This window comes from Crocuta crocuta, unplaced genomic scaffold (genome assembly GCF_008692635.1).
Source record: "Crocuta crocuta isolate KB4526 unplaced genomic scaffold, BGI_CrCroc_1.0 scaffold336, whole genome shotgun sequence".
Taxonomy (NCBI): domain Eukaryota; kingdom Metazoa; phylum Chordata; class Mammalia; order Carnivora; family Hyaenidae; genus Crocuta; species Crocuta crocuta.
In genome coordinates this window covers 408,063-474,872 of record NW_027527943.1, presented here as the reverse complement: position 1 = coordinate 474,872, position 66,810 = coordinate 408,063, and the positions used below count along the sequence as shown (strand labels likewise).

Here is a 66,810-nt window from a genome sequence, read left to right as displayed (position 1 = left end):
GAAACTCACCTCGGGGCCAGTGAAGCTCCAGAGCCCAGCGGGGGCGGCGCCCTGCCAAGCGAGCGGCCGCGAGGCCCGGCGTCGCTGCGCCCAGCCGTCTCCCCGGAGCTTCCCTGTCCTCTCTAGGGCCCCAGAGGCGGCCGCGTCTCGGGGTCCACGCCGCCGCCCTCGCGCTCGCGCGCTCGCCGCCCGGGCCTTCCCCGGTGTCGGCGCCACGGCAGGCAGCGGTTGTGCGCGTGATGGGCTTACTCCCGACCTACGGTCTGCATTCTCGGAGCCGAGGCGACGACGCGGACACGTGAACAAGGGACTTCATAAAGCTGACGCGTAGCCGAGATGAAATGAAGGTCTGTACGTGGCCCAGGCTGTGGTGACCTGCGTACTTGGACCAGACACCCGTACTAAGCCGAAGAGGCGATTCAGAAAGCCGAGGAGAGCCGGCGGGGCGCGGGGAGCATCGGAGCGCCACGCCTGTGTGGGGCCACTGGATGGCGCGGGATGGGACCTGTCCGGACCCGCAGCGGGAGTCGGGTGGTGGGAGCACAAGTCACTGTGGCCGCGGTCGGAGGATGGGAAGGATCTGAGGTGACAGGAAGGAGGGCCAGTGAGGAAACTACTTCCAGGGGCACAGGGGCCAGGACCACCGAGTGGCGGGCGGCGGCGGCTAGAACGGCCCGGAAGTCCTCCGCGCAGCCTCAGCCCCGCCCTCCCCGCGCCGGGGGCGCTACTTTCGGGGCTTATCAGAGTGCGGTGAACTGGCGCCCCTCGTCCGGATAGGGGTGTGGAGGAGCCGCCTCCTCCGCCAGTGGACCCTAGGGTGGCCTCCGGGTGGGGGCCGCCACCTCAAAGTGTGTGCAGCCGGGACTCCGTGACACACAGACACACACACACCCCGCCGCGATGATGGGGGCCTGGGGGCCAGGTCGTGCTCCGCACGGAGACAAGGTCTGTGTCCGGGTCCTAAGTCTCTCCGCGGTTCCGGGTGAGTGCCGGCTCTGTGCGGTCGGACCGCCCGGTTCGATTCCTGCCTCTGCCACGTCTTGGCTGTGTGGCTTTTGGCCGGTCCCATAACCTCTCTGTGCCTCACGTGACTGCTTTGTAAATCGGGGATAATATCACCTAACCACGGGGTTGTTGTGAAGCTTCAGCGAGTTTAGATGTGTAACACGCACCAGGCACAGAGTAGGAACGATTCAAAGATTTGCTGTTATTATTGCTGTTGTGACTTCCCATTATGACGGCCCGTTATCTTTAACGAGTGATCTTGGCTTTCCTTACGTTTAATAGAGTCATCCATCCGTTGTCTTTGTGATGAATGATTTCTCTATTTTAGGAGGGAAAATAAAATACTCTGAAGAAGAGCCTGTCTCTAAGCAAAGACCCAGGCTGGTTTGTGTTGTGTGTTGTTATGCTCAGACTCCCACAAGGCTTTAAAACTTGGGGGTGCCCTTCCCTTGGGGCGCCCGGATTCACTGGGAGCCGGAATGGTTTCAACAGTGAAGGCCTCAGACCCTGCTGTTACAGGTCATGGGTCCTGTCCCCGAGCTGCAGATCTGCCAGTTTGCAAGCCTCCGGGAGAGTCCTGCGTCCTAGCCTGATGTAGTTCTGTCTGTAACTTGATGTTTCCGCTTCTAGGTTTCTATATGTTATGATAAGTTTGGGAAACTGAGTTCATACCAACACCAGTAACTCCAGTCCAAATTGCAGGGCTTACACTAGATTTCTTTTTTCCATATTTGTAACTCTATTCTTTGATAATGAGAAACTGCTCTCATTGTCTTCAAGATACTTATTTGATCAACACTTCCTGTTTATAGCAGGTCCCCACTCAAGTGCCTTCTCATTTGGGCTCAGGCCCCAAAAACGACTGGTGGTGAAACTGTTATACCCTATATATCCAGATCGCAATATCCTCACCGACCAGAGACCACCGGGGAGACCGAGTCACGGATGCAAAGGCAAAGGGCTTTATTACAGGCTCGAGCTCGGGCTCAGACTTTACCAACACAGTGGATCCGTGCTGTGAGCCCTGAACAAAGGCAGAGTAGGGTTTTTATGAGGTTTGTGACAGGGGAGTTATAGAGGTTGTGACATAGGAAAAGTGATCCAATCGTAATTATACAACGTTACTGACAGTGGGTTTAACCATACATATTGTCTAGAGTGTCCATTACTTTTGGCGGGATCCAATTACAACATTTAGAGTACCCTTAAATTTAACCAATCACAGAACGGGCCTAGGGTCTTGTTTGGCGCCTAATGGGTTAACTTTAACATTAGGTAACAGAGTTTTATCTCTAGTTGCTGGCCTTTCTTGATTGGGCATTGCAAGGGTGGTGTGGTGGAGCGATGTGGTGGGTGGTTTCTCTGGCCTTGGGCAGTGTGTGTCTGCCTGATAGTTTCAGGGAGACTGAAACTTAGGCCTTCTAGTTTAGAGGGGAAACTTAAAGCCTGTCATGGAGTCAGTGTGGTTTAGAGTTGTGTCCTTACAAAACCCAGACGGGGAATGTTGGATCCATGGTAGTAATGAATCCGTGCTAATCTTCCTGCCACACTTGCCTCCCCCCAGCCCTGGGGACACACTCCTCACACCACTAGGGCTCCCAGGTGGCTGGGCCAAGGCCCTCTCTCACCTCGTGTGACCCCCACCTAAATGCTTCTAGACTGTAGTGCTCAAGAAGGGAAGAAGGGAGTATATTAATTTTTAAATGGGGGATGGGGGAACGCCTAACCCAGATCAGTGTAGAGAGGACATTACCATGAACCCCAATATGCCTATCACTGAACTTTAACAACTACTATCTATCTTATGTCCATTTTCTTTTTCTTTTCTTTTTTTAGTTTATTTTGACAGAAAGAATGTGAGCAGGGGAGAGGCAGAAAGAAAGGGGGAGAGAGATGGGGTGCCTGGGTGGCTTAGTCGGTTAAGCGTCCGACTTTGGCTTAGGTCATGATCTCGCGGTTCGTGGGTTCGAGCCCCGCGTCGGGCTCTATGCTGACTGCCAGCGCAGAGCCGGGAGCCTGTTTCGGAGTCTGTGTCTCCCTCTCTCTCTGACCCTCCCCTGCTCACGCTGTCTCTCTCTCTCCTAGAAATAAATAAAAATATTAAAAAAAAAAAAAAAGAAAGGAGGAGAGAGAATCCCAACCAGGCTCCGCACCATCAGTGCAGACCCCGACAGAGGGCTCAAACTTAGAAACCGTGAGATTGTGACTTGAGCCAAGCTCAAGAGTCGGAGGCTTAACCGACCCAGCCACCCAGGCGCCCCTATTTTGGCCATCTTCTTTCATGCTTCTATCCTCTCCCTTCCCTTCTCTCTTTCCCTCGCCCCTCCCCCCAATCCTTCCCCCATTCCCCTCTTTCAGTACTTTAAGGAAAATCCCAGCAATCATCGCTGTTCACGCATAAATACAACTACAGTACTTCAATGTTAATTTCTAACAACTAGGACTTTAATGGAATCATAGCATTATCACACTCAACAAAATTAACGGTAATTCCTTAATATCACTGTGTTCAAATTTTCCTCATTGTTTGAAATCTGTCTTTTAAGAGTTTGTTTTTAAGTAATCTCACCTAATGTGGGGCTCAAAGTCACAATCCCGAGGTCAAGAGCTGCATGTCCACCAACTGAGCCAGCCAAGCGCTCCTGGAACGTCTTTTTACAGCTGGGCTTTTGGTTTTTTTCCTGTAGGGTCCAAATACAATTTACCATTTGCATTTGGTTGATTTGTCTATTCAGTCTTTTTCAATCAATGACATTTTTCCTTCCCTCCTCCTCCCTCCTTTTTTTTTTCAATGTTTATTTTTTTTGAGAGAGAGCAGGGGAGGGGCAGAGAGAGGAGAGAGAATTCCAAACAGGCTCCACACTGTCAGTGCAGAGCCCCATGCTGGCTCTCCCCTCACGTCTCCCCTTCTCCCTTTCCTGGATCGCCTGACTCATGGGGGTTGGGGAGTGTTTCCTTACCCATCTGTGCTAAAGTTGGAGGGGAGCAATCTATAATGCCATCCTCTTCAGTTTATTCCAATAAATGCTTCTGAGGGCAGACAGCATTCCTAAGTGCTTCCTGGGGAAGAGCTCAGAATAGGGATCAGGAGTCATCAGCCTAGAAGTGAGAGTTAAAATCTTGCAGGTGATTAAAGACAGTCCAGGGTTTAGAACAAAACAGAGAAAGGCCAGTGAACTATGCTATTAGCTGACATTTCACGTAGTGTTTGCCACCAGCCAGCAGTGTCCTAAGAACTGTGTGCACACACTGAATGCTCACAATATCCCTGTGATGGTGCAGGAAGTGAGGCAGAGATGTGGACTAATTCACCACAGCCAGTCAGTCAGGAAGCAGTAGAGCCAAGGTCATGAGCCCAGTTGTCTGGCCGGAGAGCGCACCTGAGTGTAAATGGGGGCTGGAAGGAAATGGGAAGGAGAAAAGCAGGAGAGAATGGGGCCCGGGATTGGGAACAAGATTGTTTCTGGAAGCGGACACCGACAAGGCCAGCTGGGGGGTGTCTCTGTGCAGCTCGCCCCTCAGCGTGCCGCAGGACAGTTGGCGGCGGCACTGCACTCGGAGGCTGGGTGTTTCCTTTCAAGAAGTTTGTCTGGAAGAGGAGGAAGGAACGGCGGGGTGGGGGTGGGGGTGCTACAGACCAGAGGCAGCCACTCTCTGCAGCGCAAGGAGGTGGAGGTTTCCGCTGCTTTGATGTTTCTCAGAGACACGAAAGATCTCCAGCCCAAAGCTTGGAAGGCCCTAGGGAAGCCCTGCTTTCAGCTGAATTTGTGTCAGTTTTATGCCTGTTGTTTAGGCAAGATTCACATCAGAGAGAACTGGGAGCCTCACTACCAGATGTCCATGGCTTAAAAATTCAATCCTATTGCTTTTGATCCAGGGCCTGCCTTTTTTTTTTTTAATGTTTTATTTATTTTTAGGAGAGAGAGAGAGAACGAGCGTGAGCAGGGAAGGGTCAGAGAGAGAGGGAGTCACAGACTGAAACAGGCTTCAGGCTCTGAGCTATCAGCACAGAGCCCGACGCGGGGCTCGAACCCACGAACCGCGAGATCATGACCCAAGCGAAAGTCGAACGCTTAACCGACTAAGCCACCCAGGCGCCCCAGGGCCTGCCTTCTTAATCTTCCCCCAGATGTACGGCCTTGATGGCAGAGAAGCTGGTATTCACTTTCTGTTGCTGCATGACGATCTACACAAATTTATCAGCTTAAAACAACCAGTTATTCCCCTTCCTGTAGGTCAGGAGCCAGGCAGGCTCAGCAGACTCATCATCTTACAGTCTTCCAAGGCCAAAGTCAGGGTGTGGGTACGGCGGCTCTAGGGAGGAATCTGCTTACCAGCTTGTAGAAGTTGGTGGAATTCAGTTCCTTGTACTCAGTCCAGGCATGTGAGCTGCGAGCTACGTCGTCATACTCAAAGTCCTGGGGATCCGGGCAGGACTCCTTGGGGCCCTAGAACTAGGCCACCTGTGAGCAGGCTGCAAACGGGAGGGCCTGAGCCAGTCACTATTTCTCTCCCGACTGGTCTTGAGATGGGGGTGGGGTGCAGCCCACCCCCCGGATCCCCTTGGAGAGCCTGTTGTGGGATTGTGGCTCGGAGCTGCCAACGATACAGCTGCAGAGGAACCCGATGTGGGGAAGGAATCGCAGCTGCTCGCTGGCTATGCCCTGGCCCCAGGCCAGAGCGGACTAAGCTGCCAGCACTTCCGCTGGTTAACGTGCTTTCCCACCTGCAGGATCTTCCTGCAGGAGCACGGCTGCCCGCTAGCGCCAGGTGCAGGATGGCTGGGGGATTTGCGGAGAGAACAGCCTGGGACGCTCAGTCCGCAGAGAACCACACGGGGCCTCTGGCGGTGAAGATGGAAGCGGGAGAGGCCTCTGCCCTCGTGCAGGACGCCAGCCCCCATCCGGGTNGAGCCTTGTCCTATTTCATGACTAGTGTGGGTGCTGTTTCCCAGACCCCTACCCCGTGTCCTTGGTCAGCCCCTTTTTCAGTGGCATCTTCTTCTGCCCCTCCCTTCTCTGCCCCTCCCTTGCCCATGATCTGTCTTTCTCTGTCTCTCAAATATAAATAAATGTTAAAAAAAAATTAATAAAATCTATGTTTCTGATATTTAGTGACCTAGTATAAAATACATAAGCCCCATTGTCTCTCATAGAGATTAACAACTTGCTGAAGAGCTTCTAAAGATTCTTTCCCCTTTTAGTTTTAGAACTGAAAAGGATAATCAGCAAGTTACATAAAGTATTAGCTTTCACATTATGTATTATCTATAAGGGGAAATATCTCCATCATTTTTTGCAATTCCACTATCTTAAGAAAACAACAATTAAACCAAAGCTGGGAAATATATAGTCTGAAGGATACTTGCATGACCTTATGCTGGAGAACACAGAAACAGCCCCAAATTTGGGAAAGCATCCAACAAATTAATGATGTGGTTCCTTTCATTACATGTACGGAGACTTTCTAAATGTGATTTTTGTGTCCTGGGGTACAAACACAAGCCTATTCAGCCCATAAAGAAGATAAAACAGAATTACAACAGTAGGCGGTAATCTGCTCTTGCTGAACGAACTAAAGCTGAGACAAGAGCAGGGCTGGGGGAAGCCTGTCCCCGGTCCACACAGTCATCCAGGAGACAGTATCCCAAGTCCTGACAACCAGGTAGGCAGCTCATTTCGAAAGTACTGGTTGCTCACACCTATGGACTCCTCTAGAAAGCAAGAAAGAACTGCTGACCTTTCCTTTTCTTGACCTGAGGCATCCACTGAATATTTTTATTGGCCAAATTGGGCAATTAAGAATACCCATTTCCCATACAACCTGTGCACTTACATGAATTAATTTTCCAATACTGTAGAGATTCTGTTGTTGAGACTTGGTGTCCGTCCATACAACTTCCTGTGATCCTGTCATTTATAAGAACCTCTCTGATATGGATTCATTCATGTTTGCCAAGGTTCAACCACTGTGAAGACTTCCATATTCCTCACACTGTCTGGGTTTCTCTCTAGTGTGAATTCTCCAATGCTGAGTGATAAAGCTGGCGATTCCATGCAGAGCATGCCCACATTCATCATGTTGACAAGCTCTCTCTCCTGCGTAGACTCTCTGGTGTGCAGTCAGTCCTGACTTCTGGGTCAAGATGTTCCCATTCCCTTCCTGTGCTGGTCGTTGAGGTTCTGTGCTGGTCGTTGAGGTTCTGTGCTGAATGAAGGCCTCCTTGCAGCCATCACCTCTATGCGGTCTCTCGCTAATGCGGATTCTCCGATGTGAAATGAGGCCACAATAGCTGAACGCACGCTCATACTCCTAACACAGAGCACTTTTCCTGGTGGTGGATCTCCTGGTGGGAAAGGAGGGATCCACTACAAACAAAAGCCTTTCCCAACCTGTTGCCCTCAAGGAGATTCTCTTCGGCATTCAGACTCCCTGACGCTAAGGACTCGCTCATTACTAAATCTGCTACTACACCTGCTGCATAGATGCTGCAGTTCTACAGAGATCCCATCATAGCACTCAGCATCCGCAGATTTTTGTGTTGGAAACAAGTCCTTATTTTCATTCTTAGTAACACCATCTAAAAAAAATGCACAGATAATTCAAATGTCAGTGGTCTCTTCTGCTGAGATGAGACTTGCGATGAACAGTGATAAAAGTAAAACCCAATTTGGGGCGTCTGGGTGGCTTAGTCAGTTAAGCGTCCGACTTTCGCTTAGGTCATGATCTCGCGGTTCGTGGGTTCGAGCCCCGCATTGGGCTCTGTGCTGACTGCCAGCTCAGAGCCTGGAGCCTGTTTCAGTCTGTGACTCCCTCTCTCTCTCTGACCCTCCCCTGCTCACACTCTCTCTCTCTCCTAGAAATAAATAAAACATTAAAAAATATATATATACTTAAAAAAAAAAGTAAAACCCAATTTTACCTAAAGTGCATGCCTTTTCTATGTATCTAAACTGTCACCTCAGGTTGGCAAAGTGCCCAAAAAGGCCCGTGAGGTTCCAGTTTGGAGTGAGAAGAGACAGCTGGGCAGGAAGTTTGGAAAAGCAAGGAGGATTTTCCAACAAAATGTGACAAAGAACCGAAGGTGTAATCACAAAAGTTAAGAGAAGGACAGTTTGAATCCAGAGATGAAAAATAGAATATAGGGGCACCTGGGTGGCTCAGTCGGTTAAGCATCCGACTTCGGATCAGGTCATGATCTTATGGTTCATGGGTTCGAGCCCTGCATCGGGCTCTGTGCTGACAGCTCGGAGCCTGGAGCCTGTTTCAGATTCTGTGTCTCCCTCTCTCTCTGCCCTTCCCCAGCCCATGCCCCGTCTAAGAAAGAAAGAAGAGAAAGGAAAGAAAGAAAGAAAAGAAAGAAAGAAAGAAAGAGAAAGAAAGAGGAAAATAGAATATAATGAAATTAAGAGAAATAATAATTTGTTAGGACTACTTAAAAGGACAATTTATATCAACTGAAATGTACCTCGGCCACTGATATAGACAAAAAAATGCTCTCCAAATATTTGTAGTGAACAGTGGGATATGACAAAAGTTAACCTGAAGCAATAACTAGGTTTCAGTTTAAAAAATAGTTTTGGGGCGCCTGGGTGGCTTAGTCGGTTGAGTGTCCGACTTTCGCTTAGGCCATGATCTCACGGTTCGTGGGTTCGAGCCCCGCGTCGGGTTCTGTGCTGACGGCTAGCTCAGAGCCTGGAGCCTGTTTCAGAGTCTGTGTCTCCCTCTCTCTCTGACCCTCCCCTGCTCACGCTGTCTCTCTCTCTCTCTCTCTCCTAGAAATAAATAAAAATATTAAAAAAAAATAAAATAAAAAATACACAGTTTTGATATGGGAAAATCAGTTTCAAAATTACATACCTATTTTGATATGGAAAAACTAAAGTGGGTAAAAATAACTTTTCCAGTAATGTTCGAGACTAAAACGTAAGAAAGCAGCACTTTGAAGTTAAAGTAGCTGAACAGGTCAGGGGCGCCTGGGTGGCTTAGTCGGTTAAGCGTCCGACTTTCGCTTAGGTCGTGATCTCGCGGTTCGTGGGTTCGAGCCCCGCGTCGGGCTCTGTGCTGACTGCCAGCTCAGAGCCTGAAGCCTGTTTCAGTCTGTGACTCCCTCTCTCTCTGACCCTCCCCTGCTCACTCTGTCTCTCTCTCTCCTAGAAATAAAACATTAAAAAAAAAATAAAGTAGCTGAATAGGTCAAACCAAACAATAAATCTGCTCACAAATATAGCTGAGAGTTTCCACCTAAAGAATAGGGCAGACAACATGGAGACAGATAGGGGCAAGTTTTTGAGGGAAAGGACACTAACTAATGAGAGATGGATCCAAAAAGTTCTTTTCAAGGATCTCTTCTTTCTCTGCAGACACCTCATTGCCTTGTTTCAAAAGGCAATAATGCTGAAAGTCAAACTAAAATAGGGTCTTAACAGGTTACATGTGAAGCCTTGGATTCCAAAGTACTTTCTCTGCCATGAGTATGTCTTGTTCTATCCTTTCACCTGGACCCTAGAGGCAATGGGATGAAGCTGGTTTTGGAAAACTGAATTTGAAGTTAAACACTCAGTAAAAACAGGCACCCAAACAACCACCCAACATCGGTTTCCAGAGGTGTGCACAAATAGCAGGGGGAATTAAAGCCCATGAGGGAGGCACTGGGTTTTGGCTTCAGAGACATGTGGTGGATCCTAAAATTCAGTTTTACTACTTTCGGGGCCATTCCAGAAATCTTTCACTATTTAAGCCATAACATGCAATTATCCCAATGCTTCCCACCTGATGGCTTTCCCTCCAAGCTGTCTCTGACTTCTCTAGCATAAGTGATGCCTCTTCTCCACATTCTGGATATCATCCCTACCGAAGTGTGCAGCTCCCTACGTAGGGGTCAGGAACTGCTTCGGCACCTGCTCCTTGGTCTGTTTCTGGTCTCAGCACCTGTGGGTAAAACTCTCTAGTCTTCTGACAGCCCCGGGGAGACCCAGGCAGCTATCTCCTAGTAGTATCAACTTAAAGTCTGAAGAAATATTCGTGACTTCTTTGTCAGTGTGGTCCCAGGCACAGCCCTCTCCCTCTGCCACAGTCACTGTTAGGGACTTTCCTATAAGAGGAACATGATTCTGGAATGAGGGTGCTCATGAGAAGATCGCTCCAGCTTGGGGTTCACACTGGTTTTTCAGAAGTATTTCCTTGTAGTCAGTCTTCTTCCTGGGGCACAAAATAACATTATTAACAGAAACTCTAAATTTTGTGAGGCTCTTTTACTCAAAAACTCACTACTCAGGGGCGCCTGGGTGGCTCAGTCGGTTAAGCATCTGACTTCGGCTCAGGTCATGATCTCACAGGTTCGTGAGTTTGAGCCCCGCATCCGGCTCTGTGCTGACAGCTGAGTCTGGAGCTGCTTCGGATTCTGTGTCTCCCTCTCTCTGTCCCTCCCTTGCTCATGCCCTGTCTTTGTCTCTCACAAAAGCAAAATAAACATAAAAAAAAAACAAAACTCACTAAGGCAATGCACTGAAAGAAAAAGGAACTTTGTTAGGAAGCTAAATACATTAGGAGAATGGGAGTGACATTGCAAGTTATTAGCTAGCACCATGTACTAAAATCTTTTACTTCCTAAATATTCGTTAATAAAGCTTGAAAAACCATGGCCCTCTTGCCTTTGGTTCTCCCCAGAGAATCCCAAATAAATGATAGAGAAAATAACACGAAAAATGAGAAAATAATAACAGCTAATATTTATTTAAAAGTGACTACAATTTATCCATTTAAGTAGATATTATTGTAATTCCACTGACAGCTGAATGATACTGTGACACAGAAGGATCAAATCACACAACCGGGAAGTGGCTTCTAGTCGTGAGTCAGATCACCTCCCCAACCACTCCCACTGTCCTCCAGCCCAGGTATCCTAATACGATGCAAAGCCTGGAGGTCATCTGTACTTCCCCTGCAACCCCGAGGTCGGACCAAAGTCCCCCTTCCCCGCCCCCAGAGTCCCAGACCGGGATGCACAGGTGCGCGCTGAGCGCGCGCTTCCGGGCCGGCACTACCGGTCTCTTGTAGGAATCCGGAGGCTTTCTACTCTCGGTGGTTGCCTTCCTGACTATCCCCACCCCAGCACCGAACGCCAAAGCCGGTGCCGGCAGGTGAGCGTGGTGCCCACCTTCCGGCCGCACAAGTGAGCCAGGGCCGCCCCCGAAGACAAAGGGCGTGAACCTGGGCTGCGTCATCCCAGATAACCAACAGGGGCGGAGGGGAGACGGGAAGCCTCCCCTGCCGCTCGGGAGACCTGTCCCCACGGAGGACAGTGACTGCGGGCCTGGGTGGCTCACCTGGCCCCAGTCCTGGGGGAACTGCGCGCAGGGACAGGTGACCTCTGCGGCGGGAGCTTCCGGTCACAGAACAACGCAAACGGCCGTACAGCATCTCCCAGGCGCTAAGCGCCGTTCAGGTGCTTCGTGTGTAACCCACTCAGCCCACCTAACTGCACCAGGAGGTGGTGCTACTATTGCCATTTTCCCCAAGGGGGGAACTGAGACACAGGTTATCAAACCGCTTGCCCAAACTCAGCTGGAATCTACGGTAAACTGTAAGCTGCCACGTTTTTTAGCGGGTATGAAATGATGAGATACCTACTCCTCAATACTTAAGTAGGCATAACTGAAGCACTAGACCAAAAAGTAAAATATGCAATATGCATATCAGGCTTAGAGAGGATCCAATAAACATCTAACCATGTTACAAGTAACCTCCACTTAGAAGTCCTTCTTGGGACACTCGGCCAGGCCATTTGGGCTAAAGACCTACCCAAAGACCACCTTCAACTGTGATGGGTGAAAGATGAGCCTTAACTGATGGGCGTTCAGACCTGGAGACCTGGGTGAGGAGAATCAATGGTTTCCATGAAGTCAAGGGAAAACTGCTGGCTCTCAATGGTGGTCCTACGTGAACTAAGGAGCTAATCAACTGAGAAGCTGGAAATACTTATCATGGTTGGCTTTGTCAAAATCAAATTGTATGTATACAACATATAAAACACATTTTTAGGGGCGCCTGGGTGGCTTAGTCGGTTAAGCGTCCGACTTTCGCTTAGGTCATGATCTCGCGGTTCATGGGTTCGGGCCCGCGTCGGGCTCTGTGCTGACTGCCAGCTCAGAGCCTGGAGCCTGTTTCAGAGTCTGTGTCTTCCTCTCTCTCTGACCCTCCCCTGCTCACGCTGTCTCTCTCTCTCTCTCTCTCTCCTAGAAATAAATAAAAATATTTAAAAAAATAAATAAAACACATTTTTATAAGACATATTGACACATACTCTCTCCATATATTTACAGAAATACGTGTATAAAGTATGTGCAAGGACTCCTTACCAATTATACCCAGAAACATTTGGAATACGAGGATCTACAGAAATTCGGTAAAAGGAACTAAGAGCAGCTGTAACAGAACTTTCCAGTGTGAAAGATCAGTGTTGAGAATATTTAGTTAAAGGTTATCAGATGATTATTGCTGAAAAAGCACTTGTTACTCAAGTAAATTCTTGGCTTGTGAGGTCAGGACAAGCACCTGAAGTAACTATTTTATATAATGATGTTCTCTTTCATCCTAGAAGTATTAGCTACAAATCTAGAAGAGACCCATTTGGGCTACTGGGTAGATCCCTAACAGGACATCTTTATGATCTGCATCAATGGAGACTGCCAAAAATCCCCTATTCTGCCAGAAAGGAGAGTGAACTATGGCTCTAAGCCAGGAGGGGGATACCTTCCTCTAAAGAGCCCACTTTTAGTGGCATGTCTCCTGTGGACACCCTCCTTGTGAGGCAACAAGAATCAGGGCTCATGTTATGCTGACCAAGCCCCACCCAAGCGTTGGTATGCAGAGAGGGTGGTGGTGTTATTATTACTAGTCGGGTGTTTGGACCCAGGACTCTGAGGTTTCTGAAGTATCTTCCAGAATAGTGATAGGCGTAGATTTTCCAGATAATTATTTGAGACACCGATTACAACTGCAACAGAGGTTTCCTTCAACTGAACTAGACAAGGAAGCAGGGGCTATGGAATTGCATCACTGGCCTTCAAATCTTGGTCCCACCACATACTAACTAATTGAAGGACCTGACACACCTTCAATTCCTCAAATTCACTTTCCTCCACTAAAAATAAAATCGTGTAAAGCACTTAGTAACACCCAGCCCTTAGTAAGCTGCTACGGTTACAGAGTACTAACAAATCCTTTTCTTGACTCCAAAAGATGGCCAATAAGGACTGTGACTGTAAGACTTCTGGAATAAATATCTACGGGATGTAACAACAGGCTACTTCCGTTCGGGGTATGGAGTGCAGAGCTGCTCTACACCGTGGTACCTTTGTGCTCTCCACCTCTGCTCTCAACACACAGTGGACATTTCTCAATTCGTAGCCCTGCTCAGGCCCATTCTTTCATTAGCTTTATCTCATTCCTAAAATTCTAGGAACTTGTTTCTACAACTGGCGTTTCTTTCTTCCCTTTGCAAACCCTATTACACCCCCTGGAACTCCTGTTTGTCATGCTACTTTTCATCCAAAAACCCCTTCACTCTTCACTGCTTTAGAAAATTTTATTCTCCCCCAAACTCTACAGGAGCATTTTGTCCTAAACACTCAGCATCTTGTTTACCTTGAATCAGCCAGAAAAGAGAAGCCAGTCAATCTTACTCTTACCCTTAATGGTATTTCCAAGCCACTGCTTCACGATTTGTCATTTGAGTGCTACACCAATTCCTCAAGCTGGCTGTTAATGTCGCTACTCTGGACGGACATTATTTCTACCTTGGACTTGCTTCAATTTCCTTTTTCCTTTCCATCCTGCTGCCTGTTACTGTTGATGGTTTCGCCTCTACCTTTTATCCAGAATGATGTACTGTGGACTTCCTTGTGAGGCATTCTCTGTGCACCACATTCCCCAATTCTCTAACCTCAGTCATGTCCTTCACCTGCCCCTCAGAACCTTCTCTTTCTGTCTTGCCTATTTAGTTCCAATTTTTCCACTTTATTTTCTTCTTATCCTGGATAGTTTGAGCCCCTTTGATGCCCCAGGTCACCCAACTTGTCCTGGTACTGCAACTACATTTAAGCACAAGAAACCACCAGAACAAAACCCCCACCTTTATTTTTAAGCAAGTTATGAACTGTATCCTATATAATAGACATATCCCACTGTTCTGGGTCTTTGTCTAGGGTTCATTTATATTAACCAATTAAGGGCGCTAGAGGCACAAGCGGAGGGACAAGTCTGCGCGGAGAGGACGTGTGCAGCAGCAGGGGAGGGCAGGGAACAGCACTGAGCGCGGGAAGCAAGTGTGAATTAAGCACTGTGTCCCGGTGAGCAGTAAGACTAGAGGCTTGAGGTCACTACGAAGCGTAACTTCAGTCCGGATAACGTCTCTGAAATTAGACAAGGTGACAAGCGTGGACGGCATCATTCCCATATGGCTTCTCACCTCGCAGCAAACACACAGCCGGGGAAGAGAACAGGAGCACACCCGGCTAAGAGCCCCCAGCCTCACTCGGGGAAACGAACTGTTTTCTGGAGGCAGAAGAGGGACCCAACCCCAGCTGCCTCACGCCTTCCGTGTGCAGCTCCATTGCTGGTCTTAGGATAAACACCTGAAGAGTCCTCAACCTGTGAATGAGCCTGTTTTCAAATGTTCATTTGCTTTCGTCTATTGTGAACTCACGGTATTTTCCCTTACGGTCATATAAACTCCAATCCTCAAAGCAAATCTGACATACAGTGTACCTAAATTATAGTACTAATACCATTATTATTATTATTATTATTATGAAAATGTGTTCACACTTACAGCTTAGAAGCCAGAACAGATCTATTTCTCCAGGGACTTCTGGTTCCAACCAGTGACGATATGATGTTCTGGACAGGGTGACGGGTGGAGGGGTAAGAGATGGGGACCGTCAGGAAAGTAGGGTAGAGTATGTACAGCAGTGGGGAGGAGACGGATAAAGGCCCAGGGCTGGACAGAGTGGCAGTTAAGAATAAGACGGTAATTACCCTCGTTTTTCCCCTGCCCTGTGTGTCACTGCCTCACCACTTCAGGCCCACTAACCAGCTAGAGGGGAAGGGAGGAGAGGATCCTGGAGTTGTGTGGGATGAGCTGGAGGGGCGGGGCAGTCACAGAAGTTGGGAAGGCACAAAGGGAAGGAAATCACAGGACATCACAGTGAAGATTAAAAATAATCTCTGTAAATAAAAAGATAAACCGGGGCACCTGGGTGACTCACTTGGTTAAGCACCTGACTCTGGATTTCAGCTCAGGTCATGATCCCAGGGTTGTGGGTTCGAGCCCCTCCTCAGGATCTGCACTGACAGCTCCCCTCGGAAGCCTGCTGGGGATTCTCTCTTTCTCCTTCCCTTTCAGAATAAACATTTAAAAAGAAAAGATAAACAGAACAGGAGCCACGTGTATGTGTGCTCGCCTGCTGTCCAGAGTCCTGGGCCCTCATCTACAGCAGAGCTGCGCACTCAGTGATACAGGAGACAAGTCAACTAACTGTTGGTTGATAGGTTTTTGCACAAGTCCCAAGGGATAGTCATTTACCTTTGGCTCTTTTATGTGTTCAAGAAAATATACAAACCAAAAAATTGTAAACCAGTTTTGAAGAGCAATTATTAGGGAATTCAGAACATAAGCAGGGGAAAAAGAGAGGTTAGGAGCAAAAGAGAACACCAGCATCCTTACTCAACTAAACACACAGGCTTGTGCTCTGGTGAGCCCCTGGGCGCCTCACAATGCAGGTCAGTCTCCGATTTCGCAGACTTAACTCAGAAGAGGAGGAAAGGCCATCCCGAGGCCCTTGAGGCTGGATGGCGGTCTAATTCCCTGTTGGCTCCTGTCCCCTTCAGAGCTTTCCTTATGCTAATCCACAGTGGTCCGTGTTTAGAGGACCGTGCTCACACTTCCCCATCCCACAGGCTACCGTGAAGACAGCTGCGATTCAGTGCAATCAGGGGACCGTGGAGCTTGGACAATGGAGATTCTCGGCCCCTGCCCCAGACTTAGTAAGCAGGATGTGAGGGGGACGCAGGCATCTTAACCAAGCTCCACAGGGGACTCTGACGTTCACTGAAGGGGAGGAACCAAGAGAGCAAGCGACAGGACCAAGTCAGAGACCCACCGCTGATCCCTCCCTGCGTGACACTGTAGCAACGTCACCATCTCCAGAGGCAAGTGTATCCTCACTTTTAAAGCGGAGAAGGATTTTAATGATGTATCTCACGAATTACGAAAAGTGCTTCGTGCCTTTCATAAGAGGCACCATGGCTGCCCTCCTGGCCCTGAGCTGCTCCCAGGGTATCGCTGTCACCTGCCCACCTGAACGGACCCTCCACCTCAGGCCGCTACTGGCGCCACAAGCCCTGAGCGTTCTCGCCTCTGCTTACATGGGCTTTACCCTGAATGGTTTCTGTTGTCCTTCCAAATCTGCCCACCAAACCCTGATCTTCAATACAATCTGGGCTGACCCTCTCAGGCGTCGGTGATCCGTCCTTCAGAGCTGACGGCACTTACTGTCTGCCGGAGCACCACTTCAGGGACATCTGGCTCAGGCCACTTCTGCCGTCCTCGTCCTGTAGTCCAATCGCAGCTCACACGGGACCTTACAGACCGCAGGCTCCACTGAGGACGTTAGTGTTACACACCTGGTCTTCCACGTCAGCCGAGGTCACCCGCAGCNTCACTTTTAAAGCGGAGAAGGATTTTAATGATGTATCTCACGAATTACGAAAAGTGCTTCGTGCCTTTCATAAGAGGCACCATGGCTGCCCTCCTGGCCCTGAGCTGCTCCCAGGGTATCGCTGTCACCTGCCCACCTGAACGGACCCTCCACCTCAGGCCGCTACTGGCGCCACAAGCCCTGAGCGTTCTCGCCTCTGCTTACATGGGCTTTACCCTGAATGGTTTCTGTTGTCCTTCCAAATCTGCCCACCAAACCCTGATCTTCAATACAATCTGGGCTGACCCTCTCAGGCGTCGGTGATCCGTCCTTCAGAGCTGACGGCACTTACTGTCTGCCGGAGCACCACTTCAGGGACATCTGGCTCAGGCCACTTCTGCCGTCCTCGTCCTGTAGTCCAATCGCAGCTCACACGGGACCTTACAGACCGCAGGCTCCACTGAGGACGTTAGTGTTACACACCTGGTCTTCCACGTCAGCCGACGTCACCCGAAGCACGCAGTGAACGGTCCTCCACGTCAGCCAACGTCACCCGCAGTGCGCAGCGAACGGTCCTCTATGTCGGCCGACGTCACCCGAAGCACGCGGTGAACGGTCCTCCACGTCAGCTGACGTCACCCGCAGCCCGCGGCAAACGCCTGAGAAGACGTCTGGGGCGCCCTTGTAGCGACAGCGACTGCCGTTTGGCCCTGAGCCACTTGCGAGCTAGTACTCCTCTCCAGCCCGCGCTCCGTGAGACGGCGTCCCTGCAGGCCTCACAGAAGCAGACTCCTCTCCTTCGTGGACGGTCTGAGGCTGCGCAAGGGCGGAGGCCTGCCTGAACGATTCCCCGCACTCTTTAGAAGGAGCAGCTCGACTGTGGATTCTCCGGTGTTTGCTAAGATCTGACCTCTGTCTGAAGGCTTTGCCACACTCATCGCATCGGTAGGGTTTCTCCCCAGTGTGGATCCGGTGGTGCTGAATGAGGCTGGTGATGCCTCGGAAGGCATTCCCACAGTCGTCGCACTTGTACGGCCTCTCTCCGGTGTGTGTTCTCTGATGTTCCGTGAGGACTGATCTTTGAGTGAAGGCCTTCCCGCACTTACCACATTTGTAAGGTCTCTCTCCAGTGTGAACTCGCTGATGTTCTACAAGACTCGTCCTCTGAATAAAGGCTTTTGCACATACATCACACTTGTAAGGTTTCTCCCCAGTGTGGATTCTCTGATGCTGAACGAGGCCACTCTGACTGAAGGATTTCCCACACTCCTTACACTGATGGCACTTTTCTTTGTGGTGGATCTCTTGGTGGGAAACCAGGGAGGAGTTGTAAACGAAGGCTTTCCCGCACTCGCTGCACTCATAGGGCTTCGCCCCAGTGTGAACTCCTTGATGTTGAGTAAGTATTGAACGCCGACTAAAACTTTTATTGCACTGAGCACAATGGTATGGTTTGTCTCTTGTGTGGATTTTGAGATGGTGAAAGAGGCCTGCCTTCTGGCTAAAGGCTTTGCCGCATTCGTTACAGTGGTAGTGTTTCTCTCCTGTGTGGAGCCTCTGATGCTGGTTAAGAGCAGACCAGCGGCCAAAGGCTTTGCCACACTCATTGCATTTATACGGTTTCTCTCCCGTGTGTACTATTTTGTGCCGAATCAGCACTGTTCTCCCACGGAAAGTTTTCCCACATTCCTCACATTTGTAGGGCCTGTCTCCAGTGTGGACCCTCTGATGTTCTAGGAGGTTCGAATGTTTACTGAAGGCTTTTCCACACTCCTCGCACTCATGAGGTTTTTCTCCTGGACAGGCCCTCTGCTGTTCAGTCAGATGGACTCTGTTTTCATCACCCACAGATTGTTCACCTTCCCTGGAGTGTCGAGAAGACTCTTCGGTTTCTGCTTCAGATCCGTAAGCTTCTCTGCACCAAGCCAGCTGGGACACTTCACTTTCAAATCCACTACACATGTTCCCGTGTGGTGCCATCTGTTCAGAAGCTTCTTGCTTTAGAGTTAAATCCCTGTACTCATTTCCAGTCTCAACACCTGAAACTACAATAGATCACAAAGTTAACTAGTTTCCACTTCATTAGACAACATAAAGTTATTCAGGTGAAAACCACATGAAGAATCTAAACTTTCTGCAGGACTGTACAATAGCACAAAAACACAGAACACACCTAACATATAAAACACTCCAAAACTTGTTATGGGAAAAGACCAATAACCCAATAGAAACTGAGCAAAGAAAAAACTGTTTCCAGGAAAGGAAACACAACAGTTCTTAAGCAGAAGATGCTCCACTTCAAAATAAGGAAAAGCAAATTTGAATACTGAGATACAATTTGTACCCATCACCTCCAGCCATCAGTTTTTCATGAACATTGTGTTCATGAAATGGGAATCACACGTCACCAGTGGGAGCGTAAACTGACCTAGGCTTCATAGACAGCAATATGCCAATATCCATCAAAATGACAACTGTATTTTTAACCTTTGGCCTAGTAATTCCACACATGGGAATTTATACTGAAACACACACGCTCACCATAGCACTACCTGTTAGAGCAAATCACTGGGGACAAATGGGGGACAAGTTAATTGTATGATTCATCTGTTTTAATATTAAGCTGCTGTTAAGAAATAAAAAATATGGGGTGCCTGAATGGCTCAGTCAGTTAAGTGTACATGTGATTCGATTTCGGCCCAGCTCATGATCTCACAGTCATAAGACAGAGTCCAGAGTTGGGCTCTGTGCTGAGTGTGGAGCCAGCTTGAGACTCTCCTTCTCTCTTCTACTGCCTCTCTCCCATTCATGTGAGCATATTTACTATCTCTATTTAATAAAAATAATTTATCCCAAAAAAATTAAAAGCAGAACTATCCTATGACCCAGCAATTGCACTATTAGGTACTTATCCAAAGGATACAGGTGTGTTGTTTCGAAGGGGCAGCGCTTCGATGTTTATAGCAGCGCTATCAATAAGAGCCAAAGCATGGGAAGAGCCCAAATGTCCATCGATGGATGAATGGATAAAGATGAAGTGATATATATATATATAAATAATATAAAATAATATATATATAAAATAATATAAAAACAGAAAGGAGGACAAAAACATAAGAGACTCTTAAATATAGAAAAGAAACAGGGTTGCTAGAGGGATTATGGGAGGGGGGATGGGCTAATGGGTAAGGGGCATTAAGGAATCTACTCCTGATATCATTGTTGCACTGTATGCTAACTTAGATATAAATTAAAAAAAACTTTTTTTAATGTTTTATTTATTTCTGAGAGAGAGAAAGAGAGGCAGCAGGAGCCTGATGCGGAGCTCAAACCCACGATCCATGAGATCATGTCCTGAGCTGAAGTCGGATGCTTAACCAACTGAGCCACCCAGGCGCCTCAAATTTAAAAATAAATAAATAAGTAAACAATACAAAACAAAAATAAATTTTAAAAAAATGAAAGCTTTTACTATCTTAGTAATAAAGAGAAGAAAATGTATTTGAGTGTGGAAAACAGATACATATAAAAAGACCTCTAGAGAATCACATACAAGAAACTAAAAACAGTGACCACCCATCTCAGGGCAGGGAGGAGACCAGATGGCCGAGGGAATGAGTGGAAGGAAAACTTGTCACTGGATAACTTTAAAGTTTCGTGTTTGAACTGTATGAATTTTTACCTAGTTTTAAAAATGAAATGAAGGGCGCCTGGTTGGCTTAGTTGGTTAAGCGTCCGACTTTCGCTTAGGTCATGATCTCGCGGTTCGTGGGTTCGAGCCCCGCGTCGGGCTCTGTGCTGACAGCCAGCTCAGAGCCTGGAGCCTGTTTCAGTCTGTGACTCCCTCTCTCTCTGACCCTCCCCTGCTCACGCTGTCTCTCTCTCTCTCCTAGAAATAAATAAAACATTAAAAAAAAAAAAGATAAAAATGAAATGAAAAATAAGTGTAGAGAAAATAGAGATAATGGGGCCTCTCACACATTCACCAACTTTTAACATTCTGCCACATTTGTTCTGTTGTTTCTTCTCCCCATGAGTTCACGTATATACATTTTCTCCTGAACCATCTGAAAACTGCAGACAGCCTGGGCCAAAGTCTGGTTCACTGAAGGAAGAGGGACAGAGCCAAAGTGAAGACAGTAGCACCATTTGATAGGCCAGAGGCCAGAAACAGCAGGGCGGTCAGTACAAAGGAAGATAACTATCAGGACTAAATTAAGTGATCTCAAATAAAATACTGCAAGAATGGACAACAAAACATTAACATAGAGAAAACAACAGTTGAAGAGTGACAAACCGAACTGGCTGAGAGTCTGGGCATGAGAGGCCTTCCTGACTGTGATGATGAGAAATGGTACAAAGAACTAAAGAGGCCCAACGTCCTGTGCCAGGCTGTCTTCCCTTCCTCCCAAGGTGGTCTGTCTTCTTTACCTTGCTCCTCTGGCTGGGCTCCACTTCCTGGAGATTCACACTTCAGCCGGGCAACCACGGATGGGAGGGACGTGCCGGGCTCCAGGCCTATTCCCAGAAGGGCCGTCTCCTGCAAGGGCATGTCCTGTTACTCCGTGTGGACGGGGACATGGCTGACACACTCACTCTGCCAACAGGAAACAACGGTATAGGACCCAAGACACTGACACCTGGCTCAAGGGCACCTGGACTTCTTTCCAGACATCAGCCTGTCATAATGCACCTCATTCTTCAAAGCTACATGCAAGCCACCCCCTCTAGGACCCTGCCCTTCTGTTCTGAACCGCGACAAAATGCTGGCTGTGCCACTGTCACGTCTCTGTCTTCTGCTCAAAGTGGAGGAGCGAAAGAGAAGAAGAAAGAAGAAAGGGGAGATAGAAGAGAAAATAGAGAGGCAGCGAGGACAAGAAAAGAACTTGGAGGAAAATAAAACAGAAGAAAGAAGAAGAAAAGGATGGGGTAAGTGACGAGAAATGATAGAGAAATAAGGTGTAAAGGGAACAAAGGAGAAAGAGAGAGAAAACACAGGGGACATGAGGGGGAAGCTGTTCCTACAGTCTCCGCTCCTCTGAGGCCCCCACCCCACTTCTTCCAGGGGATGACCTTGTTCACTCCTTGTCCAAGGTCACAGTCACATCAGAGATCACCCACCCTTTACTAATCACCCCCACACACACTTCCTCCCTTCCACTTAGAGGAAGAGGCCTTTTCCTCGTCAAGGCTAGTACCTTGTAACCTCCACTCTTCCCTTCAACCCCATCCCTTCCTGCACCTCTGAACTTTGCTCCCCTAAACTCACTCACTGCCTAAACTCACTCACTCTGTGGCTTCCACTCCTCCACGGAATCATTCTCTCTTGTATTTAAATATAACAGGTTTCCACAGCGTGGTGTGAAAGGCAGGGATCTGAGGCCACTTAGCTGCTTGCTAGTTCAGGAGCTCCGTGCTCTTGGGCTGGGCACGCACAACACTGCGCACGAGGCACCTCGCGGGGGCGCCGGCACACGACAGGGCCTCCAGTTACCCCCAACCTGCAACGGCTACATTCTGTGAATAAGAAATCACCACACGCTGCCTCTACTTCCAATGTAGCTTCATTCTCTAACCTCTGCCCCCACAGTAAGAGCCAAATCCATAGGAAGCCCTCGGGGATGGGACAGAAAAAGAACTTTTCACACCTCAAATCTGAAGGAGAAAAAGGCCAGTAGAGTGAGCTGTGCCTTCTGCTCCCGGATCTCTGGCAAGGCCTCAGAAATCAAGATTTAATTCAATCAGCCGCCCCCAGCACGCTTTGAGGAAAAGAGCAATACAAAGTCAACATGTTTAAAACCAAACCACTTCTGACCACACCTGGGAATGCCATTCTTCCCATCTCCCTAGCCACTCCGTTTCCACGGCCCTGATCATCCGTTTGTCCCAGAGCTTTAAATATCACCCATGTTCTGACAAGCTCCAATTTTATATTTCCAGCATAGATCTCTCCACTGAATCCAGATGCTTGCCCAGTTTTTCCATTTGGATTCTAAGAGGAATGTAAATATCAACACATCCAAAACCTGGTAACTCTCAAGTCCTGTCCCTAACTCTCAAGTCCTGTCCCTACTCCAAACATTCTTCTTTCCCTCGTCTTTATCATCTCCACGAATGACAAACCCACGTGAGTGACGTAATGTTCAGAACAGAACCCTTAGCACCACCCTGAACTCATACCCTAAGTATAAACAAATCCCCTCAAGATCCAAATGCATCTGACCGCTTCCACTGCTACTGTCCAAGTAGCACTNGTCAGCACAGAGCCCAACGTGGGGCTCAAACCCACAAACCGTGAGATCATGACCTGAGCCAAAGTCAGACGCTTAACCGACTGAGCCACCCAGGTGCCCCTGGAGTGATTATTTTTAAAATTTAGGTCACAAGGTGCCTGGGTGGCTCAGTTGGTTAAGTGTCCAACTTTGGCTTAGGTCATGATCTCATGGTCCCTGAGTTCAAACCCTGCGTCAGGCTCTCTGCTGATAGTTCAGAGCCTGGAGCCTGCTTCGGATTCTGTGTCTCCCTCTCTCTCTCTGCCTCATGCTCTTTCTCTCGAAAATAAACAAACATTAAAAAAAAAACTTAAAAAAAACATAAATAAAATTTAGGTCAGATTAAATCTCTCTTCTATCCAAAACTCTCCAATGACTTTCCATCTCAGAATAAAATCCAAAGTCCTATAACGGCCCAAAAGTCTGTACATGATTTGATTTCCTTGTAACTACCAGATTTCATCTCCTGCACCTCTACTGCAACAAGCACATTCTCACCTGCCCACTATTTCCTCTGCCGTGATGTCCTCAGCCTAGGTGACTGTATAGCCTGACATCTGCTCTAAATATCACCCTATCTGGAAGGCCTTCCCTGACCAGTCTGTCAAAAACAGTCTCCGTTTCACTCACTGTTCCCTTTCTCTGCTTCACTGCTGTTTTCATACAGGATTTATCGCCACCTGGCACACCCTGGTTACTGTCTGCTTTTCTCGTTAGACTAGAATCTGTCTACAAGACAGCAGCAACTTCTATGCTTTGTGCCTGGCTGTGTTTCCAGTGCCTAGAATGGTGCCTGGTGCGTATGAAACATTCAATAAATGTCTTCTGAACTAGTGAACTTTCCCCCAATCCACCTTCCCCTCTAGCCTTGACCTCTGATAGGAACACCTCAATTACACTAGTCTCTCAAGCTTGAACCCCCCAGCGCTTAGCCTAAACTAGACTGCTTGGTAGAGTTTTCCCTTCATTTTCCCTTTATCCATCTAATCTGTCATTTCCAATTAATATTTATCTAAGACATGCCTCATCCTTCATAGTCTCACCATCCTGATCTATTTCAAACTCAGATCTTTCTGCCACATGTTCCTCCCCCTCCCCAAAGCTGGACTGCACTTCTTGTTTTATTATTCCCCTGTTTTATACTCTTCATACGAAGACTTCCAAGCCTTCACTCTATTGAGACGTTGGGTCAGACAATTCCTTGTTACAAGAAGTCACCCTGTACATTGTAAGATATTCCATAACATCCCTGCCCTTTAGACATTAGATCCCAGTAGCACCACCCCTCATTATGACAACCAAAAATGTGCCAAGACATCGCCATATGCCCTCAAGGGCAGAAAACTGCCACTGGTTGAAAACCACTGTCTTTTATCAATATTGGAACAAAACAGAACAGGGTCCTACATAATTTGGTTTTATTCTGGGGTTAGAGAAATTCACTTAAAGAGAAAACATTATAAGCTTGTGTCCTACAGAACAGACTGTACATTCTACCGGTGATACTCAAAGGCCTGGACTCTGTTCTCAACCTTTCTACTCACAACCTACCTGTCGGACCCAACTGGGTTCTACTACTCCAGGAAACTTGGTCCCCACTCTGAACCTTCCTCTCTGCTCTGACCTCACACTCCTCCAAGATACCAACCTTGATTTCTCCATCTTTTAATCCTATAATGGACACATGGCAGTGGATATACTCGCAAGACTTTATTTCTTACTTGTATCCCGCAACAGAAGCAACGTCCCTTTCAAGACACAGCTCCCCACCCCATTAGGATCACCTCTCTAACATTTTCTCTTAGAAATCTTGTTTCTAATGTTTCTGAGTAGCATTTCATCAAATAGAATACTATAAGCTTATTCCAGAAATACATGATCCTTCCGCAAAAAAAAAAAAGGCATAAATAAGTTAGGGCTACGTTAACCAAATTTCCATTATTTGGTGGAAAAATGCTGTCCTTCAATGTCGCCTAGAAATCCTAATTCACTTTTCTCAATCACAAACCATGTCTCGTTTTCTCACTTGCTCTCCCGGTTCGTCCAGCTCCCTCTCCAGATCCTCCAGCACGGTCACCACCTCCTCCCCGCTCTCCGGGTGGTGCTCCCGCACCCAGGCCTGGAGCTCCTCGGGCAGGATGGTCAGGAACTGCTCCAGCACCAGCAGCTCCAGGATCTGCTCCTTGGTGTGTATTTCTGGGCTCAGCCACTGGCGGCACAGCTCGCGGAGCCGGTGCAGTGCCTCGCGGGGCCCAGGGGTCTCCTGGTAGCAGAAGTGCCTGAAGTACTGTCGGAAGACCTCCCTGCTGTGGGTGTCGTTCTTCTGCAGGTTCTGATCCTGTCTGGCGGTATTCCTGTGTTCCTCCTCCACCTTTACTTCCAGAAGCGCACCCCTGTCCCCCTGGGCCAGCGCAGCCCAGGCAGACGCCATCGCGGCCGTGGAAGCTCTAGCGGTGCTTCCAGCAAGGGTGGACCTGAGGGAGAAGCCGTCGCTTTTAACACAAGTTACACCATAAGCATAAATTGCAAATTCTAACAATTTACTTCTGTGCTGTGCAAGCCACCCCCAGGGTAATTTACGACACTCACAGAAACTGAACAGAAAGACAAGAACAGACTAAAGACAAAGATTCAGTAAAAGGTACTAAGGGTTTGAAGACTTTACAAAGGCAACACTTCCATTTAGCCCTGGAATAAAGAACGATCAAATGGAACACAACCAACGTTCAGAGCAAATAAGTAACAATAAAACGCTGAGACCGCCAGTTTCTAACCCGCAGGCGTGCGGAGGAAACCACGAAACCTGCGCGGTAGCCGCAGCCCCGCAGCAGGTGTAAGGGTCGCGGACCACGCTCCCAAAGGCTGTCCCTGCACCTGAGTCTCCTCGGGTCGGCGGGGCAGGGCACAGCAGCAGCTCCTCACCTGCGGCCCCCGCTGGCCGGAAGCCAGGTCCCTCCCGGGGAGACCACGGGCCGCGGGGTCCAAACCGCTGGGAGCCAGAACCACCGACAGCGCCCCACAAAAGCCGGAAGCGAGCCGGGCGGGCGCGCGCGCACTTCCGCTGCAGCCGCAGGAAGGGGCGGGCACTCGCCGGGCGGGCCCGCGCTGCCCCACGAGGTCGCGAGAGTTGGCCGGTTGGGCGCGAGTGCACTTCCGCTGCAGCCGCAGGAAGGGGCGGGTACTCGCCGGGCGGGCCCGCGCTACCCCACGAGGTCGCGAGAGTTGGCCGGTTGGGCGCGAGTGCACTTCCGCTGCAGCCGCAGGAAGGGGCGGGTACTCGCCGGGCGGGCCCGCGCTACCCCACGAGGTCGCGAGAGTTGGCCGGTTGGGCGCGAGTGCACTTCCCACAGCCGTAGGAGGGGTCGCGCTCTCGCCGGGCGGGTCCCGGGCTGTCCCACGGGTCGTGACAAGTAGCCGGCTAGCTGGCAGGTGTGGCAGGCCTGGGCCCCCCGCGCCTGGCCATCGTGCCCGCTGCCCCACGGTGGGCGAGGCCTGGCACCCCTGGAATCGGTGCCGTTTGGTCATGTGTGTAATTCTTCTTATAGATTGGCGTCAACTTGCCTGTGTAGTGTTGGGGACTTGGCGTCTCTCTTCGTGGGACATCTTGGCCCGTCGTTTTCCTTTGTGACATCGTCGGGTTCTGTCCACCCCGCCACGGGGCCTGTGCGGGCCCGTCACAGGGGCAAGTGCCGCGAGAAGTGCGCGTCGACGGGCAGGACGCAGGGAAGCCCAGACCAGACCTCCGGTTTGCACGCACAGGAAACCCAGGGATGTAGGGTCACAGAATAGGCATTAGTTTATTACTAACACTTCGCCAATTTATAAGCCAGGGAATTCCAACATTTAATAAAAACTGTTTCCTGTGATATTTTGATAAGCTGCCTAACTACGTCTAAAATCAAAGGGAAAAAAAAATGAGATGTCTTAGGAAATAAAGGGTGAAACTGCAATGCCAGGAGACGACTATGTTACTTTGTACATAAAAAAATGAACATAGAAAAACACGATTTGCTCATAGTCATGTTGGGTGTATTTGGGGAAGTTGGAAAGGAGGCAAAAAAGGAGAACAAAATTGAACAATTATTTAGTTAAGAGAATCCAAAAAGAACTTTATTATTTTTTCCCCAAGCTTTAAATCTGGGTGGATAAGGGTATTTTGGAAAATTAAATATGACTACAAATTTCTTAGTATTTTTCCTGTTTAGAGGTGGGATCTATGTCATTTCCCCTTGGGTCTGAGTGCGCTCGAGGACTGTTCGAATAAAATACAGCAATAGTGATGCTGTTTTAGTTTCCCAGCCTGAGCCTTTAAGACAGCAGCAGCTTTCACTTTTTGCTTTTTGGAACAATTGCTTCTGGAGCCCTGAGCCACCACAGAAATCATCTGACTGCCCTGCTGCAAAAATCACATAAAGAAGCCCTGAGACCATCCTTCTAAGCTGTCCTTGCCCCAAGGCACCGGGCATGGCAGTACAGCTGTCTGAGATTTTCCAGACAAACCCAGCTGCCAGATAAACACCACCAAGTGCCACTTTAAGATGCCACACGAAATGGATGAAAATTCTAGCTGAGCCCTCCCCAAATTCGTGGCCCAAAATCATGGGATGGTTGTTCCAAGCCACTGTTTCCTGTTTTTTCTTTATTTGAGAGAGCTGGAGCAGAGGAGAAGCAGGGAAGGAGACAGAGAACCCCCAAGCAGGCTCCACATGGTCAGCTCAGAGCCCAGTGTGGGTCTTGAACTCAACAACTGTGAGATCATGCCCTGAACCAAAATCAGGAGTCGAATGCTTAACCCACCGAGCCACCCAGGCACCCATCTATATTCTTAAATGCCTGTATAAGCAAAAGTAAATCCTAATAGAAGATAACACCAATCAGAACCTTAGCTTATCTCCACAAATTTTCATATACAGTTGTGACTCTTGACCTTAGGGTCCTGAGTTTGAGCTCTACATTGGGGGGTAGGGATAACTTTTTTAAAATTGCGTTTTCTTTATATACAGTACATAATGCATGTAACGTACAAAATATGTGTTCAGTTCTTTAGGTTAACAGCAAGTCTTCTGGTCAATAGTAGATTCTTGGTGGTTAAGTGTTCGGGGGTCAAGTTATACTCAGATTTTGACTGTGTAGGGGATCAGCACCCCTAGCCCCATGTTGTCCAAAGATCAACTGTACTATGAAAAGATCACATTTATAGTGGCCGCAATGAATAATTAACATGATCATCTTTCTCCTGTAGAATTCAAAGTCAATATAAAGAGAATCCTGGCAATTTCCCTGAACTTAATGCAATGTAATTTTTTTGTTTGTGACTTTAGATTGCTTCCTTTATTTATATTACCTGCCTCTTCTGGGCATTTTGAGTTTGCTTATTCTCCCTTGAAGATTAACTTGGATCTTTCCTGTTTTCCTATGCAAATTAATACCTTTAAAAAAAAAAAAAAGATGCACCTGAGGCTCCTGGGTGGCTCAGTTGGTTGAATGTCTGACTCTTGGTTTCAACTCAGGTCTTGATCTCACAATTCGTGAGTTCAATTCCCCATACTGGGCTCCGTGCTGACTATGCAGAGCCTGCTTGGGATCCCCTCTCCCTCCCTCTGCCACCTCCTTGCTCATGTATGCACTTTCTCTCAAATAAAAATAAACTTTAAAACATAAAGATGTGTCTTTCTTGTTTGGAGTCTTAACTGGGGGCTACACATCCTACATCATAACCTAGATAGGAACAGAAGGCCCAAGAATTCACCTATGTCACTAAAAAGATGCTGAACAAGTTCTTTTCTGACTTGCAAGTCATAACTGCAACATTTAAAATAATTTACCATTGTGGTGTCTGGGTGGCTCAGTCAGTTGGGCGTCCGACTTCAGCTCCGGTCTTGATCACACTGTTCGTGGGTTCGAGCCCTGCATTTGGGCTCTGTGCTGATGGCTAGCTCAGAGACTGGAGCCTGTTTTTAATTGTGTCTCCCTCTCTCTCTGACCCTCCCCTCCTCACGCTCTCTCTCTCTCTCAGAAATAAAACATTAAAAAAAATTTTTTAATAAAAAATAAAATAATTAACCATCTAATAATGTTCCTATTTGTATTTTATACATGAATTTTCACTAAAAAAATTAAACAGTCCAAGCTTTTTAAGAACTATATTTAGGGACTGATTACAACACTTAGAAATCTGAACTGGTGGTCCATACACAGCCCTCTGAATCACTAAAATAATGTATCTGCTTGAGAGTGGTTTTTAAAAAGAAAATTTTTTTAAATACTTATTTTCGAGAGAGAGAGACACTGTGCAAGTTGGGGAGAGGCAGGGAGAGAGGCTGACACAGAATCTGAAGCAGGCTCCAGACTGAGCTGTCAGCACAGAGACTGATACAGTTGAGATCATGACTGGAGTTGAAGTTAGACACTTAACTGACTGAGCCATCCAGGTTCCCCAAAAGATTTTAATGTTAGATGAGATGCTACTGTTCAGACTTTTCCATCCATATTTATTAACTTCTCACATTCTTTCTTGAGTTTTCTGATCTTTAATAAGGAATGAAATACTCAGGAAAATTCTAACTACGTTAATTAAACTAAGAGTTTCTCTCCAACCCAGACTCTGATACAGTAAAAAAGTTGTGTTCCCACTGTAACCTTTCCCACACTTGTTAAGATGGTAACAGTTCTCCCTGGTGTGAAGTCTCTGGTCCTGGTTAAGAGCTGACTACTGTCCAAGGCTTTAGCACACTTGTCACTTTTATTATAGGGTCTCTCTCCAATATGGATTCTCTATGATGAACTAGTCCAGTATCTGCACCGAGCGCTTTCCCATATTCTCTGTATTTGTGGGTCTAATTCAGTGTGAATTCTCTTATCTTCAATGAAGCCAGCACTCTTGGACTAAAAGGTTTTCCACACTTCTCACATTCATAGCGTTTCTCTTCAGTGTGTATCAAATACTGGATAAGGATGGAGCTCTGAGTGAAACTCATTCCACATTCATCACTTATGCCATCACAGAAATATTTCTAGGGTTCTCTGGTATTTTTGGGCTTCTACATAATCAAAGTGCTGAGGAATATTGCCATCAAATCTAACAGTGTGTTCCTGTTGGCATGTTATTTCTTCAGATTTCTTCTACTTTGGAAACACCTTCTCATTCTCCATTTTGACCAAATCATCTGAAAGAAGAGATTGAAAATTTCAGCCTAATTCCCTCATTCACACACACTTTACTCAGTTACTTGTTCACTGAACAAGAACTCATTGAAACTACATGCTAGAAGAAAACAAAATGTTTCATGTGAGACAGATATGTACTGAGTTTTGACTTAAATTATAGCGTTATTTTTAAAAGGGAAGGATATGCATGTATACATGTGCTTATAATAAATAAACAACAAAGGGAAAAACCATAACAATAAAGAGCAAGAAAAGATTACCTATGAGAGGGAATTGAAGGAGGGAACAGGAGAATTTTCTTGAAAATATTTTATAGATTTCGTATATAAAAGTTTATATTTTACAGAATTTTAAAAATCTATATAAAAAATAAAATTAAAAAAGCAATCCCTAAACACTGAAACAGAAATGAAACAAACTGAATTTAAATGTGTACCTGCTGGTGGCATAACCACACAAAAGAGAAATTATTTCCAATGTCCTTAGAAGAGGAATTTATTTGTATATACTCAATGATATAAAACTTAAAGACAAAAAGAATGGAAAAATCAAGCACCACCATTAAGCTGTTTATAATAATCGTATTTGATAATAATGCTAACATTTTTACTGAAGCTACTGAATAGGGATAAAGCCTATGAGTATTTGATACTCCATCATTCTTAATGTTTTTGAGAATTCTCCACAAGGATACAGATGAAAGAGTAAGACCTTCAAGTACTGAATCTGAATTGGAACAATCAGTATGAATTCACAATACATATTTTATCTTAAATTCTTCCTAGCTCTGAGCACTGAAAGGCGTAGAAACAATGTCCAATAACACAATAAGCATTCCTACTATCTTATTTTTGGTCTTAAAATGCCATTTCTCACTAAACAAAATCTGGGGTCCTTGGGAAAATGATTGATTTCAGGAGTAGGGAAGGAATTAGAAGAGTCTATACTTCTTTTTATACCCAAAACAAGAAAGGTGTCAAATGCCTAGACTCATGTCATAAATATAGGAGACCAGCATCTGAGAAGCCTGCAGAAGAGAAACCCACCACAGAAGACAAAAAGCCCGATGCATAAGCTTCAGTTTATTTGTCCCATACATGTCGAATCATTCTGGACAGCTAATTTTGAATAAAAACCTGATTAAAGTAAAAAATAATAATTTGATATCGATACAATGGAATCTGTGTCAGCTATATGTATACATTACATGTAACTCTTGGGAAATATGTCCATAATGTAATACTAAATTCAGAAGTAGTGGTTGATATGTTCAGCATGATTACATTTGGGCATATATGTATGCTTGTCCAATAAGCAAATAAAAATACTAAATAAGTTTTGTTTCCTACACTAAGTTTTTAGAAAAGCACATTTAAAAACTTCTCTATTGTATGTAGACTTTGAATTATTTTCTACTGGCTTCAATGTAGAATAATGTTCTACCTTTGGCATAAAAGGTCAGGCCCAGTGAAGTTGGTAGTATTCAGTTAGAATGGAGAAACTGAACCATTCAATAGGAGCAGGATTTTCAACAATTTTAGCGCAAAGAAGTGAAGGAAGAATCACAATCAAGGTTAAAACGATGTGCTTTAGAGGGACAAGTTAAAAATGGAACAAGACATCAAGGTAGGCAAAACTTTTAGTGATAAGGCTCATTTGGAAAAACGCAGAAGACATTTCTGATCTTTCCCCCACAGAATCTGATCTTTCTCCTCAGTAGATTCAGATTAAGCTGCCCTGTTCTGGCTGGAGAGTGGACCCCTGTGAGTCCTAATGCCACTGCAGACAAGCTGTTTGCCCTCAGGGCACTTCCTGTCCCTGTAGGACTAAGGGCCCCGGACAATTGGAGAAATCTGACCAGGGTGATATCTGCTGAGGGTTTAGAGCTTAGATCCCAGTACGAAGCGGGGAAAAGAATAGGAGAACAGAAAGCAGAGTTTCCCTTGACCTACAAGGACAGGGAATAAATGCACAGGGAGAGGAATACAACTCTGGCCAATGCATCTTAGCCATTTCCTCTCACTACACTTGAGAGGAGATCTCTGGAGAGAATACCCGCCTCTGATAATTTTTCTTAAATGTCTTTATTTTGAGAGACAGAGAGAGAGTGAGCCGGGGAGGGGCAGAGAGAGGGAGACACAGAATTCGAAGCAGGCTCCAGGCTCTGAGCTGTCAGCACGGAGGCCGACACAGGGCTCGAACCCACGGACTTGACTCTGATAATAAATTATTCCTTCCTTATCTCACCTTCCTCCTGGATGATCCAGCTTCCTCGACAAGCCCCCAGTCCAGTAACAGCCTCCTCCCTATTTGCTGGGTGCTGCTTTCACACCTGGGCCTGGAGCTCCGTGGGCAAGAAGGTCAGGAACTGCTCCAGCACCAGCAGCTCCAGGATGTGTTCTTTGCTGTGCGTCTCGGGCCGAAGCCACTGGCGGTGGAGAGTCTGCCTGGGGCTGGACTCCTGAGGCCCAAGGGAATCCTCCCAACAGAACTGCCTTAAGCTCTGTCTGAAGAACCCCTGTCAGAAGCACCATTTCTGCGCAGGCTAGATGCTTTAACTATTTGACATCCCTTGTGTTCTTCTGCAGCCCAAAAGGACTGGACTGAATCCATTCCTGGGCAAAACATCACCACAACAGCAGGAGAGGCTTAAGGCTGGTCATAAGGCATCACTGTTAACAGAGATCAACTCCAAACCAAAAGCGTTATTTTCTCAGAGTGATTCGTTGTGGTCAAGACAATGATTTGAAGGTACAGACGCTCTGTAAAAGATAAAACAAGCACAAAATGTCATNACATGTTCTGAATTCTATTTGGTTTTTTTTGCGTAATCTATCAAGAGACACATCATGTCATGGGGCGCCTGGGTGGCTCAGTCAGTTAAGTGTCCGACTTCGGCTCATGGGTTCGAGCTCCACGTCGGGTTCTGTGCTGACAGCCAGCTCAGAGCCTGGAGCCTGCTTCGGATTCTGCTTCCCTCCCTCTCTGACCCTCCCCTGCTCATGCTGCCTCTCTCTCTCTCAGAAATAAATAAAACACTAAAAAAGTTTTTTTAAAGAATCATGTCATAAAATTAACTTATACACAATTCAGTTATTTTAGAATACTAGAGCTTTTAAACCTAGAAACTAAAGTGAAACATTCAGATTACATTAAATATTCAAATAATGAAGAAAAACAATGCAAACAGCTTTGCCTACTTGAATTGCATGTTTAGTCAATTGATTTAGTCAATTATATCTATAAATCAATCTCTCTGTGCCAAGAATTAGGCTAGATAGCTTTCAAAGGCATTTTTAGTTTTAGAAAAGAACAGTGTGCATGTTATGTGGGGTGTCTCACATTTGAGTCAGGGATCCCAAGTCAATTAACCAAAGTCCCCTTGTATACGAACCTAGTATTTTTCAGTCCTTTACTTCCCAGATGCCCCTGCAGCACCTAACACTGCTAACCACTCCCAATCTTCTAAAAACTGCAATCTTCTGGCTGTTTCTCCATGAGCTGGTTTTTGTAAAGTGCTTAGACCAATACTTGGTCCTCAGGAAGTATTATATAAGGGCTTGTCGAAAGCTCATTCTTAAGTCCACTTCATGGCTCTTCTTCAGCTTGCCAAGAAATGTCTAGTTACCATACATTGAGATCCAGCCTTCTCATTCCACGTTCATTCTGGGCAATCTTGTCCATTCAGTAACATCTGAGAACTGAGATGCTATCACCTAGCAACTCCTAAATCTGACTGTCGTATCCCAATCTTGCTTTGGAGCTCAAGACCATTATAGTCCAATGGAATATCAGATCCTTTCACTTGTCTTAAAAGCACCTCAACACTGCCAAAAACTAACTCATCATTTTCCCCTTATGATCAATAATGTCTCTTCTAAAATTACCCATTTCTTTTTTTTTTTTTTAAGTTTATTTGAAAGAGAACGTGTGCACATGCATGTGTGTGAGCAGAGGAGGAGCAGAGACAGAGACAGAGACAGAGAAAATGCATGGGGGATGGGCAGAGAGAGAATCCGAAGCAGGCTCTGCACTGTCAGCACAGAGCCCACCCCGGGCTCCCACTAACCACAAGATCGTAACTTGAATGGAAACCAAGAGCTGGACACTTAACGGACTGAGCCACCCAGGCAGCCCTACCCATTTGTGTTAAAATGACACATTCATTCCACTAATCATCTAATCCAAAACCTAATTATCCCTATCTATAGTAAAAAGCAAGCCTGTAGTACTTAGGACGTGCCAGGCATTGTGCTCAGCACGTTTTCAACAATCTTTCTCCCTTAGACATCAAGTGGAGTTAAATCCGCGTCTTCCACACAATCCACCCCATCCTTGTCGTTTTCATAGCCAGCACCTTACTGTCACCAACTCACAGTACTGGCTTTTCGGGGACCACTGCGCCTCTCTTCTCCCCCTTGCTTCCAGTCTTGCCTCCTTCCAATTCATTACCACCTGCTTCTAGAATTTCTACAAGCCTAGTAAGATAACACTTCATGCACTCCCGTGCATGAAGACAGGGACTCCCGTCTCGGCGACGTCCCCCTCCCCGACCACTGGCCACGCCGCCATTCACTGCACCGCGAGCAGCTCACAGCAGCGTCAGCACCATTGACGACCTGCGCTGCCCGGTGGCCGCGCGGAACCGGGCAGCGCAGCCCAGGCCTGCTTACATATGCAAGGCCGTGTGCACATTGTGCGGGAGCAGTCACACCGAAAACACAGAGAGGCACACTGCCTTTTCGAGTCCAAGTCCCCTGGGGTACCGCAGTTCTCTCGGTCCCGGCCACAGCACACCCACCTTCCCTCGGTTTCCTCTCTGCTCTCCGCCACGCCGCGCAGGCGCCCCCCGGCTCCGGGCACCCCACTGTGCCGTCCGGGTGCGCCCGTCTTCCGCTCGGCACTGTGAGCTGCAGGCCGCCTCCGACCTAGAGAGCCGCACAACGGCCTGCAGCCCATGTCCGCTCGAAGGACGCGCTTCACTTCTCAACGTTCCCTGAGCCGAAGAAATCGCACTTCCCTCCGTTCTTCAAAACCCTGCGATCCCATCACCGCGCGTCCCACCGGGTCGAGCCTTCCCGGCGGTGGTCACGACCACCGCCAGGGGGGCCTCGTTGAAACCAGGTCTCCGGAGGTGAACGGAAAACCACCTCCGGCCCTAAGGGCGCGTCAGCGCCCGGAGCCTCGAAGCGGGTGGTCTACGCAGCGCTGTAGCCCACAGGCGCGCGCGGCGACACAAAGGAGACGGCGTCCCGTGGAGCCGCCACCAGGCCCCAAGGGCACCTCTCGCCGCAAAAGGCGCGCGCTGGTAGCGGCTCTCAGCAGGCCGGAAGTACGTCACAACGCGCGGGCACGCCCCCGCCGGCTCCTCGCCGCCCCTCTAGGAAGGATAGAGGTCCCACATCTCAGTGGTTGGCCGGCTCCCACCGCCAGGGCCTTCGGTGGCCTCTCTGGACGGCTCAGGCGGGTCCACTGGGTGTCTGGCGGCCACGCAGCCTGGGCCCGTCTCTCTGCCCTGCTGGGGAATGCGACGCAACCCTCCGTCCCCTAGGACCCTGGTCCCTTGATACCATTGTCCACTGGCCCCCAGGGACCGAAGCAATAATCGACAGGCTGAGCAAAGCGGCATTGAGGGGCAGGTGTTGGCTTGCTCTCCACGGTCTCAATCTTTGTGCAAATGACTCCAGTCCTTTTTAGTAACCTAACAACTTACAGATCCCCGACTCTGCAGAACTGGCGGAAAGGAAGGGAAGCCACGCGCCCTGCCCTGCCCACTGTGAACGGCCAGAGAATGGCAGAACGTGGGGCCCCGTCAGCCTGTCTTCGGCACCCTGCGGTGGTAAGAGCGCTCTGGTTCCACAGCCCGTGAAGAATGTGCAACATTATTATAACTTAGGAAACTACTTGGCACAGTATCTGGTCCTCATTTTTCCTAGCTACTTGCTTCAAATGCCTCGCGCTCTGCCTTATTCCTGTGAGGTTGTGATCTGGTGTGCTATATTCCCACTTTTCCTCTATATGTTACAGGTGAACAGCCATACTAGTCCATCAGCCCTAAACCACTGAAATGCTCCTAGGCTTCTGAGAGGCCATCCGTCTTGTCTGGTAAACCATCATCTCAACAAGCTCATCTAGCTATTTTAGGTGTTTTGTCGTTGGTTGGGGGGGAGGGGGAGTGTTGTTTTTGTAGAGTATACTCTACAAAAGGGTAGGGCATACCCACCCTTTCGTACCTAATCCAATAAATGTGTTAACCGGGATTATTTCAAATCAGGCACATGGTGGCTACCTTGGTCTAGGTGGCTACACCTAACCATCCCATAGCCTCCTTCATAGATGTTCTACCTCAGCTTTCATGAGAACACTGTATTCTTTTCTTTCTGATTCTGTCTCTTCTGTCTCCTCAGCTGGAAAAGTCTTAAGTAGGAAGACCGTATGTCCTGATTTATGCCTCCTGGCTGGGTGTAATTATTAATAGCAATCCCTTTCATTCCCAGAAGTGTCCAAGATTGGGCAATACGTTATATATAGTTACCTCACGTCTAAGACCTACTGATACACCAGCTGAAATGCAGATTCCCAGGTCCTGCTCTCACAGACATTCAGCCAGTCTGGGGCAGTACCCAGGAAACAGCAGTTCAAACTGCGTAGGTGATTCTAACACAGGTATATACTCAGAAGCAGTGGCTTCCTCAGAGAGCTGAGACGTTGGCAAGGAAAACTGCGTGTGGGTCCAAAGAGACCTAAAAAAAAAAATCCGTGACTTACACACTGTGCCTGCCTCCTCTTTGCTATGTAAAGCGCTGAGATGAGTGAGGAGTGAAGAGCAGTGGGACACGTGGACTCTCTAGCAGCTATTGTAAGGATAAAGCACTTTTCTTGGTAACACCATCTCTGCATCCTTTTATATTTTCCTTCTCCTTGGTCACCACTTGCTGGCCTAATCCCGTTTTAGTGTGTAATTTTGCCTGGTTCCTTTTTATCTTCTCATGTTTGGTTCTTCCCTTTCCTTTTTCTACCCCGTTTTGTTGCTACTGTTTGCAGATGCCTAAATGGGTCTTGGATTCCACGTCCAAGTGTCTATGAAACCACATATAATTCACAATGACCTTTGTTCATAGTTTTGTTTTGAAAGAGTTTTTAAGATTTTTTTTTATTTTAAAATTTTCAATTACTGTGATTAAAAAATCAATCACTACAAGTGTTTAACCACTTTAGGCTTCACTTTTCTCATGCAGGTATGAAATTGGTAAACTCAAAATTTTTTCTTAAAGCTAAAATTCTCTGATTTGGGGTTAAGAAATTCCTATAGCACAACAAAATACTTTCAATGATTCCATCATGCTTAATAAAGTGTTACTGGCCTCTCCATCTGGCCCCCACCCCTGCACTTCCTTGCTGGTGCCCCATGACCAGGCCAAACTGGAAAACTCATGGCTCTCGAGCCTATCTCACTTGGGCCTTCCTCACCCTGTTTCCTCCGCCTCAGATACTTTCTGCTATCCTCCATCTCCTTCTACAAATAATCTACCTTTCTCTCAACTTTTATTTTCTCTCTCAACTTCTAACTCAACATTCAACCAATGACACACATGTATACTGGTATATAGATTTCAAAACTGCTCCTGAGAAAATGTTTCATACTCTTTAATTTTGACTTTAGATATACTGTTATTTTAAAATTTTCTCAGAGATATTTTTTGTCTCATATATTTTTGCCTTAAACTGTCCTACCAGTGCTCAGACAGGTGCTCAAGAACCAGTAAGGCTTTTTTATATTTTTAGTAATCTCTACACCCAACGTGGGGCTGGAAATCACAACCCCATGATCAAGAGTCACACACTCTTCTGACTGAGACAGCCAGGCATCCCTAGAACCAACAAGGCTTTTTAATTGAATTTGAGTCAATATTTCTTACACCCTGCTCAGCCATAAAACTGACTAGTCTTTCAGACTGGGGTTTTTCAAAGGCACAGGGAGAGATGGTTACTGGTTTACAGCGCAGCTGAAAGGAGATCAATGCCAGAGACTCTATGGGTTGAGTGAAAAGAGCCAGGGTAGAAAAAGACAAAAGGACAAGTGAGGGTAATGTAGAAACGTAAAGGGGAGTCAACGACAGTGTCCAGCCAGGAAGGCTGGAGTAATCACAGAAAAGGCAGGGTCTACATGCCACTGTCTACAGGTTAAGTCAACTAATGACAAACATGCATCCCAGGCAAGAGAACGAGAATGATCTGTATCAGAAAACAAGGAAAGTTATAGTCTGGTGAACTGTCAGTCATTTTAATCATGTTAACCATCACTGCATTCAAGTAGTTTACATCTCTACAGCACAGACTTTTGTTTTGTTTCTTGGTATTTTTATCAGTTGTTGAGAAAATTTAGAATTTTTGAGAAGCTGTGGGAAAAAAAAAACGAGCACGAAACAAACCAAACATCCAATCTTCAACTGCAGGTGTAAAAACAGTCCATTAGAACTATATCCTTTAAAATCCCCATCTGTTCATATTTTAAGTCTTTTAATAGCTGTTATGATGGAATTACCCAAATGCTGTTTCAGCATATGCAGAGGCATCTGAGATGCTTACGAACTCAGGTTATAAGAATGTATGTATATTACTGTACAGAATATATATTTACCTGAGTTTATTTTATTTCAAACTTAAGTCTACTATATTTTCCTTAACTTCACTTTAAAATCGATATGTATTTCCTTTGGAAATAATTTAACCTCAAGACACAGTAAAACACACTCTTGAGAAAATTTAAGATTTTTGAGAAGACCTACAATTAGCCAGAAGTGGCCACACAAATGGTCTGAAATGTTATGACTGAGAATACATAATAGAGCCAAATATACGAGACTGAAACCATCTGCATCACGGCATTTCTCTATAGAATTATACCCAACGCTAGTTGCGCAAACCTTGTTTTCTAGCTCATGTGGAAGTTGTTAGCTTTTAAACAGTTTGACTTGAAGTACACTGAGAGGAGAATAAAACAATTTGTAACATTCTGAAGTAGAGGTTGTGCATTTACAGAAGTGTGTTAGAGTAAGGAGCACCAGCAAATGAGATACCGTCCTTGTAAACAAAGAGGAGACTTGCTGTTTCAAGCTCTCTCTAAAGATCGTAGGGTTTCATGAACACAGCAAGGGGCTGAAGAGTGTAAACATATGCCGTCTTTCCGTGGAACACAGGGAATAAGGTTATATATTATACAGTCACAGTTTCTTGTATTTACGTGAAGAAACACTGAAGATATGTAAGATAGCAGAAAATGACTACCTATGAGGAAAGAAGACTCCCTTTTTAATGTTGTTTTGGTATTTGAATCAGATGAAGAATGAATTACCTTCTTGAAAAGTCCCTCTAAGAAAATTAAAAGTTAAAAGTTAAAAAAAAAATCATTCACTACAAAAATAAGTAAAATGCTCCCAGTGAGGGATGAGTGGGAGTCTTTCCTGGAACGCCGTGGCCAGAGCAGCACACAGACGGGAGGCTCTGTTGAGGTGGCAAAACCTCAGTGCCTTCTAAATCCTGGAAGTTCCTTATATGAGTCACTTCTATCTGGTGATAAAATGCTCCCAGTGGCTTAGAAAGAGCACTGGGAATCAGGAGACAGGGTTCCAGCTCCAGTTCGGTGAACCAGCTGGAAGATCCACAGTCACTTCCAGAGCCCCCATTTCTGTATCTATTACATAAGGGGGCAAAGAAGTGATCTGTAGGGTCCCTTACGGTGTCTCTATCATGGTTAAGTGACCTGCGGTGTATTTGGTACTCTAATCCGGATTGCCATCACCACAGATTCCCATTTCTTTGTGACCTGGGCTTAGTATAAAGCTTGGTAAACACTCAATCAGTATTAATGAAAATAAGTTCTTTTTAATTTTTTTAACGTTTTATTTATTTCTGAGAGAAAGAGAGAGAGAGTGTGAGCAAGGGAGGGTCAGAGAGAGGGAGACACAGAATTGGAAACAGGCTCCAGGCTCTGAGCTGTCAGCACAGAGCCCGACGTGGGGCTCAAACCCACGAACAGTGAGATCATGACCTGAGCCGAAGTCAGAGGCTTAAATGACTGAGCCACCCAGGCGCCCAGGAAGTAAGTTTTTTTAAGCATGACCTTGGTGGTAATCAGTAGGTAATGCTGAGAAGCATGGAGCTTATAAAGAGCAATCCACATGAAAGACTGATCAGAATTTTCAACTTCTATAAATATTTGAAATTTTGTATAACTAAAGGTTAAATAAAGAAACCAAAAACTGAAAATGCCTGTCACAGGAAAAATGCAGAGAGGCCTATATTTTTGTAATGAAAATCAGAAGTAAGAGATCATATTTTTAGCTAAGTTTCTTGGTCTACACAAATTTGAAATCCTGAGCAATAGTAACATATGTTTGCTTCAATTCCTTGGTTCTTCACTGAAGGCTGAGTTAGTGGAACTCTACAGAGTTCTCCTACAGGGAGATGCCTTCTGTGTATTTATGGGAGGATTCATCTACCCACTTTTGTAGGTTAAAAAGCAAATTATCATATCTTATGAGAAAATAGTCAAATAGTTTAAGTTACAGGTTTTACAGCTTATTATTTTTAAATTAATTTTTAAATACTCAAACTACTTGTAACATAATTTTGTATTCAGGCAGCATAAAACTTCTTTTTTAAAGTTTCTTAGAACTAGGACGAAAGAGTTTTCCTGAAGCACACCTGGAAAACTCCGCACAGGCATGTGGGGCCAGAGACTATGTAACAAAGTCAGCACAACAGTATTCAGTACTGTAAGCATGGATGTCACTGACCCCAAAGAACCTGACAGACGGACTTAACACATGCTTCTCTCAGCATAAAAACAGGGACAACTTGCAAAGTCTGCGCTCCAGAGGGCCGAACGATTCTCTTCCTACAACTCTGCTTCAGCGACAAAGTGAGAGCCCGCCCCGCCACCTGCACGAGGGCCCGCCGCCCGGAGACGCTGCCCTACCTGCTGCAGGGGGCTGGCGGCGCTCGCCCCAGGGTGGACCTTCCGATGCTGGATGAGGTTGCAGTGATAAATGAAGTTCTTGCCGCAGTCTTCGCATTCATAAGGCCTTTCTCCAGTGTGAATCCGCTGATGCTTAATGAGGACAGAACGCCGGCTGAAGCTCTTCCTGCACTGGCCGCACTGGAAGGGCTTCTCCCCGGTGTGGACCCGGAGGTGGTGGAAGAGCCCCGCGTTCTGGCTGAAGGCTTTGCCGCAGACGCCGCACTGGTAGCGCTTCTCCCCCGTGTGGAGCCTCTGGTGCTGGAACAGGCCCGAGCGCTGGCTGAAGGCCCGTCCGCACTCGTCACACCCGTACGGCTTCTCCCCGGTGTGCGTCCGCTGGTGCTCGATCAGGATGGAGTTCTGGGTGAAGCTCTTCCCACACTCAGCGCAGATGTAGGGTCTCTCCGCCGAGGAGCCAGCCCGCGGCCTCTCGCACCTGCCCTCCTGCTCACACGTGTCTGCACACTCAGGCATCTGAAGGGTGTCACCATTCAGTTTCTCAGGAGCTTCCACCAGACATTTCTTTTCCTTAGAGAGCTCCCTCTGCGGGGCTGGCTGCACACTCCAAGCCCCAGCCTCATCACCTGAAATGATAAATGGATCACATGAATGTCACATTTCCAAGGGGAAAAGAAAAAAGCAGCCAGGAGAGCGGGTGGCAGGGGACAAATAACCGCGGTTCTGTTTACTTTCCCTGCCTAGCCAAGGACGCCCGGACCTCAGGGAGAGAACACACTGAACTGTAATTGCTCAGGGTTACTCCCAACCAGGCCACAAGCCTCCCTGCCGGTCAGTGTCCCAAGGACAAAGCACACCACCGGGCACACAGCAGGCGCTGAGCAGATGGACGGGGAGGGAGGGAGGGAGGCCTGTGAGAAAGTTCCAGTCCTCACCGATCTCCCGAAGCAGGCACGCCTCCCGCGCCCTGCACTGACCCAACTCCTCCAAGGTTGGGAGGTGGCCGCTTGACGAGGCCCGGGCTGCTCCCCGGCCTGCCTCCTCCGTCACCAACGCTTCCTGTTCGCAGGCACAGGCTGGGACCTGCTGGAAATGAAGGATGGTTAGGAATCAAATGTCAGAGAAGACATCGTAAGGAGGCCTTCCCAGGCCCGCTGCACGGGGGAAAGAAGGACCAAGAAACTGGCAAAACGAAAAAGGCAGAGGGATGGCGCGCCCACAACAGACCACAGACCACATCAGGCACAAAGAATCCTCCCCCTCTTCCTCTTGCTGCACGGAAACCCCACACTCGTTCCTGCAGGTACCGACCTCCGGTCTCCCCTCTTCCACCTGCTCTCCCGGCTCGTCCAGCTCCCTCTCCAGATCCTCCAGCACGGTCACCGCCTGCTCCCCGCTCTCCGGCTGCTGCTCCCGCACCCAGGCCTGGAGCTCGGTGGGCAGGATGGTCAGGAACTGCTCCAGCACCAGCAGCTCCAGGATCTGCTCCTTGGTGCGTGTTTCTGGGCTCAGCCACTGGCGGCACAGCTCGCGGAGCTGGCGAAGCGCCTCGCGGGGTCCAGGGGTCTCCTGGTAGCAGAAGTGCCTGAAGCGTCTTCGAAAGATCTCTCTGGTATGAGGGTGATCTCTCCAGAGGCCAGGTCCCTGCCCAGAGGCACAGTCCCCATCTTCCTCTTCCACCTTTACTGCCGCATGTCCTTTCCGCGTCTCTGGAGCTTGAAGGACCGAGGCTGTGGCCATTGTAGGCTTAACTATTCAGAAAAAGAATCTATCCGTGGGGCTTCCTCTTTGATCTTTTTCTTCTGGAAATCCCAAAATCTAAAACATAATTTGCAGAGAAAAAATTATTAAAATATAGAAAATCTTTTCTGCTGGCAGGCACTGGGGGTATTTATAGAAAAAGCAGTCACTGTCTAGTGAAGAGCAGGGAGGGCACAACTAACAGTGAGGCCTTTGCAAACCCTAATGCAGGTGACACAGGAAGGAAAACAGACACAGAGCCCCTCCCCCATGCCTGGGCCCCAACACACACACACAGTTTTACTGAAAGAGGGGACCATTTTGATCATCCTCAACGAATAAGCACAAATAACTCCGCTAGAATATACTGGGTGGGCAAGATCCTAGACTCAGAGTGTTTCAGTTGAATGGAGGTAAGCCAGCATTGTGGTGCCAAGTGGTCACAGAGGACTCTAAGAATCAAGGAGGAAAGGGAAACAAAACGGAGAAGGGAGAAAAAGTAAAGAAGATAAAAGGACAGAATGAGGAAGAAAAGAAACGCACTGGGGAAGAGAGGCCAGGTCTGTTCCGTCAGGTGAGGTGTGGAGGAAAGAGGTCTGCGTTTGGGCCGGGAGAGATCTGGGGCTGAGACCTGGCCTCCAGGTACAAACTCTGCAGACCTAGCTTTCTAGGGGATCTGAAGATAAAATAAGATCATAGATAAAGAGCATAAGCAGCTGGCAGCTTGGTAAATTCTATAGTATTATAAATTAACACTATTATTTTTCTTATAAATTTTATTGAAGGACTAAATGAATCCTAGTGATCAAAACATCATGGCAAAAGAATCAGAAAGTAGTCAACTGAACTGGTCTTGAGTCAGAGATACTGAAATGAAAGAACTATTGGTTCTGATATTTTTGAATTTTTTTTTTAGTTTTAGAGAGAGCGCATGTGCATGCACAGCAGAGGGGCAGAGGACGAGTGAGAATCTTAAGCAGGCTCCACGCTTAGTACAGAGCCCAATGTAGGGCTCGATCCCACAACCCCGAGATCATGACCTGAGCCTAAATTGAGTTGGACATTCAATCGGCTGATTTGCCCACGCCCCCCAGTTCTGATATTTTAAAACAGGGGTAGAGTCTGCACTGTTTCTGGTCCTTTAATTTTCCTGGAAATTGTGTCTCTTTGAAACTCCTTGAGGATGGACAGTGGACAGCAGTGCATAAAATAAAACCAGTGCTCGTAAAGACCCAAATGTCTATGACCACATACAGCTTATAAAAGAATCTAAACCAGGATAGTAATTAATGAAAGCAATTTTCTGAAAGAATATTATGTAACCTAGTGATTTCAATGAGTCATTTCTGGGCAGAGGCTTTCAAACTTTTTTGACCAGGACCCTCAGTAGGAGATATTTTATACTGAGACCCAGAACACACATATGCATATGTGTGCATGTGAATGTATGTTTGTGAGATTCACACACACACATAACTGAAATAGTAACTTGACAAAACACTAAGCACCCTTACTTATGTGACATATACTATTATTTTTTAAATTCCCGGTGGTTGTTTTTAAACCCCAAAAAACAAAACAAAAAACCCTGGTCACAGCCCACATGTACTTCATGATCCACATGAGTCATGACCTACAGCTTTAAAAAGTTGCCAAATTTAAGTAAAATTATTTTAATTCATTGTAAATATAACCCCACACTATTCTTAGGCATTAGAATCCATCACAAAAGAAAAAGAAAAACTAAGGAGAGGCTATTCAATTACAGCTGAACATGGATCGCACTGTGAGTATAAGAAAAGTTAAATCTGTATTGCATTTACCAGTCACACTTATCAAGGAGGGAAAAACCACCCGGGCAGGGAAGCATCCTTCTGGGTAATCAGCAATCATCATCCCTTCCACAAACTTCTAAAATTTCTGGCATCACTGACTTCTAGAGTCACCACCCCAGGAGGACTGGACAGGGTGTTTTCCTCCAAAGACAGGACCCCTAAGCTCCTAGTCCCTCCCCAACTTTTCCTGGTGCTGACTCACCATCACTGTGAGCACCACATTATCCTTTTCTGTCCAAGGTTCTCACACACCACTCATGCACTAAGCCATTTATTCAGAGCCTGCTATACTCCAGGTACTGTTCTAGGCACCAGAGACAAGCTGCAGACAAAACAAAGTGTCTACTTCCATGGGATTTACATTCTAATAGCAACATCAGTAACAGCTGACATACACTGCTTTGGAGGTACCGGGCACTGTACTAGATGCTTTACCTATATTACTTCATTTCACCTTCAAACAACCACGAGTAAGGTTTTGTTATTACCCAGCTTTACAGATGAGAAAACTGAGGCACAAAGACTTTAAGGCGCTTGCCCAAAGATCACAGGCAGTAAGTGGGGAAGCTGCCTTTCAAACCCAGCAAATCTAACTTCAGAATTCATGGTCTCAAGTGCTACACCACTCGCTCTCCTCTATGTGGGACGGAAGAAGGAAGGGGCCAAGAGGGACAGACAGTAATGAAATAAATACGCCAAACTGACAAATGCTACAGAGAAAAAGCAAGGTAAAGGAGACGGGGAAAAGGAAAGAAAGGTCTGCACTTCACGTGGGGTGTCAGGGAAGGCCTTGTGGACAAGGTGACGTCTGAGCAGAGACCCAAGAAGTGAATGGCGGTAACAGGACTCCCTAGGGAACGGCAGTTCCTCGCAAAGGAAACCCAATCCTTGGAGGCGGGAGCATGCCTGGTTCTTCAAGCAACAATGTGGCGACAGCAGAGAGAGCAAGGGGTACAGTGATAGATGGAGTCATGTTGGGAGATCATGAAACACCACGTGAGGGCTCTGCTCTCTAGTCTAAGATGTGCGGAAAGCCGTCAGGGTTACAGCGGGGGGGGGGGGGGGGATGGTGACAAAATTTTACTTACACTTAATATGAGAGTATAACCAGCTGCTGTGATAACAGACCGTGGGAAAAGTGGGAGCAAAGACAGAAGCTATCTGGTCATCGAGGGAGCAATGATGGTGGCCGGAAGCCTGGTCTGTGGAGTCTGTTCCAGGGCGTGGAAGTTTGGGGTGCAAATAGGTAAACGAGGGACACGTGCTGTCGCGTCACTCAGTTAACCGAGCACAGGTTCAAAGGATTAAACAGCTACTGGAGCGCTCCTGTTTGGTCACCCTCCTATTTGCTGCCTGTCTGCTTTGGTTTCAAAGATTTTCTATTCAAAGAAAATGTAGTTGAAGCTTTGAGCTCTGCTCATAGAAAATCATTTCTGCTCTATGGTGTTTCAAATTACTCAGTTTCACGAAGACCAATCTCCCCCTACTCTCTGTATAGGCTCCCTTTTGCTCTCCTCCCGACTTCACTTCTGTCTGGTGGCCTGAAATCCCCCAGCCTCACACCCGCACATCTTTGTTGCTCTCTGAACCCAGTGCCTTTTCTAAAAGGCTACCCAAGAGTTTTGTAACCCTGCCCTCCTGCTCACAGACATACAGCTAGTAGTCTCATTTAGGCTCACCACCCCATCGTACAGATCTTCCTCGACTTACCACAGGGCTACGCACTGATGAACCCACCACGAGTTGAAAATATCCTGGGTCGAAAATGCACTGAGTCCACCTAACCCACCAAACATCACAGCTTAGCCTCACCTACCTTAAACATGAGCCTACAGCTGGCCAAATCATCTAACACAAATCCTGTTTTGTTATTAAGTGTTCAAAATATCATGTACCTGAATATTGTACTGACGGTGAACAGAATGGTTGTAAATATATCAGTTGTTTCTCATAAACAACTCGAGAAAGATCAAAACTCAAAATTCAAAGTAGTATGAATGTGGATCACTTTCCCATCATCAACTTGAAAAGCCATCCTATGTCAGGGACCATGTACATGCCAGCTAAAGAATTAGCATAATAATCTCTCACACTTAAAAACCACATCAGCATGTTAGAGCTGGTTTCTCCTACAGTCTCAGCAAGCTTGATACTCCCAAATCTACCACCGCTCTCAGGCAGGAATGCATTTTACCAAAGATATGCATGTCTGTGAAGACCAAGCAGCATGCACCCAAGTATGTCTTTATCTTAAGGCACCCCCCCCAAACCGTCCCCTGTGACGTTCCATCTAAGGCCCCCACTACTTACTGGACGCATCTCCAAAACACTCAAGCCTGGCTCAAGACCAGTCAGATCTCTAGCTTCAACTGCTGGGCCCCACTCTTGTTTTCCCATATTCCACACGCAAAACCCTGCCCGCTCCACTCAGGCTTGTCTTCTCACTGTTCTTTCATCAGGCTTTCCTCATCCCTGCTCCCTGTCCATGGTCTTGCAGGCTGCACTCATTCAAACTCTACCCAATCTCTGCACCTTGATTTGAATCTCACCTCCTCTGAGGTCTTCCTCATGCATTCCAGTCCACCCTCTTCCTCTTTCCAACTCTTCTATCATTTTAGCCCCAGTCTCTATCTTGCAGTTACCTCTCATATTAAAACAAAACCCCAAAAGTACAAAATAACCAATTCCTTCATCAAGCTCTACTCCCCAGAAGTAGACATTGTTAAAGATTAGAACGTATCTTTTCGCTGTCTGTATGTCTTTAATGCACACACGTGCACACACACAACACAAAACCTTTCCTATTCATCGGCAATAAGTAGAAAGTGGTATAAGGCAGCAGATTTAGTTATGAATTCTGACTTAACTAACAATGTGATCTTGAGCAATTTACTTGATTGATTTTTCTGACCCTCAATCTCATGTACAAAATGAGGACAATTATTTGCAAAACAGTCAAGACTATTACATGAGATGATGCATATAAAATGGTTTTGCACAAAGCCTGGCACATAATAAATTTCTACCTTTTAAAGAAATACTGTAAAATTTTTGGCTTCAGGTGGCTTAATCAATACCTGCTACCTATCCTTGGGGCCAAGACGGTAAGGTTTCCGATCGTCCAAAGCACCGCATGGGTCAGTGGGAGGGGAAACACGTGTTCACACACACAACTAAGTAGCAGTTTCACCAAGTTTGCGGACATGCTCTGGAAGACGTTCCTGCGTTCAGACAACACTCTTCTCTAATCTTAAATCCTGACCGGAAGCCCAGGACTCCTGAGGCCCGAATGGGGGAGGCTCAGATTCAAATCACCCCTGAGCTGTGGCCGCAAAGCTAATGCAGCAAAGAGAACGGAGTGGGCACCGCAGCAGGTTTAAGAAAACGGCCTGGATCTGAACCCTGACTACACCCCTTACCCGCTGGTATGAGTCGGGCCGAGTGACTGGACCTCATGGTCTTTCTCGATGTCAATCAAACAGCGGACGAGAAGGGGAGGCCCCATACTCGGAGCCTACCTCCTGGAGTTCTGAGTCAAGTACGTTAATACCTGGAAAGTGCTTTGAACACGCCTCCCCGGAACGTACTACCCGCTACTGAAATATTCGCTTAACAGACATGAGCAGACGGCGAGCGCCGCTGCCGGAGGTGAGGCGGACCCCGAGAGGCCGCCACGCGCGGGGGGAGAGGAAGGCTCCCGCGTCTGCGCCGGTCTCCTCCTCCCACGACGGGGACGACGCCCGGCCAGGCGGCGGACGAGCTCGGGCCCGGCCAGGACGCCCCACCTCCCCCACGCGGCCCGGTGACGCGGCTCACACACCGGCGCGGCCCGACTCCGAAGCTCACCCGGCGTCCGCAGGAGGAGAGGGCCAGGCACTCGGCCCGACGCAGCCGGCCTCCGAGTCCTTGCCGCCCGCCGCCCGCCTAGCGACCAGCTACAAAGACCGGAAGTGCGTCACGCGCACCGCCCCCGGGATAGCGGTTCCGCCGCGTTCCCTCCGCCAAGCCCGGAGGTCTCACGCCTCTGTGGTCGTCGCGCGCGATCGGCTCTGCAGGTGGAGTGAGGCGCTGGGCGGCGGATTCTGCCCTGCGGGGACGATGGGACAACAGCCAGCATGGTGTTCACGTATTCATTCTGCACAGCAGCCCTGTAAGTGAGGTAGTTCCCCCCACTTAACAGATGAGGAAACTGACGCACGTTCCCTCTGCGTTTGTTGCCGTTCCGGCAAAGAAATCATTTTTGTGCACTTTACTGAAATTGCAAGAGATATTCCAGGCTCTCTTTATACATTCCTTGCTCTAGACCTAGAATGCACCGTTGTTCCATGAAGCGCTGAGGCTCTGGTTCCTTTCAGTGAAGAACGGTATACCGAAGCCAGCCGGTCAGCGCATGGGTAGAGGGATATATCATTGCTTCTCGGCCATTATCAGTGAATATATATAATTTCTTTTTCTCTTCAGGATTTTATTTTTTATACATTTTAAAAAGTTTATTTTGAGAGAGAGTGAGAGAGGGCAGGGAAGGGGCAGACCGATGGAGAGAGTCCCAAGCAGGCTCCACACTGTCATCACGGAGCCCAAGGCAGGGCTCACTCTCCCAAACGGTGAGACCCTGACCTGAACCGAAATCAAGAGTTGGCTGCGTAACCGGATGAGCCACCCAGGTGCCCCAACAGTTACACATGGATTTTCTTCTTCTTTTTTTTTTTTTTTAATTTCTGAGAGAGAGTGAGAGAGACAGCATGAGCAGGGGAGGGGCAGAGAGAGGGGGAAGTACAGAATCTGAAACAGGCTCCAGGCTCTGAGCTGTCAGCACAGAACCGACTCCGGGCTTGAACGGGAACCGGGAGATCATGACCTGAGCTGAAGTCGGATGCTCAACCAACTGGGCCAATCAGGCGCCCCTACACGTGGATTTTCGACAGCACAGGGGTCAGTACTCCAACCCCTGCCTTGTTCGAGGGTCAGCTGTATACTAGTGCCCCATTTTTATTAGTTTTAAATTATCCTGTCCTTCCTTCCTCTTTCCCTCCTTCTCTCTTTCCTTCTCTCCTCTCCTTTCTCTTGGAAGTTACTCTAAATTTGTTCATTGAAAATTTTTTTTTTTTTTTACAGTGGCGTAGTACTCCATCGTGTGGCTTTTTCAACTATTCTTTGAGGGATGGGTATTTGGATTATTTCCAGTATCTTAACAAATAATGCTGCAATGATCAATGGTCAATGAAGAAAGAAAAGTGGGAAGTGAGGAGAAAGGGAGGTGTCTTTGTAAGGGCTGTATTACTTTGCACTCCGAGAGTGCCTGTTTTCACACAGCCTCCTCAACTGTATGGTTTTAAACTTTCAAATTTTGTGAATACGACAGGTCATTAGGTATCTATTATGCAATCACAACCCTAATGATGGAATCCGTGTTAAAAATGGGTTCATGGTATACTCCAAGAAATATAAAACATTGATGGAAGAAACTGAAGGTAACACAAAGATATTCTATTCTCGTGAACTGGAAGAACCAATATTGTTAAAATGTGCATACTACCAATGCAACTACTGATTAAATGCAATCTCTATCAAAATACTAAAAACATTTTTCACAGAACTAGAACAAAAAAGACTAAAATTTGTAGGGAACCACAAAAGACCTTGAAGAACCAAAGCAATTTTAAAAAAGAAGAACAGGGGCGCCTGCGTGGCTTAGTCGGTTAAGTGTCCGACTTTCACTTAGGTCACGATCTCGCGGTTCGTGGGTTCAAGCCCCGCGTCGGGCTCTGTGCTGACTGCCAAGAGCTGACTGCCAGCTCAGAGCCTGGAGCCTGTTTCGGAGCCTGTTTCAGGAGCCTGTAACTCCCTCTCTCTCTGACTCTCCCCTGCTTAGCTGTCTCTCTCTCTCCTAGAAATAAACATTTAAAAAAAAAAAAAAAAAGAACAAAGCTGGAGGTATCACAATCCCAGATTTCAAGATATAGTACAAAGCTGTAGTAATCAGAACAGTATGGTACTGGCACAAAAATAGACACATAGATCAATGGAACAGAATGGAAAACCCAGAAATAAACCAACCCATATGTGGTCAGTTAGTCTTCGACAGGAGGTAAGAATACCCAATGGGGAAAAGACAGTCTCTTCAATGATTGGTGCTGGGAAAACTGAATAGCTACACTCAAAAGAATGAAACTGGACCACCTTCTTACACTATACACAAAAATAAACTAATGGATTAAAGATCTAAATGTGAAACCTGAAACCATAAAACTCCTAGGAGAAAACATAGGCTGTAATTTATTTGACATCAACCGTAGTCATTTTTCTAGATGTCTCCTCTGGCAAGGGAAACAAAAGAAAAATTAAACTATTTAGACTACACCAAAATAAATACCTTTACACAGCAAATGAAAACGTCAACAAAATAACAAGGGAATCTACTGAATGGGAGAAGATATTTGCAAATGACATATCAATAAAGCGTTAATATAGAAAATGTATAAAGAACTTCTACAACTCAGCACTAAAAAGCCCCAAATAATCCAATTTAAAAAATGGGCACAGGACCTGAATAGACATGTTTTCCACAGAAGACATCCAGATGGCTAACAGACACATGAAAAGATGCTCAACATCACAAATCATCAGGGAAATACAGATCAAAACCACGATGAGACACCACCTCACACCTGTCAGAATGGCTAAAATAAAAAAAGACAAGAAATAATTGTTGGCGAGGGTGTGGAGAAAGTGGAACTCCGTGTACTATTGGTGGGAGTGTGAATTGGTAGCGCCACTGTGGAAAACAGTATGGAGGTTCCTCAGAAAATTAAAAGAATTGCCATATGATCAGACGGAAGGCCTTCCCATACACACATTCATAAGGTTTCTCTCCGGTGTGGATTCTGTGATGTCTATTCAGGTCAGAACTTCCACTGAAGGCTTTACCACATTCATCATATTCATAGGCTTTTTCTCCTGTATAAATTTGCTCATGTTTGGGGAGGTTTGATCTTCCTCTGAAAACCCTCCCAGTCAGTGCACTGGTTTAAGGTACAGTATCTCTGAAGCTGAGCAAGTTCTGTGCTGGTACTGGTTTTTACCACATTCACTCCTCATAAGCTTCCTCCCCAGTGTGATTTCTTTGATGTTTAAGGACTGAGCCTTAACTAAAGCTTTTCCCACACTGATCACACTAATGTGGTTTTTCACCCGTGTGGACCAGCTGTGTTCCTTTTTAACGAGGTGCTTAAAAAGCTTTGTGTTTTGACTGATGGCTCTCCCACACTCTTTACACTGAAAGGGCTTTTCCCCTGTGTGGATTCTCTGGTATCCAAGAAGACTGATGTTGTGCAAGAAGCTTTTCCCACACTGATCACATCTGTGTGGTTCTCCTTACTCTGAATTTCCTTGATGCCTGCCAGACCTGTCCTTGCATTCATGAAGGTCTCCAAGGTGGGTCCCCTGGAAACTCCTACCTCTGCAGATTCTGACAGCCCAGAGCCTGGAGCTGCTTCGGATTCTGTGTCTCCCTCTCTCTCTGCCCCTCCCCTGCTAGTGCTCCGTCTCTCAAAAATAAATAAAAATGTTAAAAATTTTTAAAAAACTGTATTCAAATTCAATTAAATTCTTTTTTAATGTTTTTTTTTAATTTATTTTTAGGAGAGAGAGAGAGACAGCGTGAGCAGGGGAGGGTCAGAGAGAGAGGGAGTCACAGACTGAAATAGGCTCCAGGCTCCGAGCTGGCAGTCAGCACAGGGCCCGACGCGGGGCTCGCACCCACGAAACGCGAGATCATGACCTAAGCGAAAGTCGGACGCTTAACCGACTAAGCCACCCAGGCGCCCCTTTATTCAAATTCAATTAGAGCAGAAAGGTAAAAGTGTATTTATTCTATTGCTTGGAAAGAAAACTCTTTGTCTTGATCTTCCTCCAAAATAGGGTACTCCTTGCAGATTCAGTGTGAAGTGATAATGCCCTTATATAAACTAAGATCAGTATTCTTTTATGAACACAATAGGAAAATAGTTTTAGTGAAATTTGGCCTGAGGGGGATAAATGTCTCATCAAACTCACTAAGATGAAGATTTCTACTTCAATTCAAAGGAAATACCAGAAAAGGTCTGATTTCTTGGCTGTTCTGGTCACTTTATTGCTATTTTCCAGAGATTGTGAAGGGGATCAGGATGTAAAAAGGGGATCAGGAAGCTTTGTGGGAGCACATGTGATATGCTGTGTGTGAAGCTTTCCCTGACATGTAGAGAATGTAGAAAGGGAAAGGACCAAGTGTAGACTCGAGCAACAGGCAGGGGAATGTATAGGGCATGAAAACAGGAGGGAATTTAATGTGGGAGAAGATAGGAGCAGTGCAGTCAAAGTGAAATGTTAAAATGTGGCTCTATCCTGATGGGTAGAAAAAAACCTAAAGAGACAGAGGATAAGGCAAGACACTAGGTAGGCCATATTAAAAATCATAAAGGAGAGATGTTGTAAGAAGTCACTGAATGATGTGATAATTCCATGCTTTAATGAAAAGCAAAGATGGGTATGAGAAAAAAATAAAATAAAAATCTTTTAAAAGGCCAAGAATAACAGTTATACTTTGTAAATAGAGAGGTAGATAAGCCAGTGAGGATTTTGGGTGAGAGTGAGGGTAGAAACACTCCTGATTAAGCTGTAAAGGATGGCTGTGATTGGCCAAGCGGGAGCCTGCTACCCTGATCCGTGTTCCCATACAGATTCTCCTCTTTCTCACCTCTCTCTTGTAGGGAATGGGGTTCCAGAGAGTTATGCTCAAGCGGGGTCTCCATGTGCTGGAGCTGATCACGTGGTGACTGGCAGGCAGCTCCCAGGGATGTCACTTCCTCCCAGAGCACTTCCTGTCCATTTGTTTGGGATGCACCCTGGGGACAACTAGGGACCATGGGGCTTGGGAAGAAAGTGCCATGAGAACTAGATGTAAAACCTTGGGAAGTATGTCTCATGGAGACAGGACAGGGGGAAAGGACTCAAGAGGCTTAGAAGAAGAGATGAGGCAGGAAAAGGAACAGACAGAAACAATGATGAAGAACGCAGATGGCAGCTCATGGCTGCCCTCACTGCTTTCCTATCTACCTAACCAGTAAACGCTGCACTTTGTCACCACAGAACTTGTCTCCTCTTCCCACCTGTTCTCCCGGCTCGTCCAACTCCCTCTCCAGATCCTCCAGCGTAGTCACCACCTCCTCCCTGCTCCCCGGATGGTGCTCCCGCACCCAGGCCTGGAGCTTCTCGGGCAGGATGGTCAGGAACTGCTCCTTGGTCCATATTTCTGGGCTCAGCCACTGGTGGAACAGCTCTGGGAGCCGGCCCAGCGCCTAGCGGGGTCCAGGGGTCTCCTGGTAGCAGAAGTGCCTGAAGCGCTGGTGGAAGACCTGACTGGACGGGCTATTCTGCTGCAAGTCAGTTTCTTGTACATAAAAGTGATCTTCCTCCACCTTTACTATCTCAGGTCCTTCTTGTTGTCCATCCTGGATAGTAAGATCTGTAGCTGTCTTCTCTCAGCTGGGGGGGGGGTCCCCGAAGATGGCTCTCTGCTTCAAGGAGAATGTAGGTAAAGATTTAAAAAAAAAAAAAATTGCCACCAGTTAAGGGGTGCCTGAGTGGCTCAGTGGGTTAAGCGGCTGACTTTGGCTCAGGTCATGATCTCACGGTTTGTGAGTTCTAGTACCACGTCAGGCTCTGTGCTGACGGCTAGCTCAGAGCCTGGAGCCTGTTTCAGATTCTGCGTCTCTCTCTCTCTCTGACCCTCCCCTGCTCACGATGTCTCTCTCTCAGAAATAAAAAATAAATGAAACTTAAAAAATTGCCACCAGTTAAAAAAGAAAATCGAGATGTATAATAAAAGGCTGCCCAAAACACTTTAAGAAAAACACGACAGAAAATATTTTTGAAGTTTTGCTAACAGTGACTGATGTAGATTATTTGAGGATTTGACATTCCTCTTAATGGAAATTATTATTATTATTGTTATTGTTAGGTAATGGAAATGTCTATGACTATTTTGGAAATTAAGGGAATAATCCTTTTCCTACCAATCATTCCTGTGCTCACTCTACTCCAATTAAACCCTCTTCAATTAATTTAAAAAAAAATTCTTTAAGTTTGTTTACCTTGAGAAAGAGCGAGGGAGAGCACACACAAGTTGGGAAGAGACAGAGAAAGGCGGAGAGACGGAATCCCAATCAGGCTTGGCCTACTTTGCAAACAGCACAGCGCGGGATGCGGGGATCCCCTCTGACACTCGGGACAGTCTGGGGGAGGGGAGCGGCCGGGCCGGGCCCGCGTGGGTCACCTGGAGACCCACCCCCGGCCGCCCAGACAGCACGCGGGGGTCCACACTCTCCGCCAGGGACGCAGAGCGAAGTCCGTGAGCTTGAGCCTACTCAGCCCTGAGCCCCAAACCCTACTTCCGGCCAGCCCACAACCCGGAAGTGCGCCGTGCCGCTCTAGGAGTCCTCGTCTCTGTGGCTCTCGCCGCCCGGAACCGCCGCGTCTAGTCGCAGGTGGCGCTTGACGCTGGAGTTGTCAGGGAAGCCGCGCTCTGCCGGGTTAACACCTGGCTGATCCGAAATGACCGTCGGCCGGGAGACGCTGAATTTGTTCTCCCCCTGCCCCCCCATCTCTGGTTTTCGCTTCCTCTCTCCACCTTCCGCCGTCCCAGAGTCTGCACTTCCCCTGGCCCCATGCGTGTCCTTCTCCCAGTTCGCACTCTTCCGCATCTCCCTCCCGGCTCGTATGATCACATACAGGCACACACGTTCATGTGCAATTACGAAAAGGCAATGGTGTTCAACGGGTCGGTTTCGGATCTTCACTTGGAAATCTTGTTAGTTTTGTGCTATGGGTTGTGGGGGAGCAAGAATACCCGTTCCCCTAAAGACCCTTATAGCCCAACTAAGAATCAAATTGACAGAGTGAAGGGAGAACATCAGATTTAACAGTATACGTGAGGGGAACCCCCCCCCACATGAAATTCCAAAGACAGCAAAATGAGGCATGTATGTCATTCTCGACTAAGGAGAGGGGGTCAGAGTCTGAGACTCAAAGGGGAAGAATGCAGTTCACCGGAGAATGAAAAAGAGTAAATGTCTGGTAAACAAACATTTTCACGGCCACTCAGGAACAATGGGACATAGAGGACCTTGATCAAAGGGGCCTTGCCAGGTTCCTCTCTGTCCACCAAGCCTACTTCATACCATTGTGTAGTTGTCCATAGTGACCACTCTCTTCCAGGAGCAGCTCCTCTACCTAAATTCTTTTTAGGTAATTGTGGGGGCGGTAAAGAGCTTTTCCAGAACCTGCTGGATTTCAATTGCTTTTTAACTCTAAATAGTCTTCAAGCCTAGGAGGCCCATCTGTGGGCAGCCTGCCTTTGGCCCTTACAGGCCCTAGTTACCAAATTTCTGTGTGCCTCATGTTCCTTATCCGTAAAATAAGATTAACAGTACACAGATCAGACAGTTATCATGTGTAAAGAGCCCCTACAGCCAGGTAGATCCTTCCAAGTCATCGGGAATAATTTTTAAGTATATTTTTAAAGGTCTTAAGGCATTTATTTGAATAGCTAATTTACTATCAATGGGCATACTAAAATATATTTCTTTTTGTTTTAATGTTTATTTATTTTGAAAGAGAGAGAAAGCGTGCAGGGAAGGGACAGAGAGAGGGAGAGGGAGAACCCCAAGCAGGCTTCCCACTGTCAATGCAGAGCTCAACTTAGGGCTCAGTTCCACAACTGTGAGATCACAACCGCAGCTGATATTAAGAGTTGGACACTTAACTGACTGAGCCACCCAGGCTCCCCCTAAGAAATATTTCTATTTTTTTGTTATAATGAACAAGTCTGCAACATTTATTCTTATGCATGCTCTCCTCACAGATGGTTTTATTTCTGGGGAATAAGTTCTTGCAAACAAAATCGCTGGGTAGAAGAACATACATATTTTTAATAATAACAGATGCTGTTAGATTGCATTCCAAAAGGCTGTAACCACCTCATATTTCAAAGAGCAACAGCCATTATAGCTTTTCCAAAATGAAGATAATGATCCCCGCATGTCACATGGGAGAGAGGTTTTCCCAAGATTATCCTCTAGCCTTGGCCCTCAAAGCCCTTTCTCTGGGGTGTTGTTGCCTTCCAGATAACAGCACTAAGCTAATTTCCATATTCCAAACTATTTCTCACATGTAAAAAACATTATTTTCTAAGATCTATCAACTTCTTTCACCTATCTGTCACATTTCCCAGCTTGTATTAGCAGAAGGAGCCATGAACCCATGTCAGTTTGCAACCTGGTCTGCATTTAAAAATTGTTTTTTCTTAACGTTTATTTACTTTTGAGACAGAGAGAGACAGAGCACGAGGCGGGGAGGGTCAGAGAGAGAGGGAGACACAGAATCTGAAACAGGCTCCAGGCTCTGAGCTGTTGGCACAGAACCCGACACAGGGCTCGAACCCACAGACCGTGAGATCATGACCTGAGCTGACATCGGACGCTTAACTGACTGAACCACCCAGGCACCCCACGCAACCTGCTCTGCATTTTTAAAAACTTGTTTGTAAGACCAGGTTTTGTCACGTAATGGTATATTGCTCTGTTTCCCCATACATAAAGTATCTGTATATTGATCTATTAGCTGTTACTTATTTAGTGATTGCAGAGTAATAGATTAATTATATATTTTATATAGAAAATACTTTGTATTAAAAAACCATAATACTGGCTATAAAAACCACAACTTTACTTTTTGTATTTATTCTATTATACACATTTTTGTCATTTCTATTCATCTTGTTTGGTCTTACTTTCCATTTATTCAATTGTCAGAAATGCAATTCCCTTCTACAGTGTGACAGAAAAATATTCTATTTTTAATGAAAAGCTTTTTAAAATGTTAACTTAAAAAAATTTTTTAATGTTTATTTATTTTTGAGAAAGAGATAGGGTGTGAATAGGGGAGGAGCAGAGAGAGGGGAGAAGGCAAATCTGAAGCAGGCTCTAGGCTCCAAGATCAGAGCTGTCAGCACAGAATCCCATGTGGGGCTTGAACTCACAAACTGTGAGATCATGACCTGAGATGAAGTCTGACGCTTAACTGACTGAGCCACCCACATGCCCCAAAAATGCAACTTTTGATTCAAATATAATTTGTTTTAATTTATGCTATGAAGAATAGACCCAAAGGAAGTAGTTACCATACAAATTTTGATTCACATTTAATTTGTTGTAATTAACAACACCTGTTGTAAAGGTCTTTTTCTTAATCAAGGTGCTTATTTTCATGAGAAAAGTGTGAGAATAAGAAATATATATTTGGTCTTTGCCCCCAGTTCCTGACACAGAACTTGGAATTTCTTGAGAAATAGGGGTGATAGGATCACCTTTTATTATTCATAACAAGCCCTTCCAATCATACTTGAATTTATCTTAATAATGTGATTTTTGGTGAGCCCTTAGATGGCCTCAGGATGAAGGGGCTAATTGCCAGAGGAAACAACCTGGATTAGAGGATTAGAACTTTAGGCCTTTCCCTTGATTCCTGGGAGGGGAAGAGGCTGGAGATTGAGTCAATACCAACGGCCAATAATTTAGTCAATCATGCTTACGTAATGGAGCCTTCATGAAACCCCCTAAATGGGATTTGGAGAGCTTCAAGGTTGATAAACACACTGAGGTGCTGGGAGGTCTCAGGCCCTGAGAATGAATGAACGCCCCACCCACCACCCCTCCCTGCCAAGCTTCACCACATGCACCTCTTGCATTCAGCTCTTCCTAGGTTGTATTTTTTTAAGTAACAAACCAGTAAAAGTAAGCAAAGTGTTTCCTTGAGTTTTATATACTCTTCAGGCCAATTATCAAACCTGAGGAGGAGGTTGTAGAAACCCTTGACTTAGCTTGCGAGTCATAAGTATAGGTGGCCTGGACTTCTGATTGACATCTGAGGTGGAGGCTGTTTTTACAGGACTGAGCCCTTAATTTGTGGAGTCTATGCTAACTCTGGGTACTTAGTGTCAGAACTGATTAATTGTAGGCCACCCAGTTGGTGTCAGAGAATTGGCTGGTGTTGGGGAAAAACCACATAACTGGTGTCAGAAGTCGTGTAGGTAAACATAGCACATGAAGGTTTTCTTGACTTGGCTTTGGAGCACAATTCTGGTGAAATATACATTTAAGGGAGAATATATTTCAGGTTATTGTTGAGCTTTTCAGTTCAGAGTAAAGCATCATTTTCTCAGATTCTTTTGGACAAAATGGCACTCCTCAGAAGTCTCCTCAAAGCTCCTTTAACATCCTTGTTCCTCAAGGTGTAGATGAATGGGTTGGCCATAGGAGTGATAACACAGTAAAACAGTGTCAGAGCTTTGGTAAGGTCTTGAGGGCTGTCCCCCGAAGGCTGCATGTAGATGTAGATGCCGGGGGCATAAAATAAAGACACCACCAATAAGTGTGATGAACAGGTGTTGAAGGCCTTAAGTCTCCTATCAGCAGAAGGGATTCGAAATACAGCTTGGGCAATACAAGCGTAAGAGACAAGAATCATGGAGAGGGGTCCCATTATCAGAAAGGTGGCCACCACTGCTAAAGTCACCTCATTGATTGTGGTGTCCACGCAAGCCATCTTAATAAGCCCGGGAAGCTCACAAAAGAAGTGATCTAGCTCCTGGTTCCCACACAGGGGCAGCTGGACTGTGAGTGTGGACTGCAGCAGTGAATTTGCCAGACCAATGAGCCAGGCTGTGCTGGAGAGCTTCTGGCAGTGCCTGTGGTCCATGATTACAGAGTACCTCAGGGGCTTACACACAGCCACGTAGCGGTCTAAGGCCATGATGCCAAGCAGGACACATTCAGTACAGCCCAGCCAGTGAAATATATAGGCCTGCGTCATACAGCCTATGTAAGTGATGTTCTTGTTGGGGCCTCCCAAGTTGAACAGCATTTGGGGTACAGTTGTGGTGGTAAAACAGAGGTCCAAAAAGGAGAGGTTTGTGAGGAAGAAGTACATAGGACTTCGGAGTTGGGAATCTAGTTGAGAAACCAGAATAATAGCAATGTTTCCCAACAGTGTGAACATGTAGGAGGTCAGGAGGGCAAAGAAGAGAGGCAGATCCAACCAAGGGTGTTTGGTGAAACCCGTAAGAACGAAACCCTCTGGAAAGCTTTCATTCATGTGCTTCATTGAATTTTGATGGGAGACACGTGCTAAAATCAAGGAAGATAAGGGTGATTTTAAAACCCCAAGTTAGCAGAAGTTTTGAAGACATGAGAAAAAATACACTTTTATGCAAGACAAATGGGGGACATCCTCAAAAGAAATTGTAACTAATGAATCAGATTAATGAATATCATAATTATAATTAACATTATAATGTAACATTTGAAAAGCCCTTTCAGTAGAGAAAGTGATTTCAAATCTCCATCTATATATTTCCTAAATCAAAGCATTAGTGGACATTAGTGGTTATGGCTCTTCTGTATGATTAAAGCAGCCACTGGGAGGTGGGCAGTGTATTCTTCTCCCAGCAACCTTGAAGTTAAGGGTGCATGTAATCTACATTTGGTCAATCAGACACTGCTACACAGGATTTGAATCTTAGTAAAATGATGCAAAAGAATGAGGAGATAACGGATGCTGTGAACTACCACTCTTTCAATACCTTCTTTCTGCTTAAGTTATCAGAATTATTTTCTTTGTTTACAACCAGGGACCTCGACTAATACGGAAAATGGTACCAGAAACTGGGTTGAAATTTTCTGCGGGTCTCTTGTAAGGTGGGGCACTAATAAGGAAAGAGTGGGATTCCAAGAACTGGAATGAGGACATAGTGGCATCCAGATAAATCAGGATGACAGGCTCCCAGAGGCTTCCAGAGGGGAAAAGATGCCTATGAAGTACAATAAATCAAAAATGGTAGTGAACTTTCTGATAGCAACCATGGAAGTGAGAAGGGAAGGGCAATGATTTTAAAATTCTGAAGGAAATTATTTCTAGCCTAGAATCCTATTCACAACCAAGCAATCAAGTGTGAAATCAGAAGACTTTCAAAGGCATGTACAAAACCCCAAATGTCATTTCCCAGGCACCATTTCTCAGGGAGTTACTGGAGGCTATGCACCTTCAAAACAGGGTAAAAAAACCAAACAAGTAGAAGACCCCAGGAGACAGGGAGCCCACACAGAATGAGGGACAATCCCATAACAACAGTAATGGGAAGTCTTGGGAATGTGTTAGAACACGGAAAGAGTGGAACAGCATGTCTCCAAAAATGAAAAAAAATTAAAAAAGAAATTTTGTACCATCTGCGACAGAACTGAGAGGAGAGTTTTAAGCCGATGTGGTTCATCACGTGATCCCATCATTACTAATGTTTACAGAGGCATGAAAGCATAAGCCCTCTATGCTGATGTACCTAAACAGTGTGATGTGTGAGTACTTGGAGGGTGAGGCATAGAACTCTCTCTGTCTTCTTTCTCTCCTTTGCTCTTCTTTTCACTCTCTCTTTGTTATGTAAGAGTTAAAGTTTCCCGTTTTTATAGTAAATAATAAACAAACCATGTTTGAAGTGAAAAAAATCCAGTTAGAATAAAAGCTAGTTATTAGGAAATATGGGTGAATAGAAGAAAACACCAAAATTAATAAAAATGTATTACCTCAGGAAAACAGAAATAGTGAGGCGTGATGAAGTAAAGTATTATTTTACTTCTTAACTTTGAACATAAATGAAAATTAAATTAAAAGGGGTGCAAGGGGATCTTGATATCTCTAAGTGATGGCAAAGGGCATTAGAGAGAGATGCATTCTTTTTTAAAAATGGAAGCACGCACTGATGACCGCAGTGTAGGATGCATAAAGTGGCGCAGTGGAAAACCGTGTTGTAAGAATAACCCGGGTCCAGGGTACGGAAAATCTTGAATGCTGGCTTCAGGAGTCTGAGCAAATGAAGACTTTTTTCAGAAGGGGCTGCGAAGTGACGGGAGCAGCACTCCGAACAGTTACGAGGGCCGCGGAATGAGGGACTAAAGAGGAGGAGGCTGGACGTTGGGGCTTTGGTTGGAACTCCCGCTGGAGTCCGGGGAGAGATGCTAGAATGTCAGCTAGGAAAGCGTCAAGAGCCAAGTCTGTGTGCGAGACACAGGAAGCAGTTGAGAGAAATTTGAAGTTTTAGTTCCACGTGCTGAGCGAATGGAAATTTACTGAACAGAAAGGGGCACGTATGTGAGGATTGATAGGAATATGTGATTTAACCAAAAAAGGCCTCCTTAAAAAAAAAGGTAAATTTATTTTTGTTCTTTTTTTACGTTTATTTATTTTTGAGAGAGAGAGCATGAACAGGAGAGGGCCAGAGAGAGAGGAAGACACAGAATCTGAAGCAGGCTCCAGGCTCTGAGCTGTCAGCACAGAGCCCGATGCGGGGCTCAAACCCACAAACCATGAGATTTGTCAGATGCTCAACCAACTGAGCCACCCAGATTCCCCCCAAAAAAGGTAAATTGGGGGGCGCCTGGGTGGCTCAGTCAGTTGAGCGTCCGACTTCGGCTCAGGTCATGATTTCATTTATGGCTTCGAGCCCGACATCAGACGCTGTGCTGGCAGCTCAGAGCCGGGAGGCTGCTTCAGATTCTGTGTCTCCCTCTCTCTATACCTCTCCCCTGCTCATGCTGTTTCTATCTCTCTCTCAAAATAAATAAACGTTAAAAAATTAAAAACAAGACAAAACAAAACAAAACAAAAGGTAAATTTAAAGCTTGGCCTGTAACAGTTGGCCCTGAGGGTCCAGAGGATGGATTACTGCTTCTCCAAGACACCCGTATGTCAACTTGACCAACTTCCCAGTCACAAAATGTCATACGACCACCTGAATCCACGGTTAGGATGGTTTGTTGCTGCTGTTTAACCACCAAGGATAGATATGGAGCCAGAGGCAGTAGTGAGGGAACATGTCTCCAAAAACAGAAAAAGAGTCATCTGGGTGGCTCAGTCGGTTAAGCGTCCAATTTCGGCTCAGGTCATGATCTCTCAGTTTGCCCCTTCAAGCCCCGAGTAGGGTTCTGTGCTGGCAGCTCAGAGCAAGCAGTCTGCTTTGGATTCTTTGTCTCCCTCTCTCTCTGCCCCTCCCCCACTCATTCTCTCTCTCTCTCTCTCTCTCTCTCTCTCTCTCTCTCCCCCTTTCTCTCTCTCTCTCTCAAAAATGAATTAAAAACAAAACAGAGAACATAATAAACTATATTTGCCAGGAAGTTCCTGCATCTGCATATGAAATGGCAGAGGAAAAGAGTAAAACAAGATCCCACAGCGTACACACCCCACCCCAACCCCCTGGCCAAAAAATATCCTCAATACTTTGGCTTATTGGTCATTGTTCACAGTGTTTGGTCTTCACATTTATCTTCAGACTATTGGCCTTTAGAGAATTGATTTTTAGTGATACCTGCTCTCTTTCCTCCCTGGCTCCTAGACAACAGGATCTTTTGCACATACTTCTGAGACTGAAGTGGACAAATGGTAGCCACTGGTCTGGCAGAATGAGAATTCATTTAGCTCATGGGGTCATCTCACCCTGATTGATCTTTTCAAAGTCTGGAACCTTCACTTCCTGTCTCAAAATAAAATAAAACTGAACAACACACACTTCCCTCTTGGCTGGTGTGACTAGAAAGAGACATCACCAAAACATACCTCTTCTCATTTGAACTTGTATTAAGCAGGTGTCTCTAGCTATCGAAGCTTAGTCAGGAGAAAGGTTGCAAAGGGTTGGATCCCAAATGTCCTGGGAGAGCGAAGCAGGCACTTAGTGAGAGCCACTAAGGGTCTTGATGCCACAGGTAGAGTGAATGTGTTTCCTGAGGCCTGCGTCCAAAAGTCTGATTCAAAGGCAGATAATGCCAGGTCTCACCCAGAGGCCCCTGGGTGGTGGGGGTGGGGCTGTCTCTGGCAAGTGAATCTCCCTGGAGAAACAGCATCCATCTTTTATTTACAATTTGGGTTATGATTATAGATGGCATCACTGCCTCCACTCATTAGTCCCATCGTAACAGCAAGGGAGAGTGGGATTTACCCCAACAATTTCCAGAAAGCATATATTGCATTAATAATGACGATGATGATAGTAGCCTGATATATCCTAGACACTTTACACGAATGTTCTCATACAACGCTCCTAACAACTCCTTGAGCTGGGCACTATTATTGTCCTCATTTTACTTTTTTAATGTTTATTTACTGTTGAGAGAGAGAGAGAGAGAGCACAAGCAGGGGAGGAGCAGAGAGAGAGGAAGACACAGAGTCTGAAGTCTGATCTTAGACTTTTAGCCTCCAGAACTATAAGAAGATAAACTTGTTGTTTAAACCCCCCAGTCCACAAAATTTTGTTACAGCAGCCCCAGCTGACTAACTAATACACTATGTTTAAAACGCAAGAATCAGGGGATAAGGAGAGCTTGTCCAAGGCAAAAGCAGATAGAGCCTAGGAGATAAATTCCGTTTGTCCACAGGGCCTGTTCATTCTTCACCGAGAACTCCTTACATCAGTTCCTGAGGTTTTGTTTTACATTTTCCATTTCCATGATTCAAACATGAGTTAAACAGTTGTTCACTGGGCAAAAATTTTCTCAAAAAAACAAAAAACAAACAAACAACAACAAAAAACCCAGAGTTACCTCATGCACCCTAACCCATTGGACTAGGTTTGAGATCAGTCTAGGTCACTTAGCTTTGTTTAGTTCTGTGGCCAAAGACTTTATTCTTGACTCTAACAAAATAGAAGACATATATTCTGGGTTCTGGTATCAGACAGACAGGCTTGGGTTCGACATTGAACTTTGCCTTACTATGTGTCTATGAACATTATTGAGGCTGTTTTCTCATCAGCAAAGAGCTGTTTATTACACGTATTTGACAGGATTGTTGGACTGATTAGAGAGAGTGGGTTTGGAAGCACCTGGAATATTGTAGACGGATGATTGGAAGGTCAGTGGATGCTTGTGAACAAGCGCGAAAATGCTAAGGGTGTAAAAACTCCCCTGGGCCAAAAGGCGAGGGGCTTGCAAATGAGGACATACCAACCGTTGTTTGATCTCAAACTCTATTCGGGTCAAAGGTCAGGGGCTGAGCAACCTGGCCCCTCCCGGCTGCAGCAAGCACCTGAGGGCTCCATCTTTCGTGAACATTGTGATTACAACGGTCAAACGTGTTCTTCAAGCAACTGTTAAGCAACCCCCACCTCTAACCGCCAAATTCTCGCTTCTGTACACCGCCTTCCCCCCCTCCCTATATAAGCCCTGAGCTATGGCGCGGCGGGGCGCTCTTCTGAGGACATTTCGGGGGGCTGGGGAGGGGCCGTCCGGCCGGACTAAAATAAACCTGAATAACCAACTCCTTTCGTGCTTTGTGGGCTTTGTTCTCGTGATTCTCCTTTGGAAAGGGAGGTCCAGCAAGGGCATGTGCTGACCTCACTCTCAGTTCAGCTACATCTGTAATACTTTATTATTTTTTTAATGTTTTATTTCTTTCTTTCTTTATCTTTTTTTTTTCAAATAGTTTATTGTCAAATTGGTTTCCATATAACACCCGGTGCTCATCCCCACAAGTGCCCTCCTCCATGCCCCTCCCCCCTCCCCCCTACATCTGTAATACTTTAAGCTGGAGTTTTGCAAAGGTAATTCACGTTCTTCACAATCACTAGGAGGACTTGCTAAAACTACACATCTCTGGGTCCTTCACCAAACCGGAATGAAAACCTCAGGATGATGAGTCCCAAGAAACTGTATTTTAACAAGTTCCCTGGGTGATTTCCTGCACACCCAGCTTGGGAATCACTGCCTTGTGGGATCATTCTGTGTTTTAAATTGCAGAACTGAAGTTCAGTTTCCAGTGGGGCCAATTTACTTAGTTCCTTGGGGACCAAAAGCCTGCCTTGAAGACTGAAGACATGTAAGAAAATATAAATTACTATTTTATAATTTAGTAGTATTTGGAAAATCATATGTAAAACATAACATCATGCTGGGTTTCCTAGAATCACTGATAAATTCTATGGGAGTCTGGGAAAAGGCTTTAAGAGTTGGGAGCATTTTTGTTGTCTCTTCCTCCTCCCCTTCCCTCCCCCCAAAAAGTGGGGACAGGGAGGAGCGTCAGCAAAGGAGGAAGTTACCGATTTCTGTGTTTTTCAGCTCTGAGAGTCACCGGAAGTCCATTTTTATTGATTTCCTCTCTTACAGTTGTTACCACTTTGATCATAAAGAAACGTCACTTTCCCTTGCGAGTGCGAATTCTGCAGTCATAAGTGCTTTGAGTGGTTGTGTCAGAGTTTATGGTAACACTGAATACAGTGGAGAATAAGGAGCGGAAGGGGTTGACGGATTCATAAGAGGAAAAGCCGAGGCCCCGCTGGGACTCGAACCCAGGATCTCCTGTTTACAAGACAGGCGCTTTAACCAACTAAGCCACGGAGCCAGCGCGCGCGGCGGGGGCGGAGCGAGGTCTGTCCTTGCGCCGAGACGGACGGTTCCCGCAGGTGCGGGCGCGGCGCCCGGCGGTCGGCACCCTCGGCGCTTCGCTCGCTCCCAGGATAACCCGCAGCACCGCACTTAGGCCGAGGACCCCACCCCACTCCTCCCTCCCCCGTGGGATGACGTCTTCCCGAAGCTCACCTCGGTGGGGCTGTGCCTCCTCTGCAACGCGGACTCCACCCGCGAACGTGCGACGTTGGGGTCTCTGCAAGAGGAGCTTCGCGCAGGACTCTCGCAGCGCGGGACCCGGCACCCGGCACGTGCACTGCGCAAGCGGTGACTTGCAGGGAGGGTCNAGCGAGCGAGCACCTCGCGGTCCCCGAATCCACGACGCCCGCTGCCGAGACCCGCGCAGAGGCAGCGCCCGCGGCGAAGGCTGGGCGGAGAGGGCCCCGGGCGCCCCAAGCTGTTTCTGGGTCCGGGTCGACCCTCCTAAGGTGAGGCGCTTCACGGTTTCTGCGAACCCAGCCCTGCCCACGCCTGCGCAGCCTGGCCCGCCTGAGAGGCGGCTCGCGAAGACGGTGACGCCTTTCCCCCTCTAACTCCATCCCCCGAGGTCGCACCCCGCGGTGACCAGGCCCC

The 66,810-nt window shown here is 46.6% G+C and overlaps 4 protein-coding genes and 1 non-coding gene across 13 annotated transcripts in view; all 5 read right to left on the bottom strand.

Annotated features, from left to right (window-relative positions):
- ZSCAN31 (zinc finger and SCAN domain containing 31) overlaps positions 1 to 579 on the bottom strand; it is an 11,355-nt gene extending 10,776 nt beyond the window's left edge. For all 5 annotated transcript variants that reach the window (XM_077752397.1, XM_077752400.1, XM_077752395.1 and 2 more), the window contains exon 1: positions 10 to 579. The gene's annotated coding sequence lies outside the window, so the exon portion shown is untranslated. The remainder of the gene's footprint in view (positions 1 to 9) is intronic.
- A 16,157-nt stretch (positions 580 to 16,736) lies between these two features.
- Positions 16,737 to 25,452, bottom strand: ZSCAN12 (zinc finger and SCAN domain containing 12). The gene is made up of 3 exons (XM_077752380.1): positions 25,005 to 25,452; positions 21,138 to 21,246; positions 16,737 to 18,751 (listed from the first exon to the last, which is right to left on the bottom strand). The coding sequence occupies exons 1-3, from the start codon at positions 25,407 to 25,409 to the stop codon at positions 17,433 to 17,435; spliced, it is 1,833 nt and encodes a 610-aa protein (XP_077608506.1). The 5' UTR covers positions 25,410 to 25,452; the 3' UTR covers positions 16,737 to 17,432.
- A 1,528-nt stretch (positions 25,453 to 26,980) lies between these two features.
- On the bottom strand, positions 26,981 to 48,631 carry ZSCAN23 (zinc finger and SCAN domain containing 23). 5 transcript variants are annotated; one of them, XM_077752381.1, is made up of 6 exons: positions 48,548 to 48,631; positions 42,438 to 42,944; positions 42,062 to 42,212; positions 41,127 to 41,752; positions 32,393 to 32,907; positions 26,981 to 30,144 (listed from the first exon to the last, which is right to left on the bottom strand). In XM_077752381.1, exons 2-5 carry the CDS (start codon positions 42,864 to 42,866, stop codon positions 32,878 to 32,880), a joined length of 1,236 nt encoding a protein of 411 aa, XP_077608507.1. In that variant the 5' UTR covers positions 42,867 to 42,944; positions 48,548 to 48,631; the 3' UTR covers positions 26,981 to 30,144; positions 32,393 to 32,877. The 5 variants fall into 5 exon arrangements, 4 of the variants coding, with proteins under 4 accessions (XP_077608507.1, XP_077608510.1, XP_077608509.1 ...); XM_077752384.1 differs by having other exon boundaries at positions 42,104 to 42,212; XM_077752383.1 differs by having other exon boundaries at positions 42,062 to 42,209.
- A 10,323-nt stretch (positions 48,632 to 58,954) lies between these two features.
- Positions 58,955 to 59,902, bottom strand: LOC144221860 (olfactory receptor 2B11-like). The gene has a single exon (XM_077752373.1). It carries the CDS (start codon positions 59,897 to 59,899, stop codon positions 58,955 to 58,957), a length of 945 nt encoding a protein of 314 aa, XP_077608499.1. The 5' UTR covers positions 59,900 to 59,902.
- Positions 59,903 to 66,098: 6,196 nt separating this feature from the next.
- On the bottom strand, positions 66,099 to 66,172 carry TRNAT-UGU (transfer RNA threonine (anticodon UGU)). The gene has a single exon. It is a non-coding gene; the product is annotated as a tRNA-Thr (tRNA).
- Positions 66,173 to 66,810: the final 638 nt, after the last annotated feature.

Bases quoted from the DNA above. Each gene is read 5' to 3' on its own strand.
- ZSCAN12 (XM_077752380.1), bottom strand. From the start codon at position 25,409: ATGGCGTCTGCCTGGGCTGCGCTGGCCCAGGGGGACAGGGGTGCGCTT. The intron at 21,247-25,004 runs GTGAGAAAACGA...ATGCCCTTGCAG, and splicing joins TGGACGAACCGGGAGAGCAA to GAGACGGCCCTTCTGGGAAT. The intron at 18,752-21,137 runs GTAAAGAAGACA...GATCTATTGTAG, and splicing joins AGCCCAGCCAGAGGAGCAAG to TTTCAGGTGTTGAGACTGGA.
- LOC144221860 (XM_077752373.1), bottom strand. From the start codon at position 59,899: ATGAAGCACATGAATGAAAGCTTTCCAGAGGGTTTCGTTCTTACGGGT.
- ZSCAN23 (XM_077752381.1), bottom strand. From the start codon at position 42,866: ATGGCCACAGCCTCGGTCCTTCAAGCTCCAGAGACGCGGAAAGGACAT. The intron at 42,213-42,437 runs GTCGGTACCTGC...CTTCATTTCCAG, and splicing joins TGGAAGAGGGGAGACCGGAG to CAGGTCCCAGCCTGTGCCTG. The intron at 41,753-42,061 runs GTGAGGACTGGA...TTATCATTTCAG, and splicing joins GTGCCTGCTTCGGGAGATCG to GTGATGAGGCTGGGGCTTGG.